This window comes from Podarcis pityusensis, assembly GCF_964106645.2.
Source record: "Podarcis pityusensis genome assembly, chromosome: W".
NCBI lineage: Eukaryota > Metazoa > Chordata > Lepidosauria > Squamata > Lacertidae > Podarcis > Podarcis pityusensis.
In genome coordinates, this window is record NC_138045.1 from 23,255,631 (window position 1) to 23,327,719 (window position 72,089).

The 72,089-nt window shown below is 44.2% G+C and overlaps 1 protein-coding gene across 1 annotated transcript; it reads right to left on the bottom strand.

Annotated features, from left to right (window-relative positions):
- Positions 1 to 14,973: 14,973 nt before the first annotated feature.
- Positions 14,974 to 55,278, bottom strand: LOC308467682 (inositol polyphosphate 5-phosphatase OCRL-like; the record flags this gene model as incomplete). Its single annotated transcript, XM_080989401.1, has 7 exons — positions 14,974 to 15,097; positions 26,390 to 26,474; positions 26,998 to 27,104; positions 53,063 to 53,086; positions 53,481 to 53,716; positions 55,005 to 55,170; positions 55,216 to 55,278. 6 exons carry the CDS (start codon positions 55,276 to 55,278, stop codon positions 26,426 to 26,428), a joined length of 645 nt encoding a protein of 214 aa, XP_080845527.1. The 3' UTR covers positions 14,974 to 15,097; positions 26,390 to 26,425.
- Positions 55,279 to 72,089: the final 16,811 nt, after the last annotated feature.

Consider the following 72,089-nt stretch of genomic DNA (forward strand, 5'->3'; position numbering starts at 1 on the left):
GTCAGGCAGCTACTTCCTTTCTTATTCCTGCGACTCTGTAACCTGCGCCATTTTCTGTCCTCAACCGGATAGATTCCCTGCCGAAATCTTAAAACATCCAGGATTCCCCTCGCTTAATCTCCAATTTTTTAAAGTGTGTTAAATCACGACACACAGGGGAATCCATTTTTATATTTGTGGAGGTTCATCGCCTTTCTCAGCAGAAGCTAGAGGCATCACAACACGGAGTCGGTGCTCTCCCATTTGCGCTCACGGTCCCGTCGTCCAAAAGTTTCTTCCGTAAAAAAACAACCCGAAAAAACGGCGAAACCGCTCCCACGCTGCTGGGCAGCCTATCCCCCAAGGGTCTCCCCCTTGATATTTTTGGGGGGGCGCAGTGCCTTTGCGACTCCCCCAAGCCTCCGTGTTGCTCAGAAAACCCTAACAGGGGTTTTCTGCTCTTCCTCGCTGTCCGCGACCCAAACCGGAAGTCTGAAAAGGGAATTTTGAGCATCTGAGCACAACTGAGCCGTCTTCTGCATTAACGTGAAGTGCAGGAAGTTGCAGGACCAGGCATCGGACTTCCCGTTTCAAAGGTGAAAAGGGAATTTTGAGCATCTGAGCACAACTGGGCCGTCTTCTGCATTAACGTGAAGTGCAGAAAGTTATTGCCTTGAGCAGGGGTAGGCAACCGAAGGCCCGGGGGCCGGATGCGGCCCAATCGTCTTCTCAATCCGGCCCACGGACAGTCCGGGAATCAATGTGTTTTTACATGAGTAGAATGTGTCCTTTCATGTAAAATGCATCTCTGGGTTCTTTGTGGGGCATAGGAATTCATTCATTTCCCCCCACCCCCCAAAAAATATAGTCTGGCCCCCCACATGCTCTGAGGGACGGTGGACCAGCCCACGGCTGAAAAAGATTGCTGACCCCTGGCCTTGAGCCTCCTCAGGACTGGCGCAAGGGCTGTGCATTTCAGGGTGCCAACCAAGGCCCGTGCCCCAGTATTGATTGCTGATTCTACTGAGTCCATCAGTATATTGTTGTGAAGTGACCTGGCATTTTTAATGAAGTGCAATATAGGCTTGTCTTACATCTTTAACAACAACAGCACAGTAAATTGCACAGAAGAATTCCATGTTGCCTGTGGGAGTGGCTGGGTAGACCTCTTTGCAGCTGCATGATCCATGCATTTGATCTATAAGCAACTGGTAAATCTTCATAATTGGCTCTGGCTTCGTGTAGGAGATTGAACGCATTCTTCTATTTCTCAACCCTGTATTCCACCCCCACCCCCCTCCTTCTATACTCGGACGGTGCCGACTACTCATCTCTAAAGAGTGAAATGTTTATGAGTACTGCAGAACTAGTCTCAGACGTCAAACCTCTACCCCAAAGACGGGGGAGCCTGTGACCTTCTAGATCATACATTTCTTTTGACTACTATATGCTGAAGTGAACAAATGTTTTGTCTGAAACCCTTGAGAGCTTCTGTGGGCCACCCTAGAGAACACTGGGCTAGAGGGATCATGGGGATGACTTGTTCCATAACAGCAGATGGCATGCAGAAATTTAAACTGTAGCAAAGTGATGTAAACTGTCTAGCTAGCTATGTCTTGCTGAAAGTGCATGCACTCCTCTTAGCCAAAGCACCAATAACTGCAAGTGTGGAGCCACACAAACACACCTTATCTCGACACTGTCTTAGGGGAAACTCACGATGCTGAAAAATTCATGTGCTCAATTTCTGCACATTGAGACAGGAGCCAAAGAAAGCACACACAGAGTAGGGGGGCTCATAAAAAATGTTTATTTGGGAGGGGGTGGATTGACGTTTGCTCCGATGTGAAAGCGAAAGAGCAGGCTTTCACAGAGAAAGGAGCAGAGTAAGGCGGAAACTACTTGGACCCGTGCTTTCCAGGCACGTTGACGGGAGGGATGAGTCCACCATTGCATTATTTGGTCATATTTTCAGTGCCAACTATTTATTACAGATGTTTACAGAAAATTAATCTAAAACCTCTGCTTGTAAGAGGCTATGGGCATTTGAAGAAGCCCATCATAATCTTTACATGTTTAATAAAGAAAACCCACATTGTGTGAAATGTATCTTTAGAACACAGGTGGCGTCATGTCCCCATTTGTTGCCTTAGTTTCTCCATCAATGCACCACCCACAATTTGCGGACACTGCTATGCCATCATATTGGCATCAGGTGTTTTCCAGGCCAGTGAATGTCAACTACCCCTTCTTCTAAAGCTGCTTCCCCAGTTTCATCAAAAATAGAAAGAAATGCCATTTGGTAGCCCATTGATAAGGTTTGGGAAGTAATGAAATACATTTCTGAAAGTTATTTATGGATGCACAAGGTCACCACATCTTTGCTTAAGGTGAATGGAAAGGAACATTTCCCCAGGCGGCACACCACTGTCCCCAAATCTCGTCCGCTGCTTTGTCATTTCAACAGATTGTATGTCTTAGTAAGATTTTGTACATTTCAGAAAGCTTTCCCTTGCCTACAAATGAATTGCATGATTTTTCAAAAACTTATTAATGCCCCGTGCTTTTACTTCTGGTGTGGTAAAAAATTGTAGAATCTGGTTATCATTTAAAGCAGTGTAAGATGCTTGTTTACGTTTCCCCTCACATTTGGTGACTAGGTAGGGATATGCAGTTTTGTGTTTTGTTTTTTTAAGAGTTCCTAAGGAGTCCTACTGCTTCTGAGTTTTATTTTGGGGGTTGTTGTTGTTTTTGTTTACAAAAAGGTAATTCAATTGTAACCTTTTTCTAGGTACAATTCTGTACATTCTGGTACTACCTGTTCACTCATGGTCACTCCAAATCCCTTTGTTTCTTTCAGCAATATGTCCTTGTGTATCTGCATAAGCTTTTCAAAGCCTGCTACCTTTGCTTACAGAATTTCCCCTTAGGGGCACTTTTAACATGTCCCGTAATACATGTGGATAATAGGAATCGCCTTTGTTAATTTCAAAAGCCATTTTATTTCTTCCATGATTTTCCTCTGTTGTTAATTTATTTTGTAAAAGCAAGTGGGGTTTAGTCACCAGAGAGGTGGATTCTGTGGTTTTGCTCAATAGGTCATGGTCATTTCAAGAGCCATAGGGCCTGAGATGGTTCCAGCTCTAATTTACGTGTAAGATTAGGAGTCCAAGAATGTGGAATCAGTACTGCAGAAGGTCAGTTCTGACATACTTCCCCCCTAAATAGTGGGTGAAGTCCTTTTGGAAAGGACTCAAAGGTTTCAAAGTGTCAAGTTTTGCTGTACTGAAGGACTGTCCATATCTAATCTATTATAACATTGAACCCTCCTCCCCACTCAAGGAATTTTGCTATCCATTTGCTCATCTAATTTCCATGGAGGACATTCCAAGAAAGAAAAGTGGGTTTGAATTTGGATAATAAAAGTTTCCAGTCGAGTATATTTATATATTTTAGTGAAGGTAAGCAACGTAAAATGACCACAGACCCAGTAAAACTCATTACAAAGAGAAGAGAAACAACATTTAAAAGCAGATACAAATAATTAGGCATTATTCTTTTCTCAAGAAGCCAGCAAAATTTCATTTTTCCTGTTTTATTTTAAGCATGCTTTTTATTAAAGTTTTTAACAAACAACAAGATGGTAAGCTGCTGACTATAGGCAGACTATCATTTCTCAAGGGCCATTCCAAATGTGTACAATTGATGGCTCCAAAATCAGCTGCACCCTGTGAGTCCAGAGGGCAACTGGTGTCATTGTCCCTGTTAGCATTTTGTAAGAAAGGGCACCAAGATTTCATAAAGCTGTCTGCCTTGATGATACTTGCAGTGAGGATCCCTTTGATAAGCCATCGGCAATGCATAAAGGAGGGCAGGTGGCTTGGTGAGCAGGGAAATTCTTGAAAAGATTTGGACCAGCGATGTGCCTTTGCTTCGGGCAAAGGGTGATGGTGGATGGATCATAGCTACCTAACTCAGCACTGTCTGTACTGATTGGCAGTGGCTCTACAAGGTTCCAGGCAGATGATGTTTTCAGTTTCACCTGGAGATGCTGGAGATTGTTCTGGGACCTGCATCACCAGCGAGCTATGGTCCTCCCTTAAGGAGTTAGGTGGATCAATGGTCTGACTCTGGAAGGCACCATGCTATTCCCCTTTAAATTAGCCATGTATACAGAAAACATGAGAACTGGAATTTTGGTCTTGAATTGATTTTTGGATCGCCTGCATACCAAGCACATACTTCTACCACTGGGCCAGCACCCTCCCTCAGTGACTGAGGTCTCATTGCACACAGCCATACAGCAAGCAAAAAAATGTTATTGTTAGAAGGGCAGAGTGGGGAGCAAGAAATTCAGGGGCCGGTTTTAGATCCACAGTGCTCTGGTTTATTCTATTGCCTGCTTGACATTGTGCCTCCTTTCCCCCTACCTTTTATTCCTATGAAAGTTTCACAGTGTCGCTGCTTGGGATTCTGGATAATCTATGTTGCTTTTTTCAGGTTTTTTAATTAATTTCCCCCAAAAAAATTAAGACCAACAAACAAACATACATCCTAATTGTAATTAAACCAATCTTGATAACATTGTTAAGTGACTTCCTCAAATCCCCCTGGTTGAATTTCATTGTATTTAATTTTAACAGTTTTCCAAAATCAATCTTCTCAAAAAATAACTTGATCACTTAACATCTTTCATTCTTTCTAATCTAGCTTTAAACATCTTAAATCCTATCCTTACATATTTAAATCCTAAACCTATCTCATATTTGCAAGCTTTTCCAATTAGGTTATCTTGACATATTTAGCTAAATAATCTTTGAATTTTGTCCATTCTTCCTGGTACTCCTCCTCCTTCTGGTCATGGTCTCTTCTAGTCAGGTTGGCTAGCCCCTGGATTCTGGATAATCTATGTGACTAGATGCTTGTAATGTATGCCAGGCAATCTGGCACAAGTGGGTAGGGTTGCCATCCGCTTGGAATTGCTGGGATTTGGCCGTTGGAAACAAGTATCCATGTGGGAAACGCTTGAATGTCCAGGAAAATCCAAACGTATAGCAATTCTACACGTGGGGAGTAGGGACGCAAGCGCAAATCAGAATAAAGCAAAGGCTGGGAAAGTTAAAACAGAAACACACACACACACAATTCCTCAAGATTTGTGTTTAAGACACAGGATCATAGAATTGTGAAGTTGGAAGGGACACCGAGGACCATCTAGTTCCGTTATTCCCAATCAGGGGTCCGTGGCCCCATCCCTTGCCTCTCTCCAACTAATCTTTTGTCATTTTTGCATGGCAATATCATAAATTTTATGGGCGGTGTTGTTGTTTTTAGTATACCTAAAATCCTTTGCTTATTACCCCACATTTTGTTCAAAAAATTGCTTTGCAGAGGTAACTACCATAGAGTTATCAAATTTTTCAAAAGTAGGGGGTCTGCGGCTTGGCTTTTGAAAAATAAGGGGTCCTCAGTAATTAGCTAATTAGGAACCACTGATCTAGTTCCATCCCCTACAATGCAGGAATAATGCAGTTGGCCTATACAGGGATCAAACTTATGACCTTGGCATTATCAGCACCCTGCTCTGAACATCTGCGTCACCTTCAGAGTTGTTGTTGTGGGAGCTGTAGTTCACCAAAGTAAATATTGAAAGGATCCTCTTTTCACATCAAGGACAGACCATGCCAAACATCTACCTTATGCACAAAATTGACTCCCCAAGCTCTTCTTGTGTTTTAAGATGCTGGGATGTGGGGAGCCGAAAATTCCACTGGGCGGGCAGAAGCCCCTTTTGTGACTCAATAGAGCTCTGTCTTCAATCCCAATTTTAGTTTGGAAAACTCATCCATTTTCCTTTAATACACTCCCCTCCCCCCACTTTCCTTCATTCCACTCTTTTCCATATCAAAAGCAATTTCTAATGTCCACTGCCAGGACCAGCTGAGGATGTTTTTGCTTGAGGCAGAAACACCCTGAGCCCTGCCTCTGCTTCTCCTTTACGAAAGGAGGCTGGAGAGGAGCAGGTTGTGTTGGCGAAACCCTCACAAGGGCATGACCGTGGTCACAATAGTGGCATGGCTGCAAGCATGGTGCTCTATGGACCTTGATCTGCCCTTGAGCCAATGGCCTCGCAACGCCTCATGCACAGGTTGGCCCTGCCAATTCCTAGGGTGCCCAGGTGGATTATTTCAGTGAGGAAGGGGGAAGTTCCCAATCCCGTTCCACTGCTCTCCACCTGCTTCCCCCCCCCCTCAAAGTGATCCATCTAGCCTCCACTCCATCCCACTTCAAATGAAAATAAATAATAAAAGAGCTCCCATCCAGACTCTGCAGTCTCCATAGCTGCTCTCAGAGCTCCAGTCTCCTTTGGTCATTTTGGGGACTCCCTTGAGAAGAACAAGTGGACATCTAGGAGTTGCTGTTGGTGGTGGTGGCAGGAGCAGGGCTCAGCTCCTCCTGCTCTTAAGTGTGCTCTGCTCAGTTCTGCAGCCTTATCCCTTGGCACCAGGTGCACATATGCTCTCATAACCCCCCCACCCTCACCCCCCCCATTTAAGCCAAGCCCAGTTCTTTTTCTTCCTCTGTTCTCCCTCCTACCACTAAGCCCTGGAGACAAAGCTTAATGGGGAGAGGGGAGGGCAGACCTCCCCTCAAGAGTCTATGCAATAATTCACAGCCAGCTGCTGCTGGGCTGAAACTTGCAAGCTGCAAGCAGTATGAGGAAGGAAAGCAATTTAGAAACACCTTGGGAAAGCAATGTAGCCCTCTTTCTGCACCTGCAAGCCTTGTTGTGAAGAGCTAAGTCAGATTTCATGGTATTTGCATGACCTGATGCCCCATGCAGCACCCCCTCTCCACAGCCTCTCCCTCATGTGTGCTGCGAGGGCCCAAGAAGGCTACATTTGGAAAGTCTGGCTGAGCTTCAGAGCAGTGGAGAAACCAGCAAAGGCAAGTGTAGCTCCCCTCCAAACACCAGAACAATCTCTGCACAATGGATATTTTATTTTGAAACAACCGTTTCCCAATAAATTAAGTGTGTGTGTGCACCAAGTACAGGAATCCAGGACAGAAAACCAGAAAGACAAAGTTGCAGAACTTGGGGTCGGGTGGGGAGCCCAACCCAACCCAGCTGTACCCACTGCCTCAGCTCCCCTCCTGCTGCCCAGCCTGCGCCCCCTCCTCCTCCCTGGTCCCTTTAGGCAGTGCTTAGTGTTTCATGAAGAATTAACACCCTAGAACTCTACTTGGCAGAATGGGGACAGATATCTGAACTATACAAAGCAGGCTAAGGAGTACGTGGGCCACAGTGGCTGCCCTGCCCCTTCTTGATGAGCATCAAGGCTGGGGGGACAGAGAAAGAGGTCCTGCAATCCCAGGACAGGCCAGGAATCCTTATGCCTGGTACCCACCAAGAGTAGCACATGCTCAGCTGCAGCAGAAGGGGAGAGCGTGGACTACTGCGCAGGGACTGAGAGCAGCAGTGGTGGTAGTAGGATGGGCAGGGGAATGACTGTCCTCCAACAAAGTCCCTCCCAAAGCACCCTTAACCTGCTGCCAATGCCCTGGAACCATGTGGAAAACCAAGTGTGCAGCTGTGTCAGGAGTCAAGAGGAAAAGGTGGAAAGGGCGAAGCACAGGGAAGGGAGCTGGCATATGGCAAGATGGCACAAGGGGAAGGGCAGGCACCAAAAAACAGAGGCTGGGCCTTGCCTCTTCCCTCCCAACTTCATCTCCAGTCACGCTTGGCACCTTTCGTAGTCATCTTTTTTTTTTTTTTTTTTAAAGCAGTTTATTGGGTTTTACAGTAAAAAATAAACATAATAAACAATGTAACATTTGTCTTAACATAGTTTCACATTTTCTTTGGACTTCCTCACATCTCCCGCTCCCACTTTCATCGTTGTAACATTTTGTCAGCAATTTATCATCTTATTTAAATTCTTATATCCCTTCTATGTTTCATAATCTTATAATTCTCGAAAGGAGCTAAGTTTTCACAGTCTTACTTATTTTCTTAAAAACTTCTAAATTTAGTGGTGCTCAGTTATTTTAGTCTAGCATCTTATTTAGCATTCATTCAAATTACAATGCTTTTGTAAATAGTTCTTAAATTTCTTCCAATCCTCCTCAATCCTCTCTTCTCCCAGGTCACGAATTCTGCCGGTCATTTCAGCCAGTTCCATGTAGTCTATCAGTTGCATCTGCCATTCTTCCAGTGTGGGTAGATCTTGAATTTTCCAGTGTTTTGCGAGAAGTATCCTTGCTGCTGTTGTTGCATACATAAAAAATGTCTGGTCCTTCCTTGCCACCCCTTGGCCGACAATACCCAAAAGGAAAGCCTCTGGTTTCTTAGTGAAGGTATATTTAAATACCTTTTTCAGTTCATTATAAATCATTTCCCAGAACGCCTTCACTTTAGGGCAAGTCCACCAGAGGTGGAAGAATGTTCCCTCACACTCTTTACATTTCCAACACTTATTATCAGACAGGTGGTAAATTTTGGCAAGTTTGACTGGGGTCATATACCATCTATAAATCATTTTCATTACATTTTCTTTCAGAGCGTTACATGCAGTAAATTTCAATCCATTACTCCACAACCTCTCCCAGTCCTCAAACATGATATTATGCCCAATGTCCTGTGCCCACCTTATCATAGCCGATTTAACCGTTTCATCTTGTGTATTCCATTTCAACAGCAAGTTATACATCCTTGAAAGTACCTTAATCTTTGGTTCTAACAATTCTGTTTCTAATTTCGATTTCTCCACCTGGAACCCTAGTTTCTTATCATTTTTAAAAACTTCTTTAATCTGAGCATAATGTAACCAATCTCGCACTTTGTCTTTCATTTTCTCCAAACTCTGCAATTTCCAATTGTCTCCATCCTTTTCTAGTATTTCCCAATATTTTGGCCATTTAGCCTCCATATTGGGTCTTTTTCGGGCCTTAGCTTCCAGAGGTGAAAGCCACCTTGGTGTTTTATTTTCCAGCAAGTCTTTATATTTTGTCCAGACATTAAACAGTGATTTTCTGACAATATGGTTCTTAAAGGCCTTATTTGCTTTAACCTTGTCATACCATAAATATGCATGCCATCCAAAAGCGTTGTTAAACCCTTCCAAATCTAACACATCAGTGTCTTCAAGAAGTAGCCAGTCTTTTAGCCAGCAGAACGCTGCGGCTTCATAATACAACTTTAAGTCTGGCAGGGCAAAGCCCCCTCTTTGTTTTGCATCGGTTAATATCTTAAACTTAATTCTGGGCTTTTTGCCCTGCCAGACAAACTTAGAAATGTCTCTCTGCCACTTCTGAAAGCACTCCGTTTTGTCCAAAACCTGAAGTGTTTGAAATAAAAACAACATCCTTGGCAATACATTCATCTTGATAGCAGCAATTCGGCCTAACAAAGAAAGTTTCAATTTTGACCAACTATCTAAGTCTCTCTTAATTTCTGTCCAGCATTTTTCATAATTGTCCTTAAATAGACTTAGATTTTTTACTGTTATGTTTACCCCTAGGTATTTTACTTTTTTAACCACATTAAGTTCCGTCTCATTCTGAAACCGTTCTGACTCTGTATCAGTCAAATTTTTCCCCAAAACCTTAGTTTTCTGTTTGTTTAGTTTAAATCCAGCCACCCGACCAAAGTCATTAATCAGTTGTAATACTCTTTTCGTACTGGGCTCTGGCTTCTGCAAGGTCAAAACCAGGTCATCTGCGAAAGCTTTTAATTTATATTGTTTCTGACCGACCTGAATTCCTTCCACCAACCGATCCCCTCTAATCATGTTCAATAGCACTTCCAGAACCGAGATGAATAGCAAAGGGGAAATAGGGCAACCTTGTCGTGTCCCTTTTTCAATTTTGAACTCTTCAGTAACCACATTATTAACTATCAATTTAGCTTTCTGTTCTGAATATATCGCCTCAATCCCATTCTCAAAACCCCGTCCCACTCCCATCTCTTTTAAATTTCCCATCATAAATTTCCAGGAGATATTGTCAAAGGCCTTCTCCGCGTCTATAAAAATTAAAACTGCTTTTGTATTTATATCTGTTTGCAAAAGTTCCAAAATGTCAATAATGTTCCTTGTATTAGCAAACAGATGTCTACCTGGGAGAAAGCCGGCCTGGTCCTTATGAATTACTTCATTTAAAACTTTTTTAAATCTATTTGCCAAAATGTCTGCAAATATTTTGTAATCCACATTTAAAAGAGAGATGGGACGGTAGTTCTTAAGTTGTGTCTTTTCAGCTTCCGACTTTGGTATTAATGTGATGAACGCTTCCTTCCACGACTCCGGTGCCCTCTTCCCCTCCATAATTTCATTGCTGACCTCCATCAAGGGTTGTATCAAATAGTCTTTTAATGCCTTATAGTACTTGGAGGTCAGCCCATCTGGTCCTGGAGATTTGCCGAGTTGCATGTTCTGGATGGCTTGTTCAATCTCCTGTCGTGTTATTTTAGAATTCAGGATTGTCCTATTTTCTTGTGACAATTTAGATAGTCCGTTTTTTGCCAAAAATTGCTTAATCTCAACATCGTCTTGCGGCCCTTGGGTGTATAATTTTTTGAAATATCTCTGGAAACACTTTCTGATGTCCACTGGATTCTGAATGTTTTTTCCATCAACCTCTAAGTTTGTAACAGTATTTAGTCTTTGTCTTCTCTTCAACTGCCAAGCTAGCAGTTTTCCACATTTATTCGCCGACTCAAACGTTTTTTGTTTCATTAATTTAACCTTCCATTCAATTTCCTGATTTATCAATTTAGAATATTGTGTTTGATAAAGTTTAATTTCTCTCAGAGTTGGCTGTGACTTCGGATTCACTCTTAATTTCTTCTCTAATTCTTTTATTTTATCCAAAATCTTATCTTTTTTCTCATTTTGTGTTCTTTTCTTTACTGCATTCTGTTGTATCAAGAATCCCCTCATTACAGCTTTACTTGCGTCCCAGACTATTCTTTTTTCCACCATATTATTCATATTTATCTCAAAGTAGTCCTTCAAAACTTTTTGGGCCTTCTTGGTAATTTCCTGATCTCTGAACAAATTGTCATTCATCTTCCATCTAAAGGATCCAGTTGGTAATAGTGTCATATCCATCTTTAATGCATTATGGTCGGAACAGGTCTTTGGGCAGATTTCCACTTTTCTGACCTTAGGTGCCAGGCCTCTGGAAATCCATATTTGGTCGATTCTTGTCCAGGTCAGTTGGGCTTCAGAAAAGAATGTTCCCTCTCTTCCTAGTGGGTTCTTTGTCCTCCAAATGTCAATCAAATCCATATTGTCAGTCATTTCAAAAAAGGTTTTAGGTAGTCTGCCGTCTTTTGTAACATTTTGACTTTGTGACTTGTCCATGTTAGTTGATACGACCCCATTCATATCTCCCATCATTATGATGTTGTTGTAATCCAGATAGTCCAGCATTGTCTCCTGCAGCTTCTTGTAAAATTCCGATTTCCCTTCATTAGGTGCATAGATTCCTAATATCAACAGTTTCTCTCCTTGATATTGTATCTCAATAGCCAAAATTCTTCCATGTTCATCTTTAAATAAGAATTTAGGTGACAGGCTCTCTTTTGCATATATCACCACGCCTCTCTTCTTAACTTTGTCTGACGATACAAATTCCTGGCCCAATCTTTTATTTATTAACACTTTTCTGTGGAGCCTCGTCACATGTGTTTCTTGTAAACAGATAATGTCCAATTGTTCTTTTTTTAATATGTGAAATATTTTCTTCCTTTTTTCCGGAATGTTACAACCATTAATATTCCAACTCAGCAGTTGCAGAGACATCCTGGATCAATCTGGTTATTTCTCCAGGGGTGGTATCTTCTCTGAATCTTCAGGTTCCCCAGGTGCTGGTGTTGATGCTGGCGTTGCCCCAGGCCCAGAAGGTAGTTCAATTCCTTTTTGAAGATCCTCTCCGTATGTAGCCAAAAATTTGTCTCTCTCTTCCAATGTTCTAACTTTGACCTTTCTCCCTCTAAAGGTAAAAGATATTCCTTGGGGAAATTCCCGCCTGAATGGAATTGCGTTGCTCCTTAGTAGTTTAGCAAGTTCAGAATAGGCGGCTCTAAGATCCAGCAGTTGTCTTGGGATATCTTTATAAATTTCAATTCTTCTATCCAAAACCTCCAGTGACTTTCCGAAGTGTAGGCCCAAAATCTTATCCCTTTCCTCCTTTGATCTCAATGTTATCAAACAGTCTCTGGGCCTCTCCTTCTTTATGAATCTTCCAAGTCTGAAAGCTGACACAATTTTGAAGTCCTTTTCTTCCAAATTCCAGAACTTGGAGAATTCTTTGGTCAAAAACTCAGTTAGATTTCCTTCTTCTGCCTCTTGTAAAGATCTAATCCTCAAATTATTCTCACGATTTCGCAGTTCTATCATAGAAAGATAAATCTGATGTTCCCCAACTTGTTTAGTGAGTGGTCTTACCTCTTGCTCTAAATTTTCCAATTTTTGTCTGGTGTCCTCAGCCAATTTCCGATTTTCTGCTGAGGCCTCCGTTAACTGTCCAATTGCTTGTGTATTCTGTACCACTTGTATGGTTAATTTATTTAGACATTCTGTATTTTTGTCAATCTTTGCTGATTGCACATCTACTTTCTTGTCCAAAGCTTCCAATTTTTCAAAAATTTTGTCTAGAACAGAAACAGATACTCCTGAGGCCATATCTTCCAATTGTAACTGCTCTGCTTCACCCTCTCCCTCTTTTGCCTGTGACAAGGCAACTTCTTCAACTTCTACTTCTGAGGGCAAAGTAGGTACAGATGATCTACGTGTCTGCGAGGCTGAGGTTAGAGTTGTTAAAGTTGTTTGTCTAACTCTCCCTCTTTTTCTTGTGCCACTCATTCCAACGTTATCTGTCAGTCAAGGTCACACTGAGTTATTCCCATGGGAATGGAAAGGCCCAGAGCAAGCAAACAACAAGGGAATCGAAAGTAAATGTACATGTAAAGTCACTGTTTTAATCCAATCCTCTAGAGGGAGCTTAAAATGTCTTTCAGAGTCTAATTTAATGTCCAAGAACCTTCAGATACAAATGTTTAGCAGAGTTTATAAATGGTCACTTTGTTACAGACAGTGCTTATTTATCTCCAAAAAGAATGTTTCAAATTTAAAAGGTCTCAATACCCTCAGATTGTTGCAAGTTCCAGTATACAGTATCCAAATCTGCAGTACTGACAGCTCAATCTCTTGATGCTCAGGCAGCTCCTGACTCTGGGTTTCACCTTCTAATTTGTAATCCAATAAAAGGAGGAAAGTCAAGTGCAAATAATAATCCCAAGTCTTTAGCTTAAAGTCTTTACTTTAAATTGCAAGTTCAATAGATGCTTAGATCTGTAAAGTTTAGAATCTCTTTCTTTCAGCCTCCACTCCTCCAGCTGATTGCTTTTTTCAAGTTCAATGGCTGCGGAAGACGGACTTCCTGTTTCCACGTCTCTCCGCTTTCAGCCAAGTTCAAGCCAATTAAGATTTTTCCTTTAAAGTCTCTAATTTCAAGTGATTCAGTCTTTTACTCACGAATAAGTTGCTTTTCATCCGGATCCGTAATTTGACAGGAAAAGGGATCAGCGCTCACCGGCAGCAGCAGCGCGGCTTCGCTCCACAGACTGTGAAGCAGCTCTCAGCGCCGCAACCCCCCTCCACGCTCCGGAGCCCCTTACGGGGTTCCTTTAGCGCTTGGAGGGTCGCTCAAGGCGCCCACCGAGCCTCAAGACCCCAGGCTCTTGCTGCCTGGGGTTTTCCGAAATGGGTCTCCGCTTCGCCGTAGCGGACGACCCGTTGTCTGCGGAGCCTCCTCTCCCGTTCAGAAGAGGACCGCCATTGCCGTTCGCGCCGCCCCCGGAAGTCCACTACCTTTCGTAGTCATCTGCCCCCAGCGGGAAGCCCAGGAGGAAGCCGATGGCACTCGGCAGAACGTTGGGCAGAGGCCGTAGCAGGAGGCTTGCGAAGAGGGTGGCTGCAGGGAAGCGAAAACATTTGCATGAGAGGAGGCGGGAGCAGGAGGAAGGCCAGCTCCCAGCCAGGACAGGCAGGCCTTACCTAGCATGTTGCCACTGACGTTGCTGCTCTCAGAGTATTTCAGCAGCTCCCACAGGAAAGCCACCACGAAGCGGAACACGTTCTGGTGCGACCGCGGCAACTGGCAGATCACCGGCAAGACAGGGAGGGGCAGTTTGGAGTTTCAGTGCAGAGCTTTGCTAGAGGAGGGGCATGGATCACTAGCACGGTGTACTTGTTGTGTTTGCAGGTTTAGACCTGGCATTAAAAAAAAGAATGTTTAAAATGGTAACCGGACTAGAACTCTGCTGGGAACTTTGGGGAATAATACAACTGTAGAGTCGGAAGGGACCACGAGGGTTAACTAATTGAACCCCCTGCAATGCCTAAGGTGGGGCTCGAACTCAGGACACTGAGATGAAGAGTCTTATGCTCTACCAACTGAGATATCTTGGGGGAAGGGCCATAGCTCTGCTTTTCATGCAGAAAGTCTCAGGTTCCACCCCCAGCATCTCCCAGGAGGGTAGGGAACATCCCTTGTCTGAAATCCTTGAGAGCCACTGCTTTTCAATTTCGACAATACTGAGCTAGATGGCCCAGGGGTCTGATTCAGTATATGGCCGCTTCCTGTGTTGGAAATTGAAGCGAGGTTCACTGAAACAGGTGAGCTATTGTTACAACTCCTTGTCAGAAAGTAAAAAGGCAACATGTGCGCACCCCACCCCCCTCCACAACCGAGAGGGATGGTTATCAAAGGAGACACCAGCAACCTCTGCAGTTAACAAGGCTTCCCAGACCAGACTAACCCTCCTGCCAGTGTGCCGGTTTACTGGCTTTCAGGGATGTTTTAGTGGATTTCCTGTTACTCGCGGCAACATTTGGACTAGATGACTTTGGAAATCCCTTCTGATTCTATGCTTCTGTACACACCACAGACCAGCCAGGAAGAGATGGGGCTCTGGGGCCGACCTGGCGACAGAGGTGGCTGTCATGTGAGCACTCAAGGCAGCGCTGATACAGTTCATAGCAAAGGACTGGTTCTGGCACTGCCTCCAGGAAGATGAGCAGAGCTTCAGCCACCGAGTGGTTACTGCCAGCTATTGACAGCCTGGCAAGGAAAGTGTTCTATCCTGTTACCTGCACCCTGCCTCCTTCCCAGGCTGGTCCAAAGCAAGAAGCTTTGTCCTTGTTGGTTTCTATTTCCCTCACTGAGCAGCAAAATGCTTGTCACAGGACAATTGTTTACATTCCACAGTCAGAGTTACTGTTGGGTTCCCACGGGAATGGGAGACTGGATGTGACGTACACTGGTTTCCTGTTTTTCAGTGTTCTCTCGGTTTCTTTGTGTCGAGAGGAGTTGCTTCTCTGCTCTCACAGAGGCAAGATGCATGTTTGTATGCTCTCAGCATAGAGTGTAAATAAACTTTAGCATGTAGCACAATATCTCCTCATCCTTTCATTGTGTGACTACTCTGCTTGGGCTCAAGATAAGACGAGCCTGTATCAGCTCCAGGTGGGCCGGAGCTGATCAAAATCTCACATTTTTGGTTATGGACTCCAGAAATCGGAATCGGAATGCCGGCAGAGGAACAGAGGGACAGATTGGTGTTATCTGCTCTGCGCGTCAAGAAGATTGATGAGAGGTATGTGCTCTTGCTACCAGGAAGCCTGCCAGCTCCTAATTAATGGCTTTGAGATCACAGCAGCTTTACGATTTCTCCAGGCATAATAGGGGAAGCAGGAGTGAGCAATGTTCAAGCATATATTGTTAGGGGTGAGTTGGAGGTTTACTAGCTGCTGCCCCCTACTTAGGCTCTGTGCCTCATAATTATCAGGTCCCTGTTGATTTAATGGTGGGTTCAGAATCGAGACAGGGGTTTTGGTGAAGGCATTTAGTTTTCTCTCTAACATATTGATGGAGGCTGATAGCACCTTTATTTCGTCAGCCAAGTGAAGGCAATATTTCTGCAAAGTCCTCAGCTCCGCTGATTGTACTATATCACTCAAAGATTTACGATGAGGGTCGGGGTAAAGAGAGAGGCCATCTGGGCTGGAGGTCATATCCAACAGCGATTTGTCTCCTGGCAAGGGAGTATTTGAAGTCGTTGCGGGATCATGTGGGCAGTCTATCTGCTTGGAGGTGTTTAGAGGGTTGTTTGGAGTCATTGCAGGATCATGTAGGCAATCTGACTGCTTGGAAGTAACAGGTGAAGGAGGCACAAGATTGCAGAAAAACTCCTCCAATGATGAGATAGAAGGCTCTAAGATCTTAGGTGGTGAATCCAGCCCAGTAGGCTTTGAAACCTTCGACCTAGGTTCTGAGGCATTAAAGGAACAGTCTTCCACAGAAGAGGTACGGTCACGTTTTAGATTCGTCATGCTAAACCCCTTGAGCGGCTCGGTTATCTAAGAGTCCTTCAAAGGCCAAGCAAGAGCTGGTGGAAGGCCAGGGAAGCGTGACCGGTGGCTGCCCAAGTTACAGCTAATCGAGTTGTTAGTGAAGCTCATTAAGGAGATTTATGTCGCTGGCTTTGCAACCTTCCACAGGGTGAGCTCCTGGCATTATCATCAAAACGTTATCGCGCCAACTTCCAGAGAAAAATAGGAGCGGAGTAACTTACAGCATGAACTGGAAAGGGGAGCTCCGGCAAGCATGTCTTACTCGGCCTTGACGATACAGCGGGTTCGTGCCTCCCTTCAATAGGTGAGAGCTGTGCGTTAGTTGCAAAGACTGCAATCTATCTTCTTTAGCGTTCCTTGTTACGCTAAATCGAGTTGAGCCATAAAACAGTAGATAATAAAACAGTAAAACAATAAACCATTAGGCTAAAAGCAAAGGAAACAAAAAGACAACTAAAAATATAAACATAGGGTCAGAGGATGGCTAAAACCTAATTAAAAGCTTAATTGAAGACGGGAGGTTCTGGCTAGTCTGCTACCTCCGTCGCCATTTTTCCTTGGCTCTTCATTAATGGTTTTAAGGCTGGACTTTGAACTTTTAAGCCGAAGAAGCTTTTTGCTACTGCAGAGGCTAGGCAGAGGCTTGAAACGGTAGTGCTTTGGAATGGAGCTGCAGTAAACACAGACGCAGCTTGATTAATGCAGCAGAGATGGCTAATGCAAGGCTGGCTGATGCTTGTGGGATTCCTAAGCTCAATAGAAAGAATTACACAGAATGGGTGTTGTACGCAGAGGCTCTTCTGCGAAAAGAGGGTCTGTTTAATGTTATTACAGAACCCCCCCCCCCCCCAGCTCCGATGACAGATGAATGGGCAGCTAAGGATTCCAAAGCAAGGGGAACTCTTACATTGCTAGTATCCCCAGGAGAGCTTTGTCTATTGTGTGATAAGACCTCAGCCAGAGAGATTTGGGACACTTTAAGAGATGCTCATTTGAGAACAGAGGCTGATGCTTCTTTGTTCTACTATGCCAAGCTGCATGATATGGCACTTGCTGAAGGTGCAGATGTGCGTGCTCATCTGATGGAGATGCAGTATCTGAGACATGAGCTGCAACAGAGAGGACTCACCTTTCCAGAGGCTGTGTATTCCTTCTTTGGGTTCAAGTTGGGAGTCCGTTGCCACTCAGATTGCTGTTTTGCCAACTGCTTAGATCACAGTAGAGCATGTTACTGCTGTGATTCAGAATGAAGCTGACCGCCGAGGTGCTAGCTGCATCGGTAAGGGGGAGTCTTCACAGACGTCATCCCAGAATGCAGTGGAACCACCAGATGGTGCCAAAGCTTTGAAGGCAGTGAAATGCTACTCGTGTGGACGTCTAGGCCATATGAAGAGGGAATGCAGATATCCCAGGGCCAAGACAACAGAGCAGCGCAGCGAAAGCTCAATGCGTGGAAAAGGCAAAGGCAAAGGTCCGGTGTCCAGGACAACACAGCACAAGGCAATGGTCTCACGCTTCACTCCAAAGGTTGCAAAGGTCCAGAATAATAATAATAATAATAATTTATTATTTATACCCCGCCCATCTGGCTGGGCTTCCCCGGCCACTCTGGGCGGCTTCCAAAAGAATATTAAAATACTATAATACATCAAACATTAAAAGCTTCCCGAAACAGGGCTGCCTTCAGATGTCTTCTAAAAGCCTGGTAGTTGTTGTTCTCTTTGACATCTGGTGGGAGGGTGTTCCACAGGGAAGGCGCCACTACCGAGAAGGCCCTCTGCCTGGTTCTCTGTAACTTGGCTTCTCGCAGTGAGGGAACCGCCAGAAGGCCCTCGGTGCTGGACCTCAGTGTCTGGGTAGAATGATGGGGGTGGAGACGCTCCTTCAGATATACTGGACCGAGGCCGTTTAGGGCTTTAAAGGTCAGCACCAACACTTTGAATTGTGCTCGGAAACGTACTGGGAGCCAATGTAGGTCTTTCAAGACCGGTGTTATGTGGTCTCTGCAGCCGCTCCCAGTCACCAGTCTAGCTGCCGCGTTCTGGATTAGTTGTAGTTTCCGGGTCACCTTCAAAGGTAGCCCCACGTAGAGCGCATTGCAGTAATCCAAGCAGGAGATAACCAGAGCATGCACCACTCTGGCGAGACAGTCCGTGGGCAGATAGGGTCTCAGCCTGCGTACCAGATGGAGCTGGTAAACAGCTGCCCTGGACACAGATTTGACCTGTGCCTCCATGGACAGCTGTGAGTCCAAAATGACTCCCAGGCTGCGCACCTGGTCCTTCAGGGGCACAGTTACCCCATTCAGGACCAGGGAATCCTCCACACCTGCCCTCCTCCTGTCCCCCAAAAACAGTACTTCTGTCTTGTCAGGATTCAACCTCAATCTGTTAGCCGCCATCCAACCTCCAACCGCCTCCAGGCACTCACACAGGACCTTCACTGCCTTCACTGGTTCTGATTTGAAAGAGAGGTAGAGCTGGGTATCATCCGCATACTGATGAACACCCAGCCCAAATCCCCTGATGATCTCTCCCAGCGGCTTCATGTAGATGTTGAAAAGCATGGGGGAGAGGACAGAACCCTGAGGCACCCCACAAGTGAGGGCCCAGGGGTCTGAACACTCATCCCCCACCACCACTTTCTGAACACGGCCCAGGAGGAAGGAGCAGAACCACTGTATAACAGTGCCCCCAGCTCCCAGCCCCTCAAGACGGTCCAGAAGGATGTTATGGTCGATGGTATCAAACGCCGCTGAGAGATCCAGCAGAACTAGGAAACAGCTCTCACCTTTGTCCCTAGCCCGCCGGAGATCATCAACCAGTGCGACCAAGGCAGTTTCAGTCCCATGATGAGGCCTGAATCCCGACTGGAAGGGATCCAAATGGTCCGCTTCTTCCAGGCGTGCCTGGAGTTGTTCAGCAACCACTCGCTCAATCACCTTGCCCAAGAATGGAAGATTTGAGACTGGGCGATAGTTGGCTATCGTGGCCGCATCTAAAGATGGTTTTTTAAGAAGCGGTTTAATAACCGCCTCTTTCAGCGGGTCTGGGAAGGCTCCCTCACGGAGGGAAGCATTCACCACCCCACGAAGCCCATCGCCCAGTCCTTCCCGGCTAGCTTTTATAAGCCAAGATGGGCAAGGATCAAGGAGGCAAGTGGTTGGTTTCACTCGTCCAAGCAGCCTGTCCACATCCTCGGGGGTAACGGATTGGAAATGATCCCACACAACTTGACTAGACAGGACTCTAGCACTCTCCCGCCCCGGCCCTGCTCCCACGGTGGAGTCTACCTCTTCTCGAATCTGAGCGACTTTATCTGCAAAAAACTTTGCAAAGTCATTGCAGGAGATCATGTGGCCCCTACTGGGCCCTGATGGAGCAGGTGGTTCCGCTAAATTGCGAACCACCTGAAAGAGTCTCCTGCTGCTGTTTTCCGCAGATGCAATAGAGGTGGTGAAGAAAGTCTTCTTCGCCGTCGCTATCGCCACATGGTAGGCTCGACATTGAGCTCTAGCCCGTGTCCGGTCAGATTCAGAATGGGTTATCCGCCACCGGCGCTCTAGCCGTCTCAACGATTGTTTCATTGCCCTCAGATCCGTGGAAAACCATGCAATCGGAGAGGGCGCTTTGGAGCCAAACAGTCAATAGCCCTGGTTAACTTCACATTCCAGCGGGCCACCAGGGAATCAGCTGAAAGGCCATCAACATGGGATAAAACATCCCCTACCTGGAAACCATTTGGATCCATTAAGTGGCGGGGGCGGACCATCTGAATCGGTCCTGCCTCCCTGCAGAGGGGAAGGGTCACGGAGAAGTCCAGTTGCACCAGGAAGTGATCTGACCATGGCACTTCTTTGGTTTCGCTTTTACTTAGTGTCAGATCACCAACATCCATAGAGGTGAACACCAGGTCTAAGGCATGCCCGTGGCTATGAGTTGGGCCAGACTTATTCAGGGACAGCCCCATGGAGGCCATGCTTTCCACGAAGTCCCGAGCGGCCCCTTGTAAGGTCGTGTCAGCATGGATGTTAAAATCCCCTAGGACAACTAAACTAGGTGTCTCCAGGAGGACATCTGCCACGACCTGAAGCAGCTCGGGCATGGAATCCTTGGTGCAGCAGGGAGGTCGGTACACCAATAGGAATCCTGTACTGCCCCTATTGCCCAACTTCCAGAACATGCACTCAGAGAACTGGGTCTTTCCAATAGGACGCCTGGTGCAAACTAATGACTTCCTAAAAATCACTGCAACCCCCCCTCCCCGCCCACAAGGCCTGGGTTGCTGTGCGTAAGAGAAACCTGGTGGACAAGCAGCGGCAAGGACAGGCCCATCTGCTTCATCCAACCAAGTCTCTGTCACACATGCCAGGTCAAATCCTCCATCCACAATCAGGTGGTGGATGGCAGAGGTTTTATTCATCATTGACCTGGCATTGCACAGCAACACTTTCAGGTCATGTGGGTTTCCCTTGTTGATTCCAGTATCCTTCCGGTCAGGACCAGACCTGGAGGCAGGGATAGTCCTCAAACAACGACTAAGCCTGCTTCCTCGGTAATGACATGGTCAGGTCTTAGCGTATCTCCTCCTCCTACCCGTGATCACTGAGATCGGTTGTCCGAGTGCATCCCCCCCTGTGGAACCTGCCCCAGCCATTTTGTTTGCTGGGACCCACTCCCAGGCAGCCCTGACCCCTCCCCTTAAAATCAAATTAAAGCCTATACAAAAAACAAACTAACAGAACAATAAAACTATAAAAACAAAAAACAAAGTTACAAACACAACATAATTAAATTAAACAAATTCCCACACCCAACTAAACACCCACCCCACCCCACACACCCGAGGCCTCCCTGGAGCCCCATAAGCTGCGGAGGTGAGTATGGGGCCCGCCCCCCGGCCCAAGGTGGAAAATGGGCTTCAAGGGGGAGCGGTTCTCCCCAAGACTCATAGGCAGAGCAGCAGCAGCGATGTCCCGAGGCCTCCTTGGAGCCTTATATGCTGTGGTGGAGTATGGGGCCCGCCCCCAGGCCCAAGGTGGAGAATGGGCTTGCAGGGGGAGCGGTCCTCCGCACAAACTCATGGCAGAGCGGCAGCAGCAATGTCCCGAGGCCTCCTTGGAGCCTTATATGCTGAGGTGGAGTATGGGGCCCGCCCCCCGGCCCAAGGTGGAAAATGGGCTTCAAGGGGGAGCGGTCCTCCCCAAGACTCATAGGCAGAGCAGCAGCAGCGATGTCCCGGGCCTCCTTGGAGCCTTATATGCTGTGGTGGAGTATGGGGCCCGCCCCCAGGCCCAAGGTGGAAAATGGGCTTCAGGGGGGAGCGGTCCTCCCCACAAACTCACGGCAAAGCGGCAGCAGCAATGTCCCGGGCCTCCTTGGAGCCTTATATGCTGTGGTGGAGTATGGGGCCCGCCCCCAGGCCCAAGGTGGAAAATGGGCTTCGGGGGGAGCGGTCCTCCCCACAAACTCACAGCAAAGCGGCAGCAGCAATGCCCCGAGGCCTCCTTGGAGGCTTATATGCTGAGGTGGAGTATGGGGCCCGCCCCCCGGCCCAAGGTGGAAAAAGGGCTTCAGGGGGGAGCGGTCCTCCCCACAAACTCACGGCAGAGCGGCAGCAGCAATGTCCCGAGGCCTCCTTGGAGCCTTATATGCTGTGGTGGAGTATGGGGCCCGCCCCCAGGCCCCAGGTGGAAAATGGGCTTCAGGGGGGAGCGGTCCTCCCCACAAACTCACGGCAGAGCGGCAGCAGCAATGTCCCAAGGCCTCCTTGGAGCCTTATGTGCTGTGGTGGAGTATGGGGCCCGCCCCCAGGCCCAAGGTGGAAAATGGGCTTCAGGGGGGAGCGGTCCTCCCCAAGACTCACCGGCAAAGAGGCAGCAGCAATGTCCCGAGGCCTCCTTGGATGTGAATACAGCATTTTTGTATGGATCTCTAGGTGAACCACTTTATATGCTTCCACCTGATGGCATACAGGTAAAACGGATTTGTTTGTTCTCTGAAGAAATCCCTTTATGGTCTCAAACAGAGTGCACGGTGCTGGCACACAAAATTCACTGAAGTATTGTTTTCTCTAGGTTTTCAGGAAGGGAAAGCTGATCCTTGTGTATTTGTCAAAGAGGAGGGGCAAAAGAAGCTGTATTGCTTGTTTTATGTTGATGATATTTTGTTCTTTTGGAAGGATGTCACAATGTACAATAACGCCCTAGCTCAACTGAAAGAGCACTTTGACATGAAAGATCTTGGTGAGGTAAACAACTACCTATCTCTGGAAATAGAGAGAGATCAAGATGGTAACATTCTAGTACACCAGTCACGGAAAATTGCTGATGTGTTAAGCAAACTCAACCTGATAGATGCTAACCCTGTAGACACACCGATGACAACAGGTTATCAGGTAGACGAAACTGAAGGAGCATTTTCTGACACTACACTGTACAGAAGTGTGCTAGGTATGCTAAACTTCATTGCCAGATGTTCAAGACCAGACATTGCTCTTAGCTGTAATTTGCTAAGCAAACAAGTCAACAATCCTACTGTTAAGGATTGGAAAGCTCTGAAACGCATAGCTCGCTATTTGAAAGGCACTATGCATTACAGACTGAGATTTAACAATCAGAAGTCTGATGGTCTTGAAATATTTGCAGATGCAAGTTTTGGAAGTGACACTACAGACAGGAAAAGTATGTCTGGAGTTTGCTACATGTACAATCAGGGTCTATTTGATTGGCCGTGCAAGAAGCAAACAACAGTTAGCTTAAGTACTTGTGAAGCTGAACTGAATGCACTGTCTTATTCACTTAAGGGTTGTGAATGGTTGTTACAATTGTGCAAAGACATGAAAATTCCTGTCAAATGTCCAATCCAGGTTTACCAGGACAACAAAGCATGTTTGGCTTTGCTGAATTCTGAAGGTTGCAAGCAAAGCACGAAGCATTTGCAATTGAAACTGCAACATGCTAGGGAATGTGTTCAGAAGGGACTCGTAACGGTGTCCTATATGCCAGGTACTGAAATTCCTGCTGATGTATTGTCCAAGATTGTATCAAGGGATCAACACTGTACCTATGTGCAGAAGTTGGGTTTGTACTGATATTGTACGAACATGCTGCCCAGTGATGTTCACAGAAAGGGGGAGGCTGTTGGTTTCTATTTCCCTCACTGAGCAGCAAAATGCTTGTCACAAGACAATTGTTTACATTCCACAGTCAGAGTTACTGTTGGGTTCCCATGGGAATGGGAGACTGGATGTGACGTACACTGGTTTCCTGTTTTTCAGTGTTCTCTCGGTTTCTTTGTGTCGAGAGGAGTTGCTTCTCTGCTCTCACAGAGGCAAGATGCATGTTTGTATGCTCTCAGCATAGAGTGTAAATAAACTTTGGAATGTAGCACAATATCTCCTCATCCTTTCGTTGTGTGACTACTCTGCTTGGGCTCAAGATAAGACGAGCCTGTATCAGCTCCAGGTGGGCCAGAGCTGATCAAAATCTCACAGTCCTTACACATCTGGGCCCACCTTGCAAGTTCCCCCTTTTTGCGTAAGGTGGACCTTGAACCCACAGCCCTGAGATTAAGAGTGTCACGCTCTACCAACTGAGCCATCCCAATGTAATTATCCCACACCTCCCCTCTTGATGAAGCTACCTGCAAAGCTGATCTGCCGAGGAAATGTCCTTCTGCAGGCATGGTTTCAATCCAAACAACAAATACTAGTGGTCAACTCCAAAAGTGCGGTCAACAAACCCTGCTTGCCAAAGAACAATTGAACGCACCCTTGAAGCTCCTTTGCAGCCATGTCTTTACCTTGACACCACGTATGATGCTAGATGTGGGGCCTGCGGGCCTGTCAAGATTCCCCACCTCTATTAACTTTGGAAAATTCGACAAATATGGTAACAGAAGTTTTGAATGAAATAGAGCAGTTTGGCCAACTGGCGGGATTTATTTTGAATAAGAAAAAGACAAAAATGATTAGTAAAAATATGGATCGAGAAACTATCGACAAAGTGCAGCAACAACTAGAAATAGAAGTGGTAAAGAAAGTTAAATATTTAGGAGTTTGGTTAACCCCCAGAAGTATTGATTTGTATCAGAACAACTACATACCAACCTGGAGTAAGATAAAAAAAGACTTAGAGGTGTGGGGAAGAATGAAATTCTCATTTTGGGGAAGAATTGCAATAATAAAAATGAATGTGCTACCGAAGATGCTATTTCTATTTCAAACTGTTCCAGTAATCAGGGGGGCAGCTATCTTTAAAAATTGGCAAAGAGAAATTTCAAGGTTTATATGGCAGGGTAAGAAGCCGAGAATAAAGTTTAAGCTACTGACTGATGTGAAAGAAAGAGGAGGCTTCGCCCTGACAGACTTGAAATTATATTATGAAGCATCTTGCCTCTGCTGGTTGAAGGAATGGATGAAATTAGAAAACACTGATTTGCTAGATTTAGAAGGTTTTGATAATAGATTTGGGTGGCATGCTTATTTATGGTATGATAAAAAGCGAGTACATAAAGGTTTCGAAAACCACATCATAAGAAGGTCTTTGATAGAAGTTTGGGAAAGGTATAAAAATCTGTTGGAAGTAAAAACTCCATATTGGTTGTCACCACTAGAGGCGTTGAGTGTGAAAAAAATCAATATGAAAGGGGGATGGGTAACATATCAGAACCTAATAACAAAAACAGAAGGTAAATGGAGGCTGAAGTTGTTTGAGGTAGTTAAGGAATATACTAATGATTGGCTGAATTATTTTCAAATCAATGAAATGTTTAAAAAAGATCTGACATTAAGAGGCTTTGAGGATAAAGAGTCGAAATTTCAGAAAGAAATAATAAATAATGATTTTAAAGTTGTGGCCAAAATGTATAAGATATTATTAGAATGGCATACAAAGGATGAAGAGGTAAAATCGGTTATGATTGACTGGGCCAAAGATTTTGGATATAATATACAGATGGAGGATTGGGAGAAATTATGGAAAGAAGGTTTAAGATTCACTGCATGCACAACAATAAAAGAAAATGTGATGAAAATGATGTATCGATGGTATGTAACACCAGTGAAGTTAGCAAGGATGTACAAAGGATGTAACAAATGTTGGAAATGTAAAGAAAAAGAGGGTACATTCTTTCATATGTGGTGGGAATGTAAGAAAGTAAGAAGCTTTTGGGAAATGATATATAATGAATTGAAGAAAATGTTTAAATACACTTTTGTTAAGAAACGAGAAGCGTTCTTACTTGGTATTACAGGGAGCGAGATAAATAAGAGAGAAAGGAAGTTATTTTTATATGCAGTGACTGCAGCAAGAATATTGATGGCACAGGAATGGAAGCAAGAGGAGCTACCTACACTAGACGAATGGAGAATGAAGATGACGGACTACGCAGAACTTGATAGATTGACGGGAAGGATCCGAAATCAACGAGATCAGAGATTTATAGAAGATTGGGAAAAGTTTACAGAGTATATGCATAAATTAAGTGATAATCAAATAACGCTTGTAAGTTTTAACGAAGCTCTGTAAGAAGAAATGTCAGAATGTGAGCAAAATAAGACTTAATTTATAAAAATAATGGAAGTAAGGTTTTAGAAATGTGTAAGAAATTAAGAAGGGAAGGAGTATCAGTCAAGTTGAGGGAAGTCAAAAAGAGAACGGATATTAAAAAAAAGATGTATGAATTGTATAAATTTTGCACTGGAAAAATTGAATAAAAATAATTTTTTTTAAAAAAAAAGATTCCCCACCTCTGCTCTATCTAGCCAGGCTGATGTTTTCAAATGGGGGTTAAAGCTGTTAAGCTGTTTGGATGCATGACTGGACTTTACTGTGGGCATTTCATTGTGCTGTGTCCCAGAGCCTTAAGGATGGGCTGGCCTAGGAACCTAAGCCACCAGGTATATAAAAGTGAGGTCCACTCCAGCCAAGAGCGAAAGAAAACCACCAAGAAGCCCTGCTCCCCAACAATGTCCCCCAAAGAGGATACGGATCGTCTCGGGAATGCTGGTGTCCAAGCACTCAATTATCTCCTGCAGCTCGTCCTGCATGCCCGGGGTCTGGAAGAGGTCCTCCTGAAGCAGAGTATCACCCATGCATTAGGAAGGGATGAGGTGCATCCTGGATAGCATGAAGAACAATCCAGCCCTGGGGTGCATAATGTGAGGTCGAGGAATGCAACAATGGAGAGAAGCCCATCACCAAGAGAGCTGGCACAAGGGCTGAGAATTTTATCCCGCCTGCTTTCCACAGTAGCATTCCTACTACCCTTCTCATGATTTGGGGCAATGGGAGAGTGAAATCATTCCCCGCTTCTTCTAGTGGCAAGTCTCAGAGAGCCGCTTTGCTAGGGATAGACAGATAATGGTTGTGAACACTTGGGTTTTTCTGAGCCGCTCTAAGGAATACCATATGTTGGATGTCCCACCCACTGCCGCTCCACCAAGGTGCCACTATACTCACAGCAGGAGTTTGTAAGAGCGAGTTGGTAGCTAAGATATAAATCAATTGTGGCGTTTGGAACCTGCACACCCCAAAACTGGTACTGGATTCCAGCCAACACCCATCCTTTCAATGGTACAGTCCCCCTCAGCTCACCTGGTGGCAGGCATTCTTGAAGAGGTGGTCCACCAAAAGCCAGATCTCCTTGGCCGCTCAGTGGAGTCATCACCATCCTGGGGTACTATATCCAGAAACTGCTTCTCCTGGAGGTCCAATGACAAGCGGGACTGGCATGAGAGCCTGACAGAATGTGTGCCTGTATGCATTCTTTCCTTGCTCCAGCTGGGTGGACAAGTCTTGCCCTCTGAGGCCACAACTAGGGCTGGGCAATAGCTGGCTTTCAACACTGTGATATATCACTAGCTAAACATTGCAATACACCAATATATCACGATGTCTGAAATAAGATGGAGCTATGTAGAGGCATTGGCTGGCTTCACGGTTTCCCCCGCATTGTGATTTTTGCTGCCCCCTGCAGGAGGGCAGGGGAAAGCTGAACCGGCAGAGTCCACAGGGGCTGCAGGAATCTAGAGAAGCATTGTCTGGCTTTACAGTTTCCCCCCACATTGTGTTTTTTGCATAGTACACACACACATCATGATTCGCAATATATTGCCAGGTCAGAAATTATGAAACCAGTCTCACTATCTAGACTTCAAGCTGACTTGAAAATATATCTTTATTGACATATCGCCCGGCCCTAGCCACAACAAGCATCTCAAGTGGGAAAACAAAAAACAAATTGCTCACACCCCAAATCCAAGCTCCCCCTCCCCCTATTAATATGCAGCTAGTAATCCTCCCACTCTGGATGTGCAGTTCACCCAAAAGCTTACTAAATATGCAGCTGTGGACATGAGGTTTGGCTAACATTTTATTTAAATTGTTGGAACCTGCCCTGGGACCTTAGGGTGAAGGGCAGGAAATAAGTAACAAAAACAGCAACAGAACATGGATGGGCCTTCATAGGTTGATGGGCTGCAGGCCCAGCCAGCATGATGAGATGATGGGGTCACATGTTCACCACCCCTTGTCTAGAGCACGTTGCAGAGGCAGTGGTAGAAACTGAGCAACAGCTGGAGCCCCAGCCCACGACTTTGTATGGGCAATGCAGCACACAGCAGCTGGTGAACAATGCCTCCTGCCTCCTTCCCATCTTCCTCTCCAGAAATGTTCAGGGTGGTTAGTTCTATCTCAAGCTACCAAATTCAAGAGAAAGAGAAAGAGAGGAGGGGGGAGCAAGAGAGCTTTAGGAGCACAGCAATGGCAAGCAGCCCATCACTAAAAGGAGTTGGCAAGGATGGAGAATTTGATCCCCTCATCCCCAGGGCAGCTGTTGATTAGGACCCAGTTCATCCCCCCTCCCCCGCCCCCAATACTCCCCGCCCCTGGAGAGAGAGAGAGAGAGAGAGAGAGAGAGAGAGAGAGAGAGAGAGAGAGAGAGAGAGTATTGGTGTGGGGAATGACACATACTGTATCAGAGTCTTAGTGCAAGAGTAGCTGGTGCATGCTAAAGAACACAGGAGCCTTGCTGGGTTAGATCAGCATTTTGTTCCCACAATGGCCAGCCACATGCCCTTGGGAGTCCATAGGGACACGGGGACAATAGCACTCTGTCCATCATGTTTCCCAGAAACTGGTAATCAAAAGCATGTGGTTTATGATAATAGTGGCAATAAATAGCCCTGACCGGTAGCCACTGATAAACACATCCTCCATGATTCTAAATGTCTACAGCTGTCCAAATTGACAGTCACCACTGTCTCCTTGTGGCTATGATAATACACCCAAGTATATCTGATTTCGAGAGGAGTGACATTTCCCTGAGCCACCCCAAAGCAGCCACTACTGCTTCCCAAATGCCAGTGCTCAGGTGGTAAGAGTAAGCAAGAGTGGCATAGCCTGTGCAGCAGTTGCTGAGCACAGAGACAAGGAGAAAACTGGCTCTTGGGGCCAGAGGGGACTGGCGCCTGCATCATGAGACTGGGCTTTCTGCCTCTCGTGCTGCCAATCGCAAGCGGACCCAGAGTCAAGCAGAGCAAAATCAGTTACAAGCAGTGATGGCAAATTTTGGTTTCGTCTCCGTTCTCCTCTTCCGAGTTCTACAAGGGCCACGTTGAGACTAGGGAAGAGAAAAAAGCAGAGAGCTAGAGCCACCACCTGGACTGGATTTGAGTAAGAAGACAGGCAGGTGAGGGTTGCCTGAGAGGAAAGTGAGGTTGGTGGGGTAGTGCCTGGTTTGCCCTAAGGGACCAGCTGCCACTGCATGGAGCACCTGCTGATCATTGACAAGTGCAACTCCATTTACGTGCCTTCGAGGCACATGCACACTGCCGCAAAGCTGGAAGTGGCACTTGAAGGGGCAAAAATGTCCCCCCAAAGAGCACAAAAGCGGCAAAGTGGCATGGAAACAGCATCTAGTCTCCCTCCCAGGAACTTTTGCATCAATTCAAAAGCATCAATTCTTTGGCGATCAGCCTTCTTTATGGTCCAGCTCTCACTTCCATAACCATGGCTTTAACTATACGGACCTTTGTTGGCAAGGTGATGTCTCTGCTTTTTAAGACGCTGTCTAGGTTTGCCATCGCCTTTCTCCCAAGGAGCAGGCGTCTTTTAATTTCGTGACTGCTGTCACCATCTGCAGTGATCATGGAGCCCAAGAAAGTAAAATCTCTCACTGCCTCCATTTCTTCCCCTTCTATTTGCCAGGAGGTGATGGGCCCAGTGGCCATGATCTTCGTTTTTTTGATGCTGAGCTTCAGACCATATTTTGCGCTCTCCTCTTTCACCCTCATTAAAAGGTTCTTTAATTCCTCCTCACTTTCTGCCATCAAGGTTGTGTCATCTGCATATCTGAGGTTGTTGATATTTCTTCCGGCGATCTTAATTCCGGCTTGGGATTCATCCAGCCCAGCCTTTCGCATGATGAATTCTGCATATAAGTTAAATAAGCAGGGAGACAATATACAGCCTTGCCGTACTCCTTTCCCAATTTTGAACCAGTCAGTTGTTCCATATTCAGTTCTAACTGTAGCTTCTTATCCCACATGGAGATTTCTCAGGAGATAGATGAGGTGATCACGCACTCCCATTTCTTTAAGAACTTGCCATAGTTTGCTGTGGTCAACACAGTCAAAGGCTTTTGCATAGTCAATGAAACAGAAGTAGATGTCTTTCTGGAACTCTCTAGCTTTCTCCATAATCCAGCGCATGTTTGCAATTTGGTCTCTGGTTCCTCTGCCTCTTCTAAATCCAGCTTGCACTTCTGGGAGTTCTCGGTCCACATACTGCTTAAGCCTGCCTTGTAGAATTTTAAGCATAACCTTGCTAGCGTGTGAAATGAGTGCAATTGTGCAGTAGTTGGAGCATTCTTTGGCACTGCCCTTCTTTGGGATTGGGATGCAGACTGATCTCCAATCCTCTGGCCACTGCTGAGTTTTCCAAATTTGCTGGCATATTGAGTGTAGCACCTTAACAGCATCATCGTTTAAAATTTTAAATAGTTCAGCTGGAATATCATCACTTCCACTGGCCTTGTTATTAGCAGTGCTTTCTAAGGCCCATTTGACTTCACTCTCCAGGATGTATGGCTCAAGGTCAGCAACCACACTACCTGGGGTGTATGAGACATCCATATCTTTCTGGTATAATTCCTCTGTGTATTCTTGCCACCTCTTCTTGATGTCTTCTGCTTCTGTTAGGTCCTTTCCACTATTGTCTTTTATTATGGTAATCTTTGTACGAAATGTTCCTTTCATATCTCCAATTTTCTTGAACAGATCTCTGGTTTTTCCCATTCTATTGTTTTCCTCTATTTCTTTGCATTGCTCGTTTAAGAAGGCCTTCTTGTCTCTCCTTGCTATTTTTTTGGAAATCTGCATTCAATTTCCTGTATCTTTCACTATCTCCCTCGCATTTTGCTTGCCTTCTCTCCCCCGCTATTTGTAAGGCCTTGTTGGACAGCCACTTTGCTTTCTTGCAATTCCTTTTCATTGGGATGGTTTTAGTTGCTGCCTCCTGTATAATGTTACGAGCCTCCATCCATAGTTCTTCAGGCACTCTGTCCACCAAATCTAAATCCTTAAACCTGTTCCTCACTTCCACTGTGTATTCATAAGGGATTTGACTTAGATTGTATCTTACCGGCCCAGTGGTTTTTCCTACTTTCTTCAGTTTAAGCTTGAATTTTGCTATAAGAAGCTGATGATCTGAGCCACAGTCAGCTCCAGGTCTTGTTTTTGCTGACTGTATAGAGCTTCTCCATCTTTGGCTGCAGAGAATGTCAGGGAGAGGCAAACGGGGAAAGATTTAAGGGGAGAAACCAGCACTTATAGAGAGCCAAAAGAGATCATTAGCAGTCTGTCGTCTGACAGTGAGCCAGAGGCAGGGAGGGAGGAGGATGAGCCTGGAACCAGTCATTCTGTAAACAGAGGGAGTCAGGGGCGTGGTTTCCGCAGACTTGCATGTTGGGTAAAAAAAAGGAAAAAGAAAGCAGACGCGGCAACTGTGCCGGAAGGGTCGGACGTGATTTGAAACACAGGAGATGTACTTTTGAACTTTGTCAATAAATCAAATAGATTGGAACTGGCCGTGAGCCTGGAGTTTTATCTATGCCGGCTTGACAGCATAAAGCCTATGACAGCTTGCCGTGTCTCAAATTGCTGCTGGAAAGCTGGTGGAATAAGGAATAAGCCTCAGAATGGAAAAGGAGGTGTTGGAGCTGAAAAAGCGAAATGTCGCTCTGGAACAAAGATCGGCTGACCTGCAGAGCCGTCTGGAGGAAGCCAGGGCTTCTCAGAGTGGAACCCCAGGTGGGCTATCGGCAAATGGGGGCAAGCCAGTGTGGGTGGAACGGTTCCATGGGGATCCGGAAAGTTACTTGGATTTCAAGACCGAGATGCGATATTTTTTAGAGCTTGAATCAGCCAAGTTTGGGAACGATGCCCAGAGAGTTGCTCACATCATTAGACATCTGGCGGGAGGGGCTAGAAGCTGGATCAAGCCGTTAATAGCCTCGGGGAATGAAGCCCTCAGAAATGAGGCCAAATTTTGGCAAGCTATGGACTTTATCTATGCAGATCAAAGTTTACTTGACAAAACACAGGAGGAGCTGCTGGCTTTGAAACAAGGCAAATCCACGGTACGCAGTTACTGGTCCGAATTTGCTATGCTCGTGCAGAAACTGGGTTGGGATTTAGAGACTGAACCTGTGCAAGCGTTGTTTAAAAATGAACTTAACCCAGAAATTAAGGACGAGCTTGCAAGGGTGCCACGGCCTAAAAATATGGATGAATTAACAAAGGCTGCTCTTGGGGTGGGTTTGAGACAAGAAGCCAGATGGCGGGAAAGGAAGCAAGGCAGAGAGCGGAGTTTCCATGGTGACCGCATTCTTGAGATGCCTGCAGCTGCCTCAGAACGTCAACAAGAGCCGGAGCCCATGGAAATAGGCACAGCCCGGGCGCAGGAGAGTTTGAAAGCCCAACGGTCTGGCAGGAAGGAGAAAAAAGACTGGCAAGCGGCAAAAAGATGTTTTGTGTGTCAGAAGACTGGGCACTTTGCCAGAGTGTGTCCAGAGCGTCGTAACTGGCAGGGAATGGTGGGGGCCACCCAGCAGGCAGAGGCAGAGGAGCCCCAGCCTTCGGGAAACGAAGAAGCCTGGCTGGTGGTGAACCGGGGCAACAGCCAGGCGGGAGCAACACAGAAAGTCCTCGGCTTGGGCACCCCAAAGCAAGCATAATGTTGAAGGTAGTCCTAGAACTCCCAAATGGACAGACGGTGGAGGAGTTAGCGCTCGTTGATTCTGGTGCGTCAGCATCCTTTTTTAGCGAGGAGTTTGCTGCGCAGCACCAACTGAACCTGAGGCCTCTGGATTTTCCGCTGCAAGTGACCACAATTAATGGAAGAGAACTGCTGGGAGGTGAAGTGATGCATCAAACACCTGTGTGAAGTGACGCATCGAACACGCATCGAACACCTGTTCGATGTTCGAGCTGTTCGACAGTGGAATTTGCTGCCAAGGAGTGTGGTGGAGTCTCCTTCTTTGGAGATCTTTAAGCAGAGGCTTGACAACCATATGTCAAGAGTGCTCTGATGGTGTTTCCTGCTTGGCAGGGGGTTGGACTCGATGGCCCTTGTGGTCTCTTCCAACTCTATGATTCTATGACCTCCAATTCGAATGCGTGTGGCTACCCACTCAGAGGTCATCGCCTTTCACGTGGCCACACTGGTGGGTCCGCCTATCATATTGGGCATGAGCTGGTTGGCGTTGCACGATCCGGTGGTTTCCTGGCACCAACGGTCCCTGACGTTCGGTTTGACGCACTGCATGGAGAACTGCCTGGCTCAAGGGCTATCTCGACAAAGTGAGGGCAGGAGGGCAGCAGCACGCAGAGCGGAGACGAGCGAGATTCCGTCGTGTTACAGGGATCTACAGGAGGTGTTCAGTGAGAAAGAGGCGGATGCGTTGCCGCCACATCGACCATACGACTGTCAGATCAACCTGGTCCCGGGGGCCACGTTGCCGGTGGGGAAAACCTATTCCATGTCGGAGGGAGAGCTCAAGGACCTAAAGGAGTTTATTGAGAAAAACCTAAGAAGGGGGTTCATCCAGGAGTCCAAGGCGGCAGGGGGGAGCCCAGTGTTCTTTGTGGACAAGACGTCGACTAAAGAACGGAGACTTGTGTGTTACGATATTGAATCAATGCAGCTGCGAGCTGCTGGTAGCTTGAAAGCAAAACATAATGGGGAACTTCCGGAGGTGGCGCCAACGGTAATGGCGGATTCCCTCTAACTCGGAGGGAACCCGCTCCACAGAAACAGGGTCGGATACCGCTTCGGCGCAGCGGGGACCCCTGAAATCACAGGCAGGTGAAGCCTGTGAACCTGGGACTCGGCGGGCACTGTTTGCGCCCCCCCCAATCCGCGAAGGAACCCGGCAACGGGCTCCGGAACGGAACGGGGAAGTGGCGCTGTGCTGTGAGTCGTCTGCTTCTTCTGTGGAGTGAAGCCGCGTAGCTGTTGCCGGAGAGCGCTGCCTTTCTTCCTTGACAATTTGGCTTTGAAAACAACGATCCGTGAGTAGGATTACTACGTAATTTAAGGAACTGTACAAAATTTGAAAGAAATTGGCTGAAGCGGAGAGGTATAAAGGGGAAGTCTGCCTCCCGCTCTTGTAGATAGAACAAAGCATTGAACTTGAAAGCGGAAGCTTTAAAAGACGCATAAAAGGATTACAATCCGATCATCTAACCGGGATTCCCCCCCCCCCTCAATTTGAGGGAAGAGGGGGGGAAGTTTTGAACGTTATTTCTCTAAGAAGAGGTGAGAAAGAGGAGATAAAAACCACCGCTCAAACCCCCTGGAACGGATTCCCAGTGACAGTAAAAAGTTGGAGAGAATGTACTGTCTTTGAACGTACTTTGACAGCTAGTCCTGCATTGGAAATACAACTTGGATACAATATTGCTGATAGGTATCTCCTGGTCTTAAAGTAACTGTTTAAGATAGAATGTTATCTTTCCAGTAAATTGGGGGACTTAAGGAAGAAGTAAATTGTTTTAAGAACTTTATGACTGTTACAGTGTCCCCCTAGTGGAATTTGGAACTTGTTACAACTATTTACAATTGCAGCTGGCCTGTGGAATTTCTCACACTATCTTCCTGGAACTTTCCATTTCAAAACAACTTTGAATCTAACTGTGTGACTGACCTTGAGTTCTATCTAGAGGGGTATGGCAGATGGAAAAGAGAAGTTAGACTCGTTACAAGCAACAAGGTCTGGCAGACTATATCGTACAGACGGCGGATTGCAAAGGAGAGCTTCGACTTCTGGCCCCTCTGGAGTTCCAATAGCAACCTCATCGGCACAACCTAAAACTAAAGGTATGGCAAGTGACGATGCCCTTGCTCAGGCACTGGCTAAAATTAATGAATCTTTGGATAGAATAAGTAAACAAGTAGCAGAGGCATCGGATAAGATTGATCAAAATACAACAAGTATTAATCAAAATACAGCAAGTATCAATAATTTGGGACAGAAAGTAAATACTAACACAGAAACTATTCAGAAACTATTACAGGAATCTGCCTCAAGACGTCAGATTGCCGAAGAGGCTAAAGAAATTGCTACAGCTACTGTTGCAGAGGTTTAAGAGAAGATACCACCGCTACATAAACAACTTGAAGACCATAAGTCAACCCTGTCTATGATCGAGTTGAAGGAGAAACAAGTGAACTTAAGGGTCAGAGCTGTACCTGAAGTGGAGAAAGACAACTTAGTTGATTTTCTTACACAGGAATTTCTAGATTTTTGGAATCCAGATTTGGCGAAAGACAGTTTTAAAATAGTGAATGCTTTTAGACTTGGAAAAGGAGGGGAAAAGAAGGTGAGAGATTGTTTGATTACTTTCCGAACAAAAGAAGAGAGGGACAAGATTCTGAGTTTGCATTTCCAGAAGACACTGGAAATACAACAGTCAAAAGTTGAGATATTTAAGGACATTCCGAAACACCTTCTGGATCTCAGGTCTAACTACAAAGACCTGGTTACCTTGTTGAGAAGTAACATAATTAACTTTAGGTGGGAATTTCCTCAAGGCCTATCCTTTAGTTACAAAGGAAAGAAGAGGAAAATAAGATCGGAAGACGACAAAGACAAATTTTGGAGAGACCACGGAGAAGACCTACAGAAGAAAGCTACAGGAGATTTATTTTTTTAATATATATATAGATTTTTATTGGTTTTACAGCATTTTTTAAACAATACAAACAAATAAAAAGACAAACAAACATGTATAATTTCATAACCTTTTTTCCATAACCTTCGTTTCTCGGACTCCCCCATACCTCCCCTTTCTGCATCCCTGTTTGCAAAATTATTTCAGCAGCTTCTGAGCAATTTTATCAAATATATGTCCTCTTAGTCCTTTCTCTAACTTAATCTTAAGTCACTGTTTCCCTTTTTCTCTCAGCACCTCGGCATTTTAGCATTCATCAATTTTATAATAGCTCTTAAGATAAATTTTAAATTTCTTCCAGTCCTCTTCCGCCGTCTCTTTCCTCTGATCACGGATTCTGCCAGTCATCTCAGCCAGTGTCATATAGTCCATCACTTTCATCTGCCATTCTTCCACGGTGGGTAGGTCTTGTGTCTTCCAATACTTTGCGATGAGTATTCTTGCTGCTGTCGTAGCATACATAAAGAAAATTCTATCTCTCTTTGACACCAATTGGCCGACAATGCCCAAGAGAAAGGCTTCTGGTTTCTTAGGGAAAGTAGATTTAAGTACCTTTTTCATTTCATTATATATCATTTCCCAGAAAGCCTTAATCTTCGGGCACGTCCACCAAAGGTGATAGAAAGTACCTTCAGTTTCTTTACACTTCCAACACTTATTATCAGGCAAATGATAAATTTTTGCTAGCTTGACTGGGGTCATGTACCACCTGTAGATCATTTTCATAACATTTTCCTTTAAGGCATTACATGCCGTAAATTTTATACCGGTGTTCCACAACCATTCCCAGTCAGCAAACATAATATTATGACCAATGTCCTGTGCCCACTTAATCATAGCCGATTTAACTGTTTCATCTTGTGTATTCCATTTCAGCAGCAAGTTATACATTCTTGACAAATTCTTGGTATTGGGTTCTAACAATTCAGTTTCTAATTTTGATTTCTCCACCTGGAAGCCAATTTTCCTATCTTATTTGTAGACCTCCATTATTTGATAATAATGGAGCCAATCTCTTACTTTAGGTTTCAATTTCTCATGACTCTGCAATTTCAATTTATCTCCATCTTGTTCCAAGATTTCCCAATACTTTGGCCATTCGGCCTCCATATTGAGTTTCTTCAATGCCTTAGCCTCCAAGGGTGACAACCATCTAGGGGTTTTGTTTTCCAACAAGTCTTTATATCTTATCCAAACATTAAATAACGCTTTTCTGACAATGTGATTTTTAAAGGCCCTATGCACTTTGATTTTATCATACCATAGATATGCATGCCAACCAAATGTATTATTGAAACCTTCTAAGTCCAAGATATCTGTGTTCTCGAGGAGCATCCACTCTTTCAGCCAGCAAAACGCTGCTGCTTCATAGTACAATTTTAAGTCCGGCAGGGCAAATCCCCCTCTTTCTTTTGCATCTGTAAGTACTTTAAATTTTATTCTGGGCTTTTTGCCCTGCCAGACAAATTTCGAAATATCTTTCTGCCACCTCTTGAAACAGTCCATCTTGTCAAGAATCTGCAAAGTTTGAAACAAAAATAACATTCTAGGCAGTACGTTCATCTTGATAACTGCAATTCGGCCTAACATTGACAATTTCAAATTTGACCATATTTCTAAATCTTTTTTAATTTCTGACCAACATTTTTCATAGTTGTCTTTATACAAGTTCAAATTTTTAGATGTCAAGTGAACCCCTAGGTATTTCACCTTCTTAACCACTGTCAGACCTGTCTCTTCTTGAAATTTCTCCTTCTCCATAGCTGTTAAGTTTTTTTCTAAGACTTTAGTCTTTTGTTTGTTCAGTTTGAATCCGGCTACCTGGCCGAATTGTTGAATTATCTCCAACACCCTTTTTGTACTAGTGTCTGGCTCTTGTAAAGTTAGTACTAAGTCATCTGCGAAGGCCCTTAACTTGTAATGTTTAGCTCCGACCTGTACACCTTTAACCTGCTGGTCATCTCTAATCATATTTAGCAACACCTCCAGAACAGAAATAAAAAGCAATGGGGAAATTGGGCACCCCTGTCGTGTCCCTTTTTCTATCTTGAATTCTTCAGTTATCACATTGTTTACAATCAACTTAGCTTTTTGTTCAGAGTATATCGCACCCATACCATTCTCAAATCCTTGGCCTACCCCCATCCCATGAAGATTCTTTTTCATAAAACTCCAAGAAATATTGTCAAAGGCTTTCTCCGCGTCCACAAATATCAGCACTGCTTTAGTGTTTATATTCACCTCCAATAGTTCCAAAATGTCTATTATATTCCTCACATTATCTGATAAATGCCTTTTTGGGAGAAAGCCTGCTTGGTCCTTATTAATCTTCTCCATCAACACTCTTTTCAATCTTTTTGCCAAAATGTCTGCAAAGATTTTGTAATCCACATTAAGTAGTGATATTGGGCGGTAGTTCTTGAGTTGAGTCTTTTCAGTCTCTGTCTTTGGTATGAGTGTAATATACGCTTCTTTCCACGATTCTGGCGCCCTTTTCCCCTCTAAAATCTCGTTACAGACTTCCTTTAACGGTTGAACCAACCACTCCTTCAAAGCTTTGTAGTATCTGGAAGTCAGTCCATCTGGTCCTGGAGATTTGCCCAATTGCATGCTCTGAATGGCACCCTCTATCTCTTGTTCTGTTATTCTCTGGTTTAGATCCACCTTACTTTGATGAGAGATTTTTTGTAATCCATATTTTTTAAGGAATTCATCTATGTCCTCTTCATTCTGTGATCCTTGTGAGTATAGTTTTTTAAAATAACTCAAGAAACAGTTTCTGATCTCGTTGGGTTTAGATATATTCTTTCCATCCACTTCTAGATTTGTGACTGTATTTAGTTTCTGTCTTTTCTTCAATTGCCAAGCCAGAAGTTTACCACATTTATCTGCAGATTCAAATGTCTTTTGTCTCATTTGCTTTATCTTCCACTCAATCTCTTGATTCATCAATTCCATATATTGTGTTTGATATAACTTAATCTCTCTCAAAATCTCCTGGGACTTTGGTTTTGATCTTAATTTCTTCTCTCCTTTTATCTTTTCCAAGATCTTTTCCTTCTTCTCATTTTGCTTTCTCTTTTTTATTGAATTTTGTTGAATTAAGAATCCTCGCATCACAGCTTTACTTGCGTCCCAGATCACTCTTTTTTCTACATCAGCCTTTAAATTTATTTCAAAATAGTCCTTTAAAGTTTTTTGGGCCTTTCTGTGGATCTCCTCATCTCGAAACAAGGTGTCATTCATCCTCCATCTGAATTGACCAGTTGTTGTAAATTTCATCTCCATCTTCACGGCGTTATGGTCGGAGCAAGTCTTTGGGCAGATTTCTATTTTCTTAATCTTTGGAGCCATCCCACTAGTAATCCAGATTTGATCGATTCTGGTCCAGGTCGTCATTGCTTGAGAGAAAAAAGTTCCCTCTCTCTCGAGAGGGTTCCTTGTTCTCCAAATGTCTATCAAGTCCATATTTTCAGTCATTTCAAAGAAGGTCTTCGGAAGTCTCCCTTCCTTGGAAATTGTCAGTCTTTGTGCCTTGTCCATATTTGTAGAAACTACGCCATTCATATCTCCCATAAGTATTACATTATAATCCAAATAGTCCATCAGAGTTTCATGGAGCTTCTTAAAAAAATCCGCCTTGCCTTCGTTTGGTGCATAAACTCCAACTACTAAGAATTTTTCTCCTTGTACTTGTATTTCAACTGCCAGGTATCTTCCTTGTTCATCTTTAAACATCATTTTTGGGGCCCATTTCTCTTTTACATAGATCACTACTCCTCTTTTCTTGACTTTGTCCGATGAAATAAATTCTTTTCCTAATCTTTTGTTAATAAGTAATTTCCTATGTACCCTGGTCACATGGGTTTCTTGCAGACAGATCAAATCCAATTGTTCTCTTCTCAAAATATGAAATACTTGGCGTCTCTTCAAAGGCATGTTGAGCCCATTGCAATTCCAACTAAGGAGTTGCAGGGCCATCTTGTTATTTCTCAGTTACTCCTCCTACTGCTCCAAGTTGTTGCTCTTCCTCTGATGGTGGTGGTTTAAGTCCAAACGATAAGTTCAGAATATCTACTGCTCTCCTCTGTTCCGAAATTGGGTCAACCGTTCCCTTCTGTAAATCCTCGTGGTTTCTCTCCAAAAACTTCTCTTTATCTTGAATTGTCTTTATTTTCACCTTCTTTCCCTTGTAATTAAAGGACAGTCCTTGTGGGAACTCCCACCTAAAGAGGATGTTGTTCTTCTTCAACAGGTAGACCAGATCTTTATAGAAGGTTCTCACCTCCAAGATTTGTTTAGGGATGTCTTTAAAAATTTGTATTGGTGAATTTTCAATCTCCAAGGCCTTTTGGTAATGTAGTTTTAATATTTTGTCTCTTTCTTCCTTGGATCTGAGAGTAATCAGGCAATCCCTCGGAGTTTTTCTATTCTGTCTCCTGCCCAATCTGAATGCTGTTATTATCTTAAATTCTTCCTCCTCCAAATCTTCCTGCCAACAGTCAGTAAACTCTTGTGTAAGGAACTCCACAAGGCTGTCCCCTTCACTCTCGGGAATTAGTCTTAATTTCAGGTTTCTCTCCTTTCTCTGTAATTCCATCAAGGACAACGCCAGATCATGTTCATAGACTTTTTTCGAAATCGGTTCTAATTTTTCCTGTGTGTCTTCAGCAGTCTTTCTGGCGTCCTCTGCAATTTTACGTGTAGCAGAGTTCTCTTCAATCAATTTATTTATAGATTCTGTATTAGATGTCACACTTTTCGTATTAAGATCCAATCTTGCTGTTAATTCTGTTAGTTTTTGTGAGTTCTCTGTACTCTGCTTTGTCAGAGCTTCCAAGGATTGATTTATCTTGAGTAACGCCTGTGTCATAGAATCCATGGAGGCAGCCGTCGCTTTTTCCTGAGCAGCTGCTCCAGTCTGTGTCAAACTTGATATTGAACCTCTTTTCCTTTGTTGTTGTTGTTTTGCTTTAGCTCTAGTTGTAATCTCGTCTGCTGGGGCACTCATGTCCCAAGGACGTTCTCACAGGAGCAGTTCCCAAATGGAAAATCCCACTGTCTTACTCTGTTATTCCAATTGTTACTTCTTACCCTCTAGAGGGAGCAAGACATAATGTCCAAGTGAAGGAAACAAAAAGCAGGGAACAAAGAAACCAGGAAAGTTCAATATAGATGCTGCAACAGTTTTTCTGCGTGATTTAACTGTCAAAGTCCGATATATTATGGCAGCAAAGTCCAAACTCTGTATCAAGTAGAACATCCACTATGTATCCTTATAAAGATTTCTAAAGTTTCTAAAGTCTCTATCCTGGTATCTTATTTTGGCAGACCGTATCAAAGGAATTAAGGCAGCTGGAAACTTTCCTCTCTCAATAAATCATGCAGGTTAATAAGGTTACTTTCCCCCCCTCTGCTCCTGCTTGCTAGAGAGGGGGTTTAAGTTCAATGCCAGGCTTAAGCAATTCTATCGTTATTTCCATACAGATACAGCTCTTTCTCTTTCGTTGCTTTCATCTGTCATGCAGTCGGGGGAAGGCAGACTTCCTTAATTTTACCCTTCCCTGTTTCCGGCCAGGAGATTTAAGAGCAACGGTAAGAGAAACTTTAGACACACCAGGACTATCTCTGGAACTAAAAGACCGCCTGAAAAACGTGATACCACTGACGGAACAGGAACAGGCACTAGGTGCTGTTGGAGGAGAACTAAAATAACTACATCATGGCCCTGCAACTACTAAGCTGGAATTGTAATGGCCTCAATTCCCCGCAGAAAAGGAAATCTGTGTTTCATTTATTTAAAAAGGAACAATTGGACTTGATTTGTTTACAAGAAACACATATAACAAGATTACACAGGAAATTATTGATAAATAAAAGACTTGGTCAGGAGTTCATTTCATCGGATAAAGTTAAAAAAAGAGGAGTTGTGATTTATGCAAAGGACAGATTGTCACCGAAATTTATTTTTAAAGATGACCAAGGAAGATTTGTGGCAATTGAAATTCAAACACAAGGAGAAAAATTTTTGATAGTAGGAATCTACGCACCAAATGAAGGGAAATCTGATTTTTTAAAGAAGTTGCATGAGACTTTGATGGACTATTTGGATTATAACATGATTTTGATGGGAGACATTAATGGAGTGGTATCTACACATATGGACAAGGCACAAAGACAGGTAGTCACTAAGGATGGTAGACTACCGAAAACCTTTTTTGAGATGACAGACAACTTGGACTTAGTTGATATCTGGAGAACAAGAAACCCCATGGCTAAAGAGGGAACCTTCTTTTCTGAAGCCAAAATGACATGGACAAGAATTGACCAAATATGGATAAATAGAGGAATGGCACCAAAGACAAGAAAGGTGGAAATCTGCCCGAAAACATGCTCCAACCATAATGCTGTAAAGATGGAAATGAAACTAACACCAACTGGCTCTTTTAGATGGAGGATGAATGACACCTTATTTAGAGATGAAGAAGTGCTTAAGAAGGCCCAAAAAACCTTGAGAGACTATTTTGAGATAAACTTGAGTACCAAGGTGGAAAAAAGAGTAATCTGGGACGCAAGTAAAGCGGTTATGAGAGGGTTCCTGATACAACAGAACACAGTAAAGAAGAGAATTCAAAATGAGAAGAAGGATAAGATATTGGAGAAAATAAAGGAAAGTGAAAAAAGATTGAGAATAAATCCAAAATCTCAAGAGATTTTGAGAGAATTAAAGTTACATCAAGTACAATATATGAAAATGATGAATCAAGAAATAGAATGGAAAATTAAACAAATGAGACAAAAGACATTTGAATCGGCTAACAAATGTGGGAAACTGTTGGCCTGGCAAATGAAAAAAAGACAAAAATTAAATACAGTTACGAATTTAGAAGTGGAAGGAAGGAATATACAGAACCCAGCTGAGATTAGAAATTGCTTCCAGAGGTACTTTAAACAACTATATACACAAGGGCCATTGAAAGAAACTGATCTAGATCAATTTTTGAAAACAAATGGATTACAAAAAATCTCTCAAGAAAATAAACTAATGTTGAACTATAAAATAACTGAACAGGAGATAGAAGGTGCCATTCAAAATATGCAATTGGGTAAGTCTCCAGGACCGGATGGATTGACTTCTAGATATTACAGATCTTTGAAAGAATGGTTAATACAACCTTTGAAAGAGGTCTGTAATGAAATAATGGAGGGGAAAAGATCACCAGAGTCGTGGAAAGAAGCATATATTACACTTGTACCGAAAACAGAGACTGAAAAGACACAGCTTAAGAACTACCGCCCCATATCATTACTCAATGTGGATTACAAAATTTTTGCAGACATTTTGGCTAAGAGATTCAAAAAAGTGTTGATGGAAGAGATTCATAAAGATCAAGCGGGCTTTCTCCCGGGAAGACACTTGTCTGACAATTTGAGGAATATAATTGATATTTTGGAAAAACTAGAAGTGAACATAAATACTAAAGCAGTTTTGATATTTGTGGACGCGGAGAAAGCTTTTGACAATATTTCTTGGAGTTTTATGAAGAAGAACCTACAGGGTATGGGGGTAGGCCAAGGTTTTGAAAATGGTATAAGTGCAATTTATTCAGAACAAAGGGCTAAATTAATTGTAAATAATGTGGTGACGGAAGAACTTAAAATAGAAAAAGGGACATGACAAGGTTGCCCAATTTCCCCACTACTTTTTATTTCGGTCCTGGAGGTTTTGCTGAACATGGTTAGAAGGGACCAGTTGGTTAAAGGTATACAGGTCGGAGCTAAACAGTACAAATTGAGAGCATTTGCAGATGATTTAGTATTGACGTTACAGGAGCCAGAATCTAGTACCAAAAGGGTTTTAGAACTGATTCAAGAATTTGGTCAGGTTGCAGGATTTAAATTGAACAAGTTAAAAACTAAGGTTTTAGAGAAAAATCTAACACCAATGGAGAGAGAGAGGTTTCAGAATGTGACAGGTTTAACAGTGGTTAAGAAAGTTAAATACCTGGGGATTAACATGACAGCAAAAAATGGGAATTTATTTAAAGATAACTATGAAAAATGTTGGGCTGAAGTGAAGAAAGATCTAGAAATTTGGTCAAATTTGAAGCTTTCACTGCTGGGCCGTATTGCTGCGGTAAAAATGAATGTATTGCCTAGAATGTTGTTTTTGTTTCAAACCTTGCAAATTGTGGACAAAATGGATTGTTTCAAGAGGTGGCAGAAAGATATTTCCAGATTTGTCTGGCAGGGCAAGAAGCCCAGAATAAAATTTAAAATACTAACAGATGTAAAGGAGAGAGGTGGATTTGCCCTGCCAGACCTTAAACTTTATTATGAATCAGCAGCCTTTTGCTGGTTGAAAGAATGGCTGCTTCTTGAAAACACTGACATTTTGGACCTAGAAGGTTTTAACAATGTATTTGGATGGCATGCATATCTGTGGTATGATAAGGTCAAAGCACATAAAGCATTTAAAAATCATATTGTCAGGAAAGCACTGTTTAATGTTTGGATAAGATACAAGGATTTATTGGAAAACAAAACTCCAAGGTGGCTGTCACCAATGGAAGCGAAAGCCTTGAAAAAGCTCAATATGGAGGTCAAATGGCCGAAATATTGGGAAATTTTGGAACAAGATGGAGATAGACTGAAATTGCAGGGTTTCGAAAAATTAAAAAACAAAGTGCGAGACTGGCTTCATTATTTTCAGATAATGGAGGCATTCAATTCGGACAAGAAAATTGGCTTCCAGGTGGAAAAATCAAAATTAGAAACTGAACTGTTAGAACCCAAAACTAAGAATTTGTCAAGAATGTATAACTTGCTGCTGAAATGGAACACTCAGGATGAAACGGTGAAATCTGCTATGATTAAATGGGCACAAGACGTTGGACACAACATTATGTTCGCTGATTGGGAACAGTTATGGACCACAGGTATGAAATTTACGGCATGTAATGCCCTAAGAGAGAATATTATGAAAATGATATACAGGTGGTACATAACTCCAGTCAAGCTTGCAAAAATCTACCATTTGCCCGATAATAAATGTTGGAAATGTAAAGAAACTGAAGGTACATTTTTTCACCTTTGGTGGACGTGCCCAAAGATTAAGGCTGTCTGGGAGATGATATATAATGAATTAAAAAAGGTATTTAAATATACCTTCTTGAAGAAACCAGAGGCCTTTCTCCTGGGCATAGTCGGCCAATCGGTGTTAAAAAAGGATAGAACTTTCTTTATGTATGCCACAACAGCAGCAAGAATACTCATCGCAAAGTATTGGAAGACACAAGAGCTACCCACACTGGAGGAATGGCAGATGAAATTGATGAACTATATGGAATTGGCGGAAATGACTGGCAGAATCCGTGACCAGGGAGAAGAGTCGGTGGAAGAAGATTGGAAGAAATTCAAAGACTATTTACAGAAATATTGTAAAATTAAAGAATGTTAGAGTGATGTTGGATTGAAATTAAGTGGCTTCTAGCTGTACAGGCTTTAAAGTTAAAGATAGATTAAGATTAAGGATTAGGACTAAAAAAGTCAAAAGAAATGGAAAATTGGTTTTTAATAGATTAAAATTCAATGTTATATTATATTAAGATTAAGGATGGGATTAAAAAGGAGGAAAAGGAATTGCTGGACAAACAAATTAAATCGGAATACAAAAGAGGGAGGTATGAGGAGGTCCGGGAAATAAGTAAATGTAAAAGTTGTGATGAAAAGACGGAATTGTTTTTAACTGTTTTTTCTTTTTTCTTTTTGTATCTTGTATGGTGTTTTTTTTTCCTTTTTCTTTTTAAATTTCTTTTTTATTAAGATGTTTTTTCATGTGAAATTCCAATAAATATCATTAAAAAAAAAAAGAAAGCAAAACATAATGGGAATGTTGGGACTGTTCCGTGGGAAACAGAGGGACAGTCAATTCACAGTGCAGAGGGCACCGGAATTAGCTCAGAGTGTAATATGAGCTGTACAGGAAGTACAGGAGGAGTTTGTTTCTCGACTGCTGAAGCTTGAAGAGAGCAGTCATGATTTTTGTAACGCTGCAAAGACAGAAATAAAGGAATGTAAATACGTTTCTGTCTATCTCTCTCCCCTGCCCGGGGGGCAGGAAAGAGGGGGTGTGTTCTTCTCACGCTGAGAAGGATCGCCTATCGCGACCTAGCCTGTATCCTGCTGGGGAATGCAGATAGGGAGGTCAACAGGAGATCAAGCCGGGAGCCTGGAGAGTGGCCAGTTTCTCCTGATAAAGGCTTGAATCCCAACATATATGGTAGCATGGAGCCGATGGTTTTGATCCATGAAAGCAACAAGAGAGGTTGATGGATCATACTTCATCCTCTGCAAGGAGATAAAGAAAGAATGTGGTAGCGGGCGGATGGAAGCTACAAGGACGGCTGAGCACCGGAGGAGGTGTTTTTGCTGAGCAACGGATTCCCTCAAGGTATGGTGATTTTATGGCTGTGAGAGTGAACGCGAATTGAAGCATTCTTTGGTTCACTGAGTGTCTGCTTTTGGATGAAACCAGCACTGAAAGAGAGCCACATATTTCGCATACCTGAGTCTTGATAAGCCTGGAATGTCCAGTTGCTAAGCAACGAAACGTCAGTAAAGTGGAAAGTTACTGACCAACAACGGAAGAGGGGCTGGGACTGTGAGAGGCTGGTAAACAGCGTTTGTTTTGTCTATTATCTCACTGCTCTTGGAGGGACTTTCAAAACAGCCTGCGTTTAGCTGCCAAGTGAGGCAGTAAACAGCCAATAGACTCTTGGAATTTTACATGCTCACTGCTGAAAGCTGAGGCTTGAGATTGAGATGGCTTTGCTCTCTCAGAAGCTCCGAAAAGCTTGTGAAGCTGGAGTGAGAAGCAAGAACCGAAAGTGTACTACCCCAGAAGGGGGGAGCCAAGATGGTGCTGGCCAAATTCCTAAAAGCTCATCGAAAGCTGAGGAGAGCTTTGACCCCAAAAGGGGGAGTGAAGGAACCGTTGCTGTTCCTGTACTTGCTGCAATGGATGTTGCTGACAGGGGGAGAGAAGCTCGGAGTTGTAGCGCCCCCACTGCCATTGCAAGGAAAGAGCAAGCTGAAGCTCTGAACGTTGTTTGTTGTCGCAATTGTGGCCAACCTGGGCATCTTCAGCGGAACTGTAAGAGGCCACGTCAACAGAAAGGAGCTAGGGGAAGCTCTGCAAAGCCTGAGGTGTCAGGCAAAAGTCGTACCAAGTCCCAAGTGGAACCAGCTATGGCTCTGATGTCACTAAAAGCCACACCAGAAGTGGAAAATGCTTTTATTTTCGACACTGGAGCGACGCAACACATGACATCGCGGCGAGATCTGTTTTCAACGTTTAAGAAGCAAAGCTTCACTGTGAAACAAGCCAACGGTCAGGAGCTGGAAGCGACCGGGTTTGGAACTGTGTATCTAGAGAGTCTGAACTTGACTATTAACAAGGTGTATTTGGTTCCTGATTTAAAGTTCAATCTGCTGAGTGTTTCGCAGATCACAAAGAAAGGACTGACTTTGTCCTATGATAGAGAAAGCTGCAAAATCTTCAAAGATGGAGAGCTGTATCTTTCTGCCAGAGAGAAAGATGGACTGTATTTGTTGACTTTTGATCAAAGTGATTGCATAAGTTGTAATGCATCTGATTCTAACATGATTTCTCTCGCAGGTGTGTCGAAAAACGTCCAGAAGACGACGCAAGTAACCAAAGCTTTTCAGCGAGTGTATGCTGATGTGATTGGTCCTCTAGCACCGTCTAGAGGCAATGCAAGATATTATCTTGTGTGTGTGGATTATTTCTCTCATTATGTGTGGGTATATATATTGCAGAAACCACAAGAAGCCTTAGAAAGGTTTAAAGAGTTTTGTGACAAGGTTAAAGATGTTCATGATGCTAACATTGATTGTCTTTTCACAGATGAAAAGCCAGTTTTTCTTTTGCAGGATTTTCAGGATTTCCTGGACAAGAAAGGGATAAGGCACAAGACTGCTGTTTCTGCAGGAGCATGGAACAAAAGTGTCTGTGTGCAAGTGAACAAAGAATTGCAAAATGGCATGAAGGCGCAATTGCTGAGTTCACATTTGCCACATGAGTATTGGGCGGAGTCGATATTGTGTTATTGTTACAGTTGGGTGAGAAAGGTTTCAAAAGGTTTGGGAAGTTCTCCTTTTGAAAAGCTATTCCACAGAAAACCTTCTGTTGCCCATTTTAAGGTTTTTGGGTCTCATGTGAAGACTGAAGCTCCAGGTGGAGTAAAGAATGCTAGAGGCATTTTTGTGGGTTATGAAAAGGGTCTCTACAGAGTAATTTTGTCTGAATCTGGTCAGGTGATTCTCACAAAATTTCTAGAGAGTGCTCCTGAACAGGAGAGAGTAATTGTTCACACATTTCCCACTGAGGACGATTCAGATGATGATGATGATTTTACTGATTACAGTGGTACTGAGAATGACAGTGATAGCTCAAAGAGCTCAGTTGACACAGTCATTGAGAGGAAATCTCACACAATGGCTAGACCTTCACAGGTGAAGGATGAACCACTGTTTACTATTGGAACCGGTTCTCCAAAGAGTCCTGAGACTGAACCAGTAAGCAGAGAGGATCAGCACCTTATACGCAGGTCCGAGAGAGTTACAAAGGGTGTACCACCCAAGAGGTATTCAAAAGAGTTTGCTAACTCAGCTGTAGCATGTGTTACTATTGTTGACAACTCAAGACAGGTTAAAGGTGTGTCTAAGTCAGAGACAAAGACACAACAGGGAGTTGCTAAGCGTAACACTACATTCCCTAGCCAAGGAAATGCAGATGCACTCATTCCTTGGAAGTCAGACAACCAGAGAGGTACACTGGGGAAACCAGTGGCGGGTAGTTCCAAGGGTGGAACTGAAACAACAGGGGAGTGTTATATGTATAACAACTGTTTGTTTTATTCTCTGGATTACGTTTTGCTCGCAGCGCACATTGATTCATATGGGGGAGTATGTTACGATATTGAATCAATGCAGCCGCGAGCTGCTGGTAGCTTGAAAGCAAAACATAATGGGAATGTTGGGACTGTTCCATGGGAAACAGAGGGACAGTCAATTCACAGTGCAGAGGGCACCGGAATTAGCTCAGAGTGTAATATGAGCTGTACAGGAAGTACAGGAGGAGTTTGTTTCTCGACTGCTGAAGCTTGAAGAGAGCAGTCATGATTTTTGTAACGCTGCAAAGACAGAAATAAAGGAATGTAAATACGTTTCTGTCTATCTCTCTCCCCTGCCCGGGGGGGCAGGAAAGAGGGTGTGTGTTCTTCTCACGCTGAGAAGGATCGCCTATCGCAACCTAGCCTGTATCCTGCTGGGGAATGCAGACAGGGAGGTCAACAAGAGATCAAGCCGGGTGCCTGGAGAGTGGCCAGTTTCTCCTGATAAAGGCTTGAATCCCAACATTGTGGTGGACTTTAGAACCCTGAACAGCCTGACGGAACCGGTGGCTTTCCCAATGCCGAGGATCGACGATGTTTTGGCACGGGAGCAGAAGGGGAAGATTTTCACCAAACTGGACCTCCGGGGGGCTGACAACCTCATCCGAGTACGAGAGGGGGATGAGTGGAAGACCACCATGTTCACCCCGATGGGGGCATTTGAGTATTTAGTCATGCCCTTCGGTTTACAGTGCGGAAGTCACTGTTTCCAAGCCTTCATGCACCACGTACTAGGACCTTTGCTCTACAAGAACTGTGTTTGCTTTTTGGACGACTTGCTTGTGTACTCAGAAGACGAACAACAGCACATGAAGGACGTACGTCAGGTACTGAGCAAACTCAAGGAGCACCGCTTGTGGGTCAAGCTGGAGAAATGTCAGTTCCACGCAAAGGAAGTCAAATTCCTGGGGTACCGGCTGTCGGACCAGGGGTTGGCCATGGATCCGGAGAAAGTGAAAGCGGTGGTGGAATGGGAGAGTCCCAAAACCAGGAAAGATGTTCAGCGTTTCCTGGGTTTCAGCAATTTCTACAGGAAATTCATAAAAAAAATTGCAAAGTTGACGGCGTCCATAATGGACTGTCTCAGTGTCAAGAAGAGGTTTCAGTGGACCCAAGAGGGGTTTGAGAAGCTTAAGAGGGCTTTCGCTTCGGAGGAGCAACTGATCCATGTCGACCCTGCTCAACCACTACGGGTGGAGACAGATGCGTCGGATCGGGCGATAGGGGCGGTACTGCTGCAGCCAGATCGAAAGGGGGAGTGGCGACCGTGTGCCTTCTTTTTGCAGAAACTGAACAAATCGGAGCAGAACTACACTATCTATGATAAGGAATTGCTTTCGATCGTGGCTGCTTTCAAACAATGGAGGCACTTCCTGGTTGGGGCAAAGCACCAAATTTTGGTGTGCACCGACCACAAAAATTTGGAGTACTGGCGTACAGCGCGGGTATTGTGCCAGAGACAGATAAGATGGGCAGAGTTCTTTGCCAACTTCAACTTCAAGATCCAATATGTGCCGGGAGAGCAGAATGCAAGGGCGGATGCGCTCTCCCGGAAACCCAAGTATATGATGGGGGAAGGTCCTCCGGTGGCAAGACTGATGTTCCCTGAGAGCAAATGGCTGTGCGGGGGGACGTTCGTCAAGGACGACGAACTGATGCAACTGCTCAGAGACGATGTCTTTGCCAGACAAAAAATGGGGGAGTTAAGAGGAAAAGGGGGTGCCGAGGGGGGTTTTGAAGTGAAAGGGGGGCTACTGTACCATAAAGGGGCCTTGTATGTTCCAGGAGAAAACCTTCGGGGCAGAATTCTCAAGCAACTCCACGACAGCTGCACGGCAGGGCATTTTGGACAGCATAAGACCATGCTACTGGCCACGCGGGAATTTTGGTGGCCAAGGGTGAGAGAGGATGTAAAGGAATATGTGCGAGGGTGCGACACATGCCAGAGGGCCAAATGGGAAAGGGCGGCACCAGCAGGGTTGCTGGAACCGTTGCCCACACCAGGGAAGCCATGGGAGGTGGTAGGGGTGGATTTTATCACTGATCTGCCCAGATGTAAGGGTAAGACCGCGGTCATGGTGGTGGTGGATCTCCTGACCAAAATGTGCCATTTCGTGCCCTGTTTGCACGCAGTGACGGCGGAAGAAACAGCCAAGCTGTTCGTAGAGCATGTGTTTAGGTTGCATGGAGTACCTGCACGGGTGGTTTCGGACCGGGGGGCTCAATTTACCTCACGATTTTGGCGCAAACTCATGGGGCTGCTCCAGGTGGAAGTGAGCTTTACGACGGCTAGGCACCCCGAGACCAATGGGCAAGCGGAGAGGGCGAATGCTGTTTTACAACAGTATTTGCAGTGTTATGTAAGTCAGAAACAGAACGATTGGGTGGACAAACTAGCCCTGGCAGAGTTTGCTTACAATAATGCGGAGAATGTATCCACTGGGATGACTCTGTTCTTTGCCAATCATGGGTGTCATCCAAGGGCTTTCCCCAGGAGGGGGGAGGAGTCGTGGAGTGTTCCCGCTGCCGAACAGTTTGTGGAGGAGATGGAAGCGATCCACAGACAACTGCAGTTGAATTTGGAAAGGGCTAAGGAGTTATACAAGAAGGAAGCCGACAAACATCGGCGACCAGGGGAGGTTATCAGGGTTGGGGACAAGGTGTGGTTGTCCATGCAAGGATTGCCTTGGAAAGGGGGCTGCAAGAAACTCAAGCCCAGGAAGGTGGGGCCCTTTGAGGTTATCCAGCAAATAAATCCGGTGGCGTTTAAGCTCAGTTTGCCAGAGAGCATGAGAATCCACCGGGTGTTCCACAGGGAGGGGGGAAGCTGTTCCCCTACAGGGAGGGGGAAGCTGTTCCCCTACAGGGAGGGGGGAAGGAGGCAGGGTAGTGGGGAAGGGGAAGGCCCACCACCCAAAATGGAGGAAAGGGAGCAGTGCAACGAGGTTACGGAAATACTGGACTCTCGTTGGAGAGGGGGGAATTTGGAATATTTGGTGGCTTGGGAAGGGGCCCCAACATCAGAGAATACCTGGGTCCCGGAAGACAGTATTTCCGACAAGGAACTGGTGGAGGAGTTCCACAGTTTTTTCCCTGACAAACCCAAAAGCAAGGGTAGATCCTTTCAACAGGTGTTCGAAACAACAGACGACGAAGAGGAATTCGAAGGTTTCCCTGCATTGGATGAGGAGGAGGAAGAAGATGAAGGCGTAGACTGGGGAACACCAGGAATTGGGGGTTGGAGGGGGGTGTTCGAAGAGACGGATGAGGAAGAGGGTAGTTTTGCTGGCTTCTCCCCTACCACCCCAGAGGAAAGAGATATGGGTACAGCCGGGTCTCCTGAGCGGGAAGGGGCCTTTGAGGAGGGGGTGGATGTCAGGGAGAGGCAAACGGGGAAAGATTTAAGGGGAGAAACCAGCACTTATAGAGAGCCGAAAGAGATTATTAGCAGTCTGTCGTCTGACAGCGAGCCAGAGGCAGGGAGGGAGGAGGATGACCCTGGAACCAGTCATTCTGTAAACAGAGGGAGTCAGGGGCGTGGTTTCCGCAGACTTGCATGTTGGGTAAAAAAAAGGAAAAAGAAAGCAGACGCGGCAACTGTGCCGGAAGGGTCGGACGTGATTTGAAACACAGGAGATGTACTTTTGAACTTTGTCAATAAATCAAATAGATTGGAACTGGCCATGAGCCCGGAGTTTTATCTATGCCGGCTTGACAGCATAAAGCCTATGACAGAGAATATAATCAATCTGATTTCGATGCCGCCCATCTGGTGATGTCCATGTGTAGAGTCGTCTCTTGTGTTGTTGGAAAAGCGTGTTTGTGATAACCAGCTTGTTCTCTTGGCAGAACTCTATTAGCCTTTGCCCTGCTTCGTTTTGAACTCCAAGGCCAAACTTGCCAGTTGTTCCTTTTATCTCTTGACTCCCTACTTTAGCATTCCAATCCCCTATAATGAGAAGAACATCCTTCTTTGGTATCATTTCTATAAGGTGTTGTAAGTCTTCATAGAATTGGTCAATTTCAGTTTCTTCAGCACCAGTGGTTGGTGCATAAACTTGGATTGCTGTGATGTTAAAAGGTCTGCCTTGGATTCGTATCGAGATCATTCTATCATTTTTGAGATTGCATCCCAGTACAGCTTTCGCCACTCTTTTGTTGACTATGAGGGCCACTCCATTTCTTTTATGGGATTCTTGTCCACAGTAGTAGATATGATGGTCATCCGAACTGAATTCGCCCATTCCCATCCATTTTAGTTCACTGATGCCCAGGATGTCAATATTTATTCTTGCCATCTCATTTTTGACCACATCCAACTTACCAAGGTTCATGGTTCTTACATTCCAGGTTCCCATGCAATATTTTTCTTTACAGCATTGGACTTTCCTTTCGCTTCCAGGAAAGGAAAGAACAAGAACATCTAGAGGATATCAAACCAACTGTTACCTTTTCTAGGAAGCTGTCTTCTCCCTGAGATCAGAGGAGGAAGGCAAGAGCAAAAGAAAAGTGGGGAAAAGACAACAAAGTGTGTTAATGGCACAGGCCCTGAGAAGAGAAAGAAACAGCCCATTGGCTGAACAGTATCTGGGCAGATGGCAGGGAAATGCACACGATTTAGTGGCCCTGCGAAAGGGCAGGTGGGAAGACAAGAACTTGGGATGACTCAGTCACCGCAAACAAAGGACATGAACAGCACGCAGGAAGCGAATGCACAGCTACAGAAGCTGAAGCTGAATGCAGCAAAGGACCCCCAGCCCACACATTTCTGAGTGGAAGAGCAGCTGTTTTTCAAGCAGGCAAGCAGAGTGGGAAGGTTAGACATTCAGCAAATGAACCTGCCAGGTAAATCAACCCCTTTCCCTACCAGGTCAATAAGTTTGGTGACGGGAACTTCGCGAATCGGCTGCCTCATCCAGCACAAGGCTTCCAATGAGGTCCTGAAGCAGCTTGGTAGGTAGCTCCCACTGATGGTGAGGAAATAGTCCTTGCCACGGTCAAGGTGAAGGACAAAGATATCCTCAATCTTATCTTCTCCTGATTTGAGAAGCGTCACAGAGTCCTTGCTGACGTACACATCCAGGGAAATGTCCACCGTCTCATCTAAAACGGGAGGAGGTCAGGTAGATACACTCTTTGGCACAGACAAGTTTGCTTGTCTGTAAATTAAAAGTTAAGATAGTGAATAATTGAACAGAAGGACACAATACGAGCCTGCTGGATCAGGCCAATGGCCCATCTGGTACAGCATCCTGTTCTCACAGGTGTATGTGGGAAACCTTAACTTCAAGAATTAGGAAAAGAAGCTACTCAATTCCCACCCCCACCCCACTTTCCTCTCTAGTCCTCCAAAGCAGCAGCTGCACAGAAGATGGTGACAGGATACTGGGGGGTAAGAGAAAGTGATCCTAACAAAAGAATATAAAAAGGGAAAGCACTTATTTGTCTCCTAAAGGATTTTTGGGCCCCCATGTAACTTTCTTTTTTAGTTTACATTTCATTGAGTTTTTAAAAGTTTGGCTAGTTCTATATGATCCCCAAGATATTTTTGTGCCTCCACAACGTAAAAATAGGCATTTTTTTTAAAAAAAGTTATTTTTTGACGGACTGCTCTCACTGGTTCCCTGCGATGCCAAAAGGTTTTTTGGGACCTGTCAGGGAACTGACATCGGAGCTAGAGGCGGAGGGAAGGCTCTCAAATGATGCTGGAGAAGGACCCAGCAGGGAGAGAGGCAGCTCTGCAGATGGGGAAGCTAATCAGCGCAACACCAGGGAAAAAGAGGGGCTGATGGGGGAATCGGCGTGAGGGCTCCAAGACTCTTCACCGGACACCAGCGGGGAGAGCACGGGTCCTCCGCTACCCACGCCCACCCTGCGCAGAAGACTTCCGCGCAGAGAGAGTAGGAGGAGACTGGGTGTCAAACAACTTTTATGTTGGAAAAGATTTAAGAAACGCCCACTGACGGATTCTGCTAGCGACTGAGGCAGTCACGAAGTGAAGGGCTGCCCAGACTGAAAGGTTTAGCAAGGCAACAAAGCCTGGAGAGGTGGCAACTTACGCACGAGCAACCCATACACATTACAGGACCCTTCAGCATTTTGGGGCTTCAATTCATTTGTGTGTGTGTGTGTTTGTTTAAAGCTGGTCACACACACTTTTACACTTTGGGCTCACCTGCTTTGATGTGTGGCCCTTGGAGGCTTGAGCATGGGGCAATGTAGCCCACAAATGTTAAGCCTCCCCTGCTCTACAAAACTCCCAAGGTTTGATGGAGGAGGGTTGGGAAGAGGAGGAGAAAAGGGGGGATGAAAAGGAAACAAAGGCCTTCCCTAGATGACCCTTGGGGTCCCTTTCCACTCTACAATTCTATGATTCCAGAGAGAGACTCACTGGGCTCCAAGTATCCCTCGCAGGGCTCAGTGCGAAGCCATGGCTTACAATACTGGCTGTCATTGAGCTTGGGGATAAAGGAGAAATGGAGGGTGACCTGCCCGTTGTTTGTGATCTGGAACCTCTCCTTCTGCAGCTGCCGGAACTTCACATTCTCAAACGAAAACTGCAGAGCAAAATGGGGGGGGGGGGGAGGAAAGAGAGTGCTTGCCTTCAGCAGATGGCAAGGAAACGTGCTCCAGGGGGAACTTTGTCCTTGGCCCCGGGCTCTCATTTAGGGGACTGCACATGCAACAGGTCCAAACGCCACCTCACAGTGGCCACATTTGTTCTTGAGTGTCCATGTGGGGCTCTCCAGATATTGCTGCACTTTCTGTGGGATGTGAAACACAAGAGCAGTCAAGTACAACATTCCTAGAGTGAACATGTTTAGACATGGGGAGGGTTGTTTGTCCAGTCAGCAGGTAAACTTCCTGTTTCCCTCTGGGCTGGGACAGACTTCCTCTACATGTGACTAGAGGTGGGTGTGGCCTCACCTGTGCAGGCAATGATAAAAGCACAGGGCAGGGCAGCCATCTCTCTCTTGCTCTCTCTCTCTCTCTTCTCTTTCTTCGAAGAAGCAACATCTACTGAGTCAAAGAAGCCCTCTTGGCTCCCAAACAAGAGAGGACAAAGGGACTGTCTTCTTAAGAGATAGATTCCAAGTATATGTTACTTCATTAAGCTAAGTCTGCCTTCTGGGATCTGATTGTGAACAGAATGTGAGTAAACTCTTTTTATACTTTTGTAAAAGACTGTGTCGTCTCTTCTATTTTATGAGGGAATATGGGGAAATTACCAGAATAGTTATTACAGAGGCTTTAGCGAGCCTGAGCAAACGCTGCCATTGCAAACTTAAAATAAAGGGGAATGTTTTACTCTGCTGAAATTGGGGAACTTGTTAACACAAGTTAGATAAGGATATAATCAGACAATATATCCTCTCCTGCATCCCTGAACTTTCCCACACTTGCAACTTCCCATTGCCACTGGCCATGTTGGCTGGGGATGATGGGAGTTGTAGTCCAGCATCTGGAGGGCACCGCGCTGGCTACCCCTGGAGTATTTGCCTGCGAGGAAGAGGAAGAGGCTGCAGCTCAGTGGAAGGGCATCTGCCTTGCTTGCAAAGGTCCCAGGTTCTATCCCCAGCATCTCCAGGTCGGGCTGGAAGAGATCCCCTGGAAATCCTGGGGAACCACTCGGAGACAGTATAAACAAGACTGAGCTAGATGGGCCAAGGGCCTGACATGCTATAAAGCAGGCTTCTTTCCCCCCTGGTCTTTTTGCAGCAAACCCTCTTTAAGGGGTTGGAGAGGATCCTATTCGTCTTTACCTCCCTCCAGTGAGGGAAGGAATTCGTTCTCCATCCTGTCCATCAACTGAACAATATCCTCAAACACTTTCTGGTACCGTCGGTCATCCACAACCTTCACTTATGGGGGGGGGGGGACAGAGCACATTTGTTGGGGCTATGGACTAAAAAGGGGGGGCATGAGTTAAGAGCAGAAATGCCTGATGCACCCCCCTGTTCCCAGCCCTGAAAGAGGCAAGTACTGTAACTCTGAGAGCTTCCCCAGGATGGCAGCGGCTGTGACTTCCAGACCCAATGGGCTGAAGCCAAATGCTCCAAGCCAAGTACCACAGAAGCTCCATTGCATGAATGGAGCCAACGGTTAAGGTATACAGTTCAGCCCATGTGGTCTGCCATGCCTGCAGGAGCAGCGTGTACTCAGAACAGTGGAGAATGGAAGCATAGGGATTTAACAGAGCCAAAACCTGCCCACTCCTTGCACCGGAAGTCATTTGCCAAGGAGGAGCTCTGTGGAAAGGGGCCTGGTTGTTGGTCAGGGCCTGCCCAGATTCGAGGAGGTGCCACATAGCAGGCAACTAAAAACCCTGAATAGACGATAGCCCTGGCCAGGGCAGGTGTTACCCCTGTGAGGAAGAGGGAGCTGACGGGCTTGTGGTCGCTCCTTTTCAATTCCATGTGGCTTCGGTAGCTGAGCTGATTCACGCTGCCTCCTCTCCAGAGGATTGGATCACACCATGCTGGCACACGGCACTTCCCAACTGCAAGGAGGCAGGAGAGACACCAGGACTGTTGGACTGGATGAGGCAACACACAAGGCTCACACAGTCAAACTTTGGCTCCACACACGGCCAACTTCTGAAGGGGCAGACCTTGCAGGTGTGCAGACATTTTGCCTCATGGAGAGAGTTGTTAGGAAATCAAAAGCTGCCTTCTACCAGGTCAGAATGAATTTCTGACCTACCCCAGTTTTGATTCCTACATTGCAGGGGGTTGGACTAGATGACCCTCATGATCCCTTCCAACCCCACAAATAATTAATTAAATCTACTCTGGCTCGCAGCAGCTCTCTGTGGCCCAATCCTTTTTCAGGTGGAGGTGCCTTTCAACTTGAGACTCTGCATACAAAGCATATGGCACACCACCAAATTATGATCCTTCCCAAAAGCAATGAGCCCCATTATTCTTGTTCAGACACTATTTTTTCAGTGATCCAAGCTTCAAGAAATGTAAAAATACCCTTTCTGGCACCTGAAAAGCTGCCCAAAGGAGCCTGCCGTTTTCCGGCTTCGTCACTACATGTTCCGCCTGTCCTTTTGATTTCCCCAGTACCACAGCAAGAGAAATTAAACTAGCAGGCCTAGGTGGCTTCTTACAGTTGTCAATAACCACAATAATATGCAAAATCATGGATGATGAGGCTCAATGGCTACTAGCCATAATGGCCACAGAACATACTCCACCAACAGAAGCAGTATGGCTTGGAGGAGGGGAGCATGCTGTTGCACTCAGGTCCTGTTTGTGGGCTCCCCAAGAGGCATCTCATTGGCCAATGTAAGGACAGGATGCTGGGCCAGATGGACCAATGGCCTGATCCAGCAGGGCTGCTCTCATGTTCTTATGCCCTGGCAGACTCATCTTGAGAGAGCACCAAGTCTAATTCCCAGACTTCCTTGACACAAACAGGATTCTCATTCAGCCTGCTGCACCTTTCAATGAACTGCAACATCGGTTATACACACCATGAAACAGAGGATGCTGGTTATCAGGACAAATGTGGGGGAAAGGCTGCTTGTGGAAAAGAAGCCAAAACATTTCCAGAGACTTTGAGCAGGGATGGGTTGAGGAAGACAACATATCACAGCCTTGCATTTCACAACTCGCCTAGCAGCCTTTGGCAACCCGGAATTCCATGCAAGCAAAGTGAGCAGGCGAAGGAGAGCTGGATCTCTCTCTCCCTCCTTTGCTTGGTGTCCATTCTGGCTGCAGAGGAAAGGAAGTCCATCCGGCCCTCAACTCTATCCCTCCTCCACCAGCTTGCTTAGCAGAAAGCCATTTTTAAAATATATATTTTTTACTAGCCTGCTCAAGAGGATGGAAAGGCAGGACACTACTAGCATCTCAGCAGACTAGGAAAAACAAACAAGCCTTGCAGAAGAATGATTTAGAGGACTTACTTGTGGTTCGAGGACCCGACCCCCGCGATGTGAAATAAATACACAAGGACACGTGATATAAGGTTAATGGGCAAGAAAAGGCCACAACTTTATTGATTACAGCAGTGAAAAGGTATTGGCTTAGGCATTGGATGTCTAAAACAAGGGGGTTTATTCACCAGTAGGTGGAGCCTGTTGATGCTAATCCAACTATAGGCTCTCCCCTGATGTCACCGGGGGTCGTGCCATGGCCTCCCGCCAAGCAGGCATCGGACAGAGTACACGACTGCCAGATTCCTTTAACGGAATACCCAAAAATTGAAGGCATGGGCGATGGCCACACCCAGCCCTTCGACACACCACAACACATTATTCCAATGCCTAACCGCCACCCGAGCCAATAAGGCTCGCCGCCAATACCCTCAAGGCTGTAACCAATCCCTAATGCTGCTGATGACACTATCTAGCCAAATGTCGTTCGCCTGGTCAGAGGGAAGCACCCCGTCATTCCGGTATAAGGCCCGGTCGCCGATCCGGATTTGGTCATGATAAATGACTCGGCCATTCATGAAGCGCACCCAATGGGCCACTGCCCGATTTACGAGTTTCCTGTTTTTTTCAATGGCCATACAGCTCAGCGCACCGCGCCAAAAAATTCTCTTCAGGAAGGAGGACCAGAACACCGTTGTTCTGGGGCACAAGGCAGCAAACGCATCCAAGTCTCTTTTTATATTCCACAACAAGTCCGCACTCCTTCTGTAAGCAAGGTCATTTTCCCCTAATTGAATGACAAGGATGCCGGGAGGGCCGAACGTGGCGACTTTTTCCCACAGCAATGGCATAAGCTCTTCCCAGCGCATGCCTCTTCTCGAGAACCAGGAAACTCGAACACCGTGTGGCAGACCAAGATTAGGCGCAAGGCCGCAGCTGACCGCCCGTACGCGGGCCCAATGGACTATACTGTGGCCGCAAATCCACACGCTTCTCCTGATCACAGCTGAGGATGAAAGGACAGAAAAGGAGGTAAGTAGGGGTAATATAGCAGAGCGCATTCTAGCGAATATAACTTTTATAAGCATTGGATTTCCACCGGCCCATTTCTTTAATCCTATCCGCTGGCAGACCCAAGAGCACCGCTGTTGTGGTGGCGCCAATCCTGAATGAGTGTGCAGCATAATCCTGGGAAGATAAACCACAGGCATCAATAGCTTTGCGGAGTACCCTTGTGAATTGGTGTCTCAACAAAGGTGACCCATCCTCGTGAACCAGGAGCAGGCCAGAACCAGGCAGTCTGAGGTAAAGGTACCATCTAGTGTCCTTGACCGGGCATGGGCCCCGCTGCGCTGAAGCTGTAAGTTTTACAAGGGAACCCCTACCTGCCTGATCCGTTTTGGATTGATGTATCCACACCATCGTGCTAGCTTCGGACAACTGCAAGTCCTCCGTGAGGAGGCCGCGCGTTGACCCAGTTGCATTAACCTCGGCTACTACTTCACCGACCCTCAAGGCGCCAAAAGGTGATCGCATATGCAGCGGGGGGGGGGGGGGGGAGGCGGGCCTCAAACTTGGTCCAGCAGATTGACCTAAACTTTGTGCATATCTGAGAGAGCAGCCCATAAGGAATTGGCTTAGCATATGCTGCGGAAAAGAGGTGGGCCTCAAACTTGGTCCAACAGATCAACTTAAGCTTTATGCGTATTTGAGAGAGCAGCCTGTAAGAAAATGGCTTATGGCCCTCGGCTCTAGGGGGTTGCAGCTTACCCCAACCTTCAATAGCTCTGCGGATCAGGAAGTCACTGCACGGGTCGGAGGAAAACATGGCTTTACAAAGAAGCTGATGGCGGCTACGTGTATCTTTAACGTTTTGGAGGCCCGGCCTAAAGGAGGCTATAATGTATGCCGCAGAGAACACACGGGCCTCGAACTTGGACCAGCAAATTGACCTAAGTTTCATACGGATTTGGGACAGCAGCTTGTAAGAAATAGAACAAGTAACAAGTAACAGCTTGTTACTTGGAGGCTGCAGTCAACTGCAACCTTCAATTGCCCTGCGGACCATAAAGTCACAGCACGAATCGGTGGAAAAACATGGGTCTACTAAAGAATGTGATAGCGGCTATGTGTATCCTCAAAGTTTTCGAGGCTCAACCTAGGCCATGAAGGTGTGTTAAGTATTGCAGAACGTTTTCTGTGGAGGGTGTAACATTAGTGGAAAGGGAGGATACTTTGGACCTGAACCCCATGAAATCACACCAGACCTTCTTATATGATCTAAGCGTAGAGGGTGCGACAGATGCTAATACTCCCTTAATCACTTCACGTCTCCAAGGTTCCACAGGTGCTCCGGAACGGGTTCTGGCAGTGGCTGAGCCCTGGGAGCTAATGCTCGGAAGCGAGGCACTGGAGGACGAATGATTGGAGTAGGCGCGACACCCTCTCGGAACGTGATGACTGTTTAGCCAGTATGTTGACCACTGCCTGGTTATCAGTTCTGAAGCACACCCGGCGATTCTGGAACTCCTCAGTCCAAATGTGAACAGCCACAACTAAGGGGGAAAAAACTCCAGAAAAGTGAGATCCCACGTGATAGCCTCGCCTTGCTCCTCTGCTGGACATTGTTGAGCACACCAGCGTCCCCTAAAGAATAAACTGAAGCCCAAGGACCCAGCGGCATCAGTGAACCTGGAAATCTTTTTTTTTTTTTTTTTTTGCTGATAAATTTTTATTGGTATTATACATATATACATATAAACTTATACAAAGTCCAATACTTAAATTACACATAATATATTCATTCCATAAATCATAAATACATTTATTTTAGGCTCTGCCAAGCCTTGAACTTCCTTCCACTCCTTTGGTAAGTATCAAATAGACTTTATATTCACGTATTTTATCTCTTTTACATAATAACCTTTTACTGTTAGAGTTATTCCAATCCCGCCAGTGTCGTTTAAAGTTTAGTTCCAATATATATCCAATATTTAATCCAATTATCATGAAATTTCTGTTCATCTTGATCTCTTATTCTTCCTGTTATTCTAGCGAGCTCGGTATAATTTTTTAATTTAATCTGCCAATCACTTATATTAGGTATGGCGTCCGTTTTCCAATTTTGTGCTAACATGATTCTTCGGCTGTTGTGGCATATAAAAATAGTACCTTATCTTCTTTTTTGATTTCTTTACCTGTCATTCCTAGCAGAAAGGCTTCGGGTTTTTTGGGAAACGTGTATTTAAAAATTTTTTTAAGCTCGTTATAAATCGATTCCCAAAAGCCTTTCACTTTGCTGCATAACCACCACATATGGTAGAAGTCACCATCTACTTCTCCACATTTCCAACATCTTTTGTTCTTTAACCTATAGATCTTAGCCAGTTTCACTGGTGTGAGGTACCACCTAAATATCATTTTCCACATATTTTCCCTTAATGCCATACATGCCGTGAACTTCATGTTAGTATTCCATAATTCTAGCCATCTCTCAAAATCGATGTTATAGCCGATGTCTATTGCCCACTTAGTCATAACCTCCTTCACCTCCTCGTCTTTTGTATACCACTCCAATAAAATATTGTATATTCTAGACAGTATTTTGTTCTTTCCTTCAACAACTTCCACATTGAATTTGGATTTTTTATCTTCAAATCCTATTTTCTTTTTATCTTCTTTTAACAGGTCATTTACCTGGTGGTATTGCAACCACCCAGTAAATGAGTTTTTAATCTCTTCATAGGGTCTAAGTTTTATACCTTGATCCGTTTTCCTAGTCAGTTCTTCATAGGTAGGATTCTTCCCTTCCATATTAACTTTTTTGACCATTAACACCTCTGTTGGTGAGATCCACCAGGGTGTCTTCCTTTCCAATAGGTTTTTATTTCTTTCCCATACTTGGAATATTGGCCCTCTAAAAATATGGTTTAAAAAGCCTCTATGTACTTTCACCTTTTCATACCACAGGTACGAGTGCCACCCGTACCTGTTATCGAAGCCTTCAAGATCCAAGATGTCTCTGTTTTCTAGCGTTATCCAGTCTTTCAACCACGATAAACACACCGCCTCATAGTATAAACATAAGTCCGGAAGGGAGAAGCCCCCTCTTTCTTTTTTATCTACCAGTATTTTCATTTTTATTCGCGGTCTTTTTCCCTGCCAGATGTATCTCGCCAAGGCTCTTTGCCATTCTTTACATTGCTTTAAACCTTTAAGTACCGGGATGGTTTGAAATAAAAATAACATTCTAGGCAAAACGTTCATTTTAATAACCGCTATCCTCCCCAAAAAAGATAATCTCATTCTCTCCCAGATTTCTAAGTCTTTCTTAATGTTCTTCCAGGTGACCTCATAGTTATCCTTATATAGATTGATGTTCTTAGCCGTAATCCAGACTCCAAGGTACTTCACCTTCTTTGCCGTCATAATTCCGGTTTTTTGTTCTAGGTCTACTATATCTTCTTTAGATACATTTTTAGTCAGTATTTTAGTCTTATTCTTATTGACCTTAAAGCCTGCCACAGCACCAAACTCTTCAATTTTTTGTAGGGCTTCTTTTACACTGTGCTTTGGATCTTCTAATGTTAGAGCAATGTCATCCGCAAAAGCTTTAATTTTGTGTTCCTTAGTTCCTACCCTGACTCCTTTAACCTCTGCTGTATCCCTCAGCCTCTTAGTAAGTACTTCCAATACTAAGATAAATAATAGGGGGGACAGAGGGCAGCCTTGCCTCGTCCCTTTAGAAATATCAAAAAATTCTGATGTAGTATTATTTATTATAAGTTTTGCCTTTTGCTCATGATAGATAGCCTCTATACCTTTTCTGAATCTTTCTCCCATCCCCATCCTTTTCAAATTTTCCATCAGAAAGCGCCAAGAGACATTATCGAATGCCTTCTCCGCATCGATAAATATCAAGGCCGCCTGTTTATCTATTCTAGTTTCCAGGTATTCAATAATATCTATCACATTTCTTACGTTATCCTTTAGTTGTCTTCCTGGTAGGAAGCCCGTTTGATCTTTATGAATTCTATTTTTTAATACCCTTTTTAGTCTTTCTGCCATTATATCCGCAAACAGTTTATAATCGTTATTTAATAACGAAATCGGCCTATAGTTCTTCACCTCTAAGGCATCCACCTCTTTTTTAGGTATTAAAGTAATATATGCTTCCTTCCAGGTATTCGGAATCCTTCCCTCTTTTAAAATATTATTCATCACTTCACATAGAATTGGGCATAATTGCTCACTTAATGTTTTATAGTACTTGGCTGGTAGGCCATCCGGCCCCGGCGCTTTCCCAATTTTCATCTTTTTTATTGCCTTCCTTATCTCATCTTCTGTAATCCTCTGGTCTAATAACTCTTTCTCTTCTATGGCAATCTGTTGTAAATGGTGATCTTCCAGGTATCGGTCTATTTCATAATCTATTTCCTTTCCTCTTTTATACAATTCCTTATAATACGTCTGAAATATCCTTTTTATTTCTTTTGGCTCTTCCACTATCCTTTCTCCATCCCTTATCTTGCAGATCGTATTTTGTTTTTTCCTTTCTCTTATTTGCCACGCCAAGAATTTTCCTATTTTATTAGCTGATTCAAAGTTCTTTTGTTTCATCATTTTAATTTTCCACTCAATTTCCTGGTTAACTATCATAAAAAATTGGGCTTGTAATATTTTTAAATTTTGCTTTATTGTCTCGTCGCCTGGTTTAGTAGCTAGTTGTCTTTCATTCTCCATAAGCTGTGTTAGAATCTCTTCTTTTTTTTTCTCTTTTTCTTTTCTTAAATGGCTGTTTTTCTGAATTAGGAAGCCCCTCATAACGGCTTTTCCTGCATCCCAGACCGTTTCTATAGCTGTTTCTTTGTGTAAGTTCCACTTGAAGTATTCTTCGATTGTTTCTTTCGCCTCCCTTACTATCTTTTGATTATTAAATATACCTTCATTCATTCTCCATCTAAATACTCTAGTATCTTTACCCTTTATCTCCATAAATACCGGATTATGGTCAGATATAGTTTGTGGGAGTATTTCAGATTTAGCTAAGTTCTGTGTCAGCTCCTTCGAGATCCAAATATTATCTATTCTCCCCCAACTCTGATTTGGGTTTGAGAAAAAGGTATCTTGTTTTATAGTGGGGTTTTTAAATCTCCAGGCGTCAATTAGTCCCATATTATCAACCAAATCAAAAAACGTTCGAGGTAGCTTGCCTTCCTTTGTCTCTTGCTTTTTTGTTGACCTATCCAAATTTGGTGACACCACTCCGTTAAAATCGCCCATCAATATCATTTTTTGATCGATCCATTCTAATAACTTATTACCTAATTCTAAGAAGAAAGCCGATTTTTTATCGTTAGGTGCGTATATTCCGGCGACAATTATTTTTATTCCTTGGAATACAATCTGTACTACTATCATTCTCCCTTGCTCGTCTTTATACAGTATTTTTGGGTCGAATTTTTCCTTTATATATAGTACCACACCTCTTTTCTTAACCTTGTCCGATGCCACAAAATCCTAGTTTCTTATTATTCAGAATTCTCTTATGTTTTCTTATTACCTGAGTCTCTTGTAGACAGATTATGTCAAGGTTCTTTTTTAATAAAATATGTGTAATCTGGTTCCTTTTATTTTTATTGTTAAGTCCGTTCACGTTCCAAGACAGTATTTTTAAAGCCATCTATTATGTACAATTAGTAAATTATCAAATCTGGCTTAAAGCTGCTGTTCTTTGTCTTCTTTCTCTTCCTCTTCCCTCGCTTCTGTTAAGTTTATCTCTCTCTCTTCCTCTTCACTCCCCCCGCCCCCGCCCCCCTCCCCCGGCCGCTCCCCTCCCTCCCCCTACCCCGCAACCCTTCCAAGTTCCTTCTCGTATCTTCTTGCAAATTTTTCAAGTTCTGAAGGGCTGGACAGTTTGAATCTTTTATCCTTAAAGTAAAATGAAATTCCTTCCGGAAACTCCCATCTATATAGGATCCCATTTTTCTTCAGTTGGTTAGTTAATTTTTTATACACATCCCTCCTTCGAAGAAATCTCGAAGGGATCTCTTTAAATACAATAATTGGGTTTCCTTCAATATATAACCTTTTACTATAATTCTGTTTCAATACTTCGTTCCTCATATCCAACGAGTTAAACATGGCTATTACATCTCCTGGCAATTTTTTTCCCCTAGCTTTAGCCGATTTTGTTTTTATCCGAAATATATTTGCTAGGGAGAAGCTTATCTCTTCCTCCTTCCTATCTAACCAAATTGCCAACTCTTTCACCATTTTAGATCTTATATTCTCGTTTGGGTCCTCTGGGATCCCTCTAAATTTTAAATTTAGTTGGTTCTGTCTCATCTGAGTCATAGCCATACTGTCCAGCAATTCTTCCTGTACCTTACCTATCTCCTTAACTTCTATTTTAATTCTGTCCAAATCCTTCTTACTATCTTTTGTATCCTTTTGCACCCTTTTCATAGAATCCTCAAGTACTTTGGCTCTTACCGATAGATCTTTAACTTTTCCTGTCAGTTCTCCCACCACCCCCTCTAATCTCTTATCTAATGTATCCTGCACTTCCAATAGCTTTTTCTCTATATATTGCTCATTATGTTTAAATTCTTTCCTTATTTCAGCCATCAAACTATCGTAGTCCTTGATCTCTTTTCCCTCCTTCCCATCTTCTTGTCTAGATGGCCTCCTTTCTGCTGGCGTTCCCACCGCCTTTTTCATTTTGTATGTCAACTTAAGTTAACTAATTATTAAAGACTTTTCCCCCCGTAAGACACTGAAGAGAGCTGCTGGCCTGTTCCTCTCATTAATTTCTTCCAATGCAGTTTCCTTTGATCCCACACGATGGCGCCTTGTTGACCTTCCAAGTCTTAGTTCTCTTCTCTTCAGTAGAGTTCATCAACCGAATGTCTCCTTCTGCACAAGGCCAAGCAGCTAATCTTGTGCAATATTAGCAATCACACAATTAGGGGGGACCAAATATACAAAGATACGCTGAATACCAACCGAAGCAAAAACAACAAAGAGGAATAAAAAGAAAGCAGCTAAAAAAACTGAAGAAGGAAAACCACTAAAAAGGAGAACCAAAGAGAAAAGAACAAAAAAGAAAAACAAAAAAAAGAGAACAAAGCAGTTACAAATAGGGAAAGCCAGCGTCTCAAAAGATACCCTAGGGACGTACAATAGAGAGGGTTAAAGGAAGGGTTAAAGGGAAATAAAGGGTGGGTGGGGAGGTGAGGAAGAAGTAACCGCCAAAGATACACGGGCGGGTAGGTGAAGTCACGTAATCGCGTAGTGGCTCTCTGGAACTCTGGAAGAATTGTGAGGTGAGTCTCGATCCGGGAGCGGACCCAGGAGAGCAAGGCGGGACCGAATGGAGAGACACTCCGCGATGAAAAGGATTCCGTAAATAGCAGAGGGTCCTGGCAAATTGTCTTATTGAATTTCTTTTCTTGCCAAAGAGTTCTCAATCTTTTTCCGCTGCATTAATAGTCCAGCCTTCTCCTACTTAAATATTGGAGTATGTCTCTTTAAAACGGGTGGAGACTGGAAGGAAAATGGTGGTGCAAAGACCCAGTAAGTTTTTACTTTACTTTAGTTTACTTTCTCCAAGCCATTCACTTTTTCTCCAAAACCTCGCCAGAAGAACACTGCCTTTCCGCGTCTCCCCTCCTCCTATTATCAGTCTGATTTTCAATCGTTTAACTGGGCTAAATATGTACCAGACTCTCCCCTTTGTTCAAACGTAGAGGATGAGAGGAGTAGAAATCGTTGTTTAAGTAATACTTAAATCAGTCTCCGCTCAAATACACCAAGCATAGAATTGGGTGTAAAAAACCCACCAATATATCTCAAGCCGGTCGCTGGCACAACACTATCTGACCAGATAAAACAGACAAATTCCTTTCACTTCTCTCTTATCACTAGTCCATTAAAATATTTTCAATGTTACTTTGCCTCAGATTCCTTGTATTTTATACTTTGTATCTGAGGTCTCTCCTCTACGCCCACTTAGCAGCAGCTTTTCATGCTTTCTCTCTCTCGCAGTCTTCTGCCATACTCCCTTTTACTCTTACCGCCAGTAGTGGATTCCTTCTCCTTCACCCCACACAAATCTTTTTCCGCTGGGTTCTTTAGTTAAGCTTTCTGTCTGTTATCAGCTTATTTACTTTAGCTGTTTCCCAGCTTTTTGGCTGTTGTCGGAGGTTCACCGCTTTTCACGCGGAGCCTGAGGCTTCACAACACGGAGTCTGTTGCTTCCCCTTCATGCTGCAGCTCCAGCCCTGTAAAACGCCAACAACACAGGCGAGCACAAGCAGCGTCGCAGGGTACTCTGTCCCCCAGAATAATCCTCCTGAGGTTTTGGGGTTCACGGAGCCTTCGTGACCCCTCTAGAACACCGTGTTGTTCGAGACCCCCCCGAAGGGCAGCCTCGCCTCCTTCCCGTGGCCGCGGTGTCCCGGAAGCTCACCAGCTATGCTTTCTTGCTTGCTCCACAATGGCAGCCGGTGAACCTGGAAATCTGAGGACAGGTTGAGGATTTCCTGCCATAAGGAGACTCCATTGTAGCGTTCCAGAAACGTGATCCAGATCTCAAGGTCTGTCTTAACCGATTTTGGGAGTCTTACCCTGTGGTGCGGTTTGTTTGTTTGTTTGTTTGTTTTTGTTATTTTATTTTATTTTTAAGGTTAGGTATGCACATAGGCCCCAAGACTCATTTTGTATCATGACTTTTAAACTTCTGATTTGTTTCTGAGTCACTTGGTGCTCTCTGTGCTGAATCTGAAGGGGGCTGGCACACAGACTAACTGAATGTGGATGTTCATTATGCCCTGTATCATAGTATAGTACAGTGATTATAAAAATATCTGCTTGAGTATACGTTTTCATCATGTGTAAAACTCTTAAGGAATAAATAAATAGTTCTATATTGTGATCAAGTAACTCCTAGAACAAAATTGTAAGTTTTTGCTTCAGAAAACCATTTGCTTCTAGCCAACATCCTGTTGCCAATGTAGCTAAAATTTTAGCACTTTTGATTGTTAGTTGATAACACGATTGTTCTAGAAGATTGCCAAAGGTGAGCTCTTGGCCAAAGCGTTATCCACTTCAGTGAAGTGTTATTTCTCACCAAACTAGCAATTTGTTTACTAACTATACATGTTCCCTAATATAGTTAAAGCATTGAAATTATGCGATTTCGACTGTTGGGCTTAAAGGCTTACTAGATTATAGGACTAAGGACTAAATCATTATTGTACTTCTTTGCAATTTTGCCCACAGCTGCCCTGCTCATTGGGAGAACAGGAAATGGATCTGGAACACTTCAAAGCAGTACCAAGTTTCAAGTTTTCAAGTTTTATTGCGGCCAAAGCCAGTGACACTAAACACCACAAGATCAGACAACAAGAAATCAGCAACAACTTTAGAAAAGAAAAAAGGTTACACAAGGGAACTTCGCAGTGTGCCATTCAACAGAAGAGATTTACGCTTCTTAATTACTAAAGTGCAAAATTTAGCCACCTCATATGATATTGAGCTTGAGGAATCTTCCAGGAGGTATTTTCGAAGAATTTCAGGGGAGGATTCCAAATAATATTGAAGGGGTATAAATTTTGATAGAAGCGGTAAAATAAGTTGAACTCGTTCTTCACTATAAAATTCGCAAGATAGAAGAATGTGTGTGACAGATTCTACCTTATTAGACATACAAGGGCAGAGACGCGCATGCATTGGAACCCGCGTGAATTTGCCGTACAGGACTGCTGGGGGCATTGTCTCAAAGCGGGCTCTAGAGAAAGCCCATCTATAGGCTTCGTTAGTGATGTTAGTTAAGTAAGGGGCAGCTGCAAAATTAGGCCAAGCTTTTAAACATCTATACGTCTCCGGGAGTGGGGCGCCTTCTTGTTGTAATTCGATATCATAAAGTCTCCGAGTGATAGTAGCTTTTGCCTTGTTCAGAGTTCCAATAAAAAGATTTTCAGGGTTTAGGCCAATTTGTTTGATCTTGTTAGTTATTTGCATAAGCCAAGGAGGATAGGGAACTGCGGCCAGGAAGCAAGGTAATAGACCCTTAGGATTGTAATGGATTTTCAGCCAGAGGGATATTGCTTGTTCCCAGACTTTTAATTCCACTCTGGGCAGTCCTGCCTCTTGCCTTAAGACTGCATTAGGTGTACACTTAGGGGTAGCAAATAATGATCTTAAGAATTTAGATTGTACTGTTTCAAGGGTCTTAAGGTTGGCAGAGGGGCTAATTTGAGAGCCATATAGAAGTTGGGCTAAAGATTTTGCCTGAAAGACTGTTAGGGCCATCGGGAGGAAGCCAGCTCCTTTCCTTCTGAATAATCTGAGGATAGCATTTGCACTTCTTTCTGCTGATATAGCTGATGTGGTCAAGTGTGTTGACAATTTGGCATTATAAGAGAAAGTAATGCCTAAGTATTGGAAGGTCTTAGTCTGTTCAATGGCGTTTCCCTTTACGCTCCAATTATCTTTCCTGAAGGAGCGGTTAAAATGTACAATTTTGGTTTTGGCAAAGTTAATTGTTAACAATTCAGTGTTACATTGGTCGCTAAACTTTCCTAAGGCACGTTTCAGACCCACTTTGGTTTGAGAGAGAAGAACAGCGTCATCCGCATACATTAAAACTGGTACTTTTCTGCCGTTAGAGAACACAGGGGGGTGGGTTTCAATTTCACGGCAGCATGTGACCAGGGAGTTAACATAGATGTTAAATAGGAATGGGGCTAATAGGCATCCTTGTCTAACTCCTCTTTGGACTGGGATTTCTCTAGAGAGTCTGCCGTCCTGTGCAAGTCTTATCTGGAGGGTATTGTTCCCATGAAGCTTAATCATCAGAAGTAATAACCTTCTGTTAATACCCATATTGGCCAATTTGGCCCAGAGCCTACTCCTGGATAAAGAATCAAATGCTGCCTTTAGGTCCACAAAGGCCGCATATAATGACTTTTTCCAATATTTCGCATACTTATAGACAAAGTAATCTAACACTAAGCAGTGATCAATGGTGGAACGTCCGGATGTAAACCCTGCTTGTTCAATTTCTAGCAAGTTATTATGATCTAACCATTCGCATAATTTTAGGCATAGATGTTTTGTATAAAGTTTACAGATCACATTCAGGAGACTAATTGGTCTGTAATTAGATGGATCAGAGGGGTTGCCCTTTTTAAATATGGGAACAATTATAGCTAGTCCCCAATCTTTAGGGATTTCAGTTGTCTTATCTATATATGAAAATAGATTTGCAAGGACCGGGGCCCACCAGTTTATTTGCGCTTTCAGAAGTTCAGCGACAATGAAATCACTTCCTGGGGCTTTGCCAGATTTCATTTGTAGAATTAGCGAAGTGATTTCAGTTTCAGATGTTGGGGGCCATGGTGTATCATTATCTAAGGGGATGTTAAGCGGCGCAGAAGGACGATGTTCCCTAAACAGCACTTTATAGTGCTCTTCCCATGAATTTGCAGGGATTATTGTGCCCTCATTAGGAGCTTTGGTTTGACTGGAGATAATTTTCCAGAAGCTGGAATTGTCTTTTTCTATTGACGCTTTTATGAGGGCCTGCCAGATGAGAGAGTCTGCGGTTCTTTTTTTGGTTTTTAATAACTCTTTGTAGTTCTTTTTTTTAAGTTGTAACTCTAATTTAGTGATAGGGTTAGGGTTTTGCTGGAAGACCTTAAAGCATTCCCTGAGTATAAGTTTTGCCTGAGTGCATTCGTGGTCAAACCATTTTTTGTTGGTAGGGGAGTCATTTTGGTTAGATCTTCTGGGTCTTGACAATAACGGTTGGAGTTTTCGGGTTAATGTGTTATAATGGTCAATTGGGGAGGTCTCTTCAGTGTCGTTGGAAGTCAGATCAGCCCAGAGGAGTTGACCTTCCATTGATTGTGTCCAAATACCAAAATTGTTATTAACATAAGGGGACCATTTAATTCTGGATCTGCCTATTTGTTGTAAAGCACTAGGATCAGGAGTCTGCGGGGCAAGCCCACATCTAGAGGGTTCCCAAAATTCAGTCCTTTTGAGATTTAGGGGTAAATGGTCACTTTCGGTTCTTATATCTACAGTAAATTCAATATATTCATCGAAGAGTTCTTGGGAGACAAGGATGTAGTCAATAACAGAATGCCTTAAGCCTGACCAGTAAGTAAATTGGCCAGGACAGTCCCCCGAGGAGAGGCCGTTTAAAATAACAAGGTTTAATCTAAGTGCCATTAAAAAAAGACATGTACCAGCAAAATTGATAACTGGGTCAAGTGAGTGACGCCTGAATAGGGGCCAATGTTCATCATTAGCATTTAGGGGACCCATTCCACTTTCCTTGATTAACTGTTCGTCTGAGTGGCCTAGCCTTGCATTAAAATCCCCACCAATAATTAAGGAGGCAGAGGGAAACTTATTTGAGACAAGGAGAATACAGTCTTCCAGTTCGTTCCAGATGTTTTTAAGATCAGTTTGTTTCATAAGTGGGTGAATATAAACATTGATGCATATGATCTTAAAATGGGTGGAGAATATTTTAACGGCTAAAATCCATTTTTTATCGATTTTCAATTGGATAGG